The sequence below is a fragment of the Scardinius erythrophthalmus genome, assembly GCF_964197995.2.
Source record: "Scardinius erythrophthalmus genome assembly, chromosome: 18".
NCBI classification, from domain to species: domain Eukaryota; kingdom Metazoa; phylum Chordata; class Actinopteri; order Cypriniformes; family Leuciscidae; genus Scardinius; species Scardinius erythrophthalmus.
In genome coordinates this window covers 3324327-3396415 of record NC_138238.1, presented here as the reverse complement: position 1 = coordinate 3396415, position 72089 = coordinate 3324327, and the positions used below count along the sequence as shown (strand labels likewise).

General features: G+C 37.4%; 1 protein-coding gene across 3 annotated transcripts; it reads right to left on the bottom strand.

The window, feature by feature from the left end:
- Positions 1 to 23794: 23794 nt before the first annotated feature.
- pax2b (paired box 2b) lies at positions 23795 to 53682 on the bottom strand (the record flags this gene model as incomplete). Of its 3 annotated transcripts, none has more annotated exons than XM_081392408.1 (10): positions 23795 to 23913; positions 24413 to 24499; positions 25920 to 26031; positions 30606 to 30716; positions 34269 to 34481; positions 46351 to 46505; positions 47810 to 47889; positions 51028 to 51225; positions 52165 to 52330; positions 53640 to 53682. In XM_081392408.1, the coding sequence occupies 10 exons, from the start codon at positions 53680 to 53682 to the stop codon at positions 23795 to 23797; spliced, it is 1284 nt and encodes a 427-aa protein (XP_081248534.1). The 3 variants fall into 3 exon arrangements, with proteins under 3 accessions (XP_081248534.1, XP_081248535.1, XP_081248536.1); XM_081392409.1 differs by having other exon boundaries at positions 23859 to 23932; XM_081392410.1 differs by having other exon boundaries at positions 23859 to 23932; positions 34269 to 34444; positions 46386 to 46505.
- Between the last annotated feature and the right edge of the window lie 18407 nt (positions 53683 to 72089).

Below are 72089 nucleotides of genomic sequence, written 5' to 3'. Positions count from 1 at the left end.
CGTCTTTTACTGCTAACAGGTCTGCTTTTCACTGCTGGTCTAGAGTGTTTCATAAGGGTTTTACTGCTAAAAGGAGAGTGTTTGGACTCGTCAGCGCTGCTATGCCAGTCTAGATTAAGAGAAGAGTCTTTCTCCACCTGACCTCTTATCATAATCAACTAAAAGAATAATAAAAAAAAATTGTGCTGGTCACATTTCACCTTATTAGTCAGTTAATTAGTTAGTTAGTTAATGTATGTATGCATACTGTATGCATTTATTTATTTATACAGTTATTTTATTTCTTTATTTATTTATGCAGTTATTTGTTTATGCATTTTATTATTTATGAATCAATGCATGCATGATGCCTATTTTCATGACACCTTTTAGATTTTGGATTTTGCATTTATTTTCATAACATTTAAACATCCCTGCATGCATGTATTTATGTATGCAGTCATTTATTTATGATCAGTGCATGCATGATGCCTATTTTCAGGATCATGGCGCATTTTAGATTTTGGCATTTATTTTAATAACATTTAAACACCCCTGTCATCATCAGTATTATTTTTTTTAATTAATGCATTTTATTTGCATTAGTTCAACAGATGCAACCATGATGTATAAATACTTTACAATTAACATTTTTCCCATATTTTAGTAACAAAAATTAAGATTTTTTTAAACGGTTAACGGACATAAAAAGGTTATGTCGATCTGTGAGATGTTCTTTCTTCTGCCTACACGTTCTTTCTTTTAACATTCACTCTATATCATGTAAACACTAGATGGATGAGTTTTAACTAATGCAGTGAGTCTTGCTATATTTGTTTTGGCATCAGGTCAAGACAATGTAATGTTTAAAGCATTGGAACTTTTAAAAACATGTTTCAAGACCCCTGTGTTATATTACAATAGTGCATAAGTAGTATGAACTTTTATTTATATATGAAACTTTTTGTCCGCAGCCTATTAGTCCACATTTACTTTTCTGGTAAGGAAAAGAAGAGCATGCTAGCATCTCCTTTTGAGTGAAGACAGAAAAGTCATGCAGGTTTGGAACGTCATGAGGGTGAGCAAATCAAATTTTTGGGTTAACTGTTCCTTGAATCCCTGAAGCTGAATTCAACACAAATATATGAATAGGCCATTAGCATTTATGTGTTGGCACACGTGTGCTAGTGTTCTCAAACCTCAAGGGCAAAGTAAAGCACAAAACAAGGGCAGCAGGACACTTCTCTTGGCCAGGCGCGTCAGACGTGCTGCACACACAGCAGGGGTTTGACCGGCGCATCAGGTAGTGCTGTGATTGGTCAGAAACTCCTCCAAAAACAACACACCATCACACAGTCAGAGATACAAGCAGCGAGCGGGATCTGAAGATGAATGTGTGTGTGAGTGTGTGTATGTAGAGTAGCAGTGACACAGAAGAGTCCACCTTCCTCCCTTGAGTCCCACCAGCAGGTTCACATTAGGGGAAATTTGTTCCACAATATTGCCGCCTCCTGTTTCTCTCCGAGGCTGGCGGCCCGCACAGAAGGTGGAGGCAGAGATTTGGGTGATGGCCAAACGTTCACGGCCGTTTCTTGTTTTTCGCAGCGTGTGTCGGTGACGGGTTCCCCGCTGCTCCTCCTCTCTCCATGCAGACTCCCCGCGTATCGAAACAAATGCCGGACGGAAGAAAATAAACCTATCTCATTCAGATGACAACACATTCCCCCAGGTTCTGATAGCGCGCCAGTTTGAGAGTAGCAGCCGGGGTCAATTGCTCATTTCTCGCACAGGGAGGGTGTCTATCGCTGGAAACGATGCTTCCCTGCGTGTGGCGGAACGGACTGGATCAAATCTCTGCTTTTTGCAACTGTGGGAACCACGAGCGTCTATTCTGACGTGAGAGAGCAAAACAAACTATTACAAAGCGGCTGTATTCCATTCCATTTCCTCACAAATGGTCGTTTACTGACCATATAGGCTACGGAAAAAAATATCTTCCCATTTCACACATAGAACTTTACCTCGGTTCAGTGGTAAAACTCACACTCTTGTTAGTGCACTGTTTTTATATATATATATACATGTAATGTATTCCTGTGATCAAAGCTGAATGTTCAGCATCATTACTCCAGTCTTCAGGGTCACATGATCCTTCAGAAATCTTTATAATATGAAGATTTGCTGCTCAAGAAACATTTCAATGTTGAAAACAGGTGTGCTGCTTCATATATTTGTGTAACTGTGAACTGAGAAAGTTTAGATTTTGTACAATTATTCTTTACCACAGAATCAAGGCTGCTAAAAATGTGCATGTGCCTTATATTGTATTTCTAAATGTTAGCATGTCATTAACAGATCCTTGTGAAGCATTACTCTCGTCTTTCTTCGCATAAAATTCGTGGTTTTGCACATATATGTAATCAGAAATCTGATTATCAAGGTAAAGACCTGAAGTGGCCATTACGTGAAGCTCAAATTTGACCTTAAATAGCCCGTAGACCGACTCCAGTGTCTCGTTCTCTCTCAAATTATTCCCCTAATAGACCAATCTGATCACACAGGCCCTGTTAACTAAAGATCTGCTTTCATCTCAGAGCAAAAGTGGGAGGAAACACAAGTGCAAGTCCACTAAAAAGCAAAAGGAATCTGCAGGGAAACAAACAGGACTTCATTAAATCTTAGTTAATTGTCCCATGGGCCTTGGCTGCCTCTATCTAGGAGAAACTAGTCTCATATCCTCTCATTTAAAGAGATTCACCCGAAAATGAAACTTCTGTCATTAATTACGCGCCCTCATGTTGTTCCAATCCTGTTTGACTTTCTGTCTCCACTGGAACACAATGGGAAAACATAGGAAAAATCTCTAACTTCAACCCATCTCTATTCTCTTCCTCCAGCCCAGAGCGGAGGAAACTCAAATATGTAAATGAACGAGTCAAGAGTGTTTTAATTGTGATCTGGAAATCATTGTGCCCGAGGTGTGTTTGGATGTAATAGACAGAACATCATCCGCCTCCTGTGACCCACAACATGGCATTCATCATCTGAGTTTATTTCTGATCAATTAGCAGTTTCTGGACTTAAGAACCCCTTACAACCTAATCAAGATCATCAGAGGTTTGTTAATTAAAGGCGTGTTCCTTCATTAAGGCATTAGATGCGGCCGCTCGTGATTGTAGATTTGTTTCGCACTTTGAAATCCGTTGGGAAATTCTGAGATGAATCCGCCCAGTCTGAGAGGATTAGTGTTTAGATGCGTGATGATGTGGTTTTGAATAGGACTCTTATGAGGTAATTTAATGAACAAGACATATTTAGCTGAATCTCCATTGCTATTGCAACAACTTTATAGTTGTTGGATATTTGTAGAAATCCCTAAACTTAAGCATTGAACTTATTGTAACTTGTGCACTTTTTGTGGTACAGAAATGAATTATATTTTAATTCGTGTGGCTATTTTCTGACTGATCAGACTTGACTAATGAAGGTATAAGTCCAATACATTTACTTTGAATCCATATCTGCACTGTAGTGTTATTTTAGGGGCCGTTTACACATCACCGTTTTCGTAGGCCCCTAAAACACCGTCGTCATGTAAATGGACGGTTTTTAGTTGAAAAAATGTTTACACAACACCGTTTTCAACTAAAAAAACGTCCATTTACATGTCAATGGTGTTTTAGGGGCCTATGAAAACGGTGACGTGATTCGCATGCTTATCCTGGCAGCAGAATACAGTGTTTTTAGTCATTTTCGCGGATCTGTGTGAACGGGGGTCGCTTTCACAGCGTTATCATTGGACTTAAAAAACACAAAGGAAAAACGTTTCCGTTTTTAGTACACCATTGTCATGCAAGTCCCATTAATATACTATTATAGTTATTATAGTAATTATAGTAATGTTCTGATTTTAGTTTTAGTTAGCGATAATAACACTCCTAAACTGAACAAAATAAGTTTTCTCTTTGAAATAAGTTTATTTTCTAACCCCAGATATTGACATTTTCTTGTTTTTGGCAAAAACTCACTTAATTTGAAATGTAATATTATGTCATTTTGCTCCTCCAGTATAATGAACAGAATTTTGACTTGAGAATGTTTAATTATACCAGAAAACAAGACAAGTTTTTTTTTTTGTTTTTTTTGCAGATCAGAATATCATTGAGATTTAAGTTAGTATGCAACCACATAGCAACCCACTAATCATTTCGATTCAGAAAATGTAAAAATCAAGTTCTTAATTGTTTCAAGTTCATAGTTCACAATTCACATTCTGTCATCATTTTCTCGTGTCGTGTTGCCGGTGACCTGTATAACGTTCTTCTGTGGAGCACAAACATGCATCTCAAGATTTGTTTGAGATCAGTGATGTTAAAAGCCCCACATATGAGCCCTTCACGGAAGAAACCGTGATGTATTTGAAACCGCACGAGGGAACGGCATGACAGGATTCACATTCTTTGTGTAAACGGTTGCTTTGCAGGCCTAAAGCTAAAGAGCTGGTAGTTTATGCATTCCTAATATGACTCATTGCTGAGGTGTTGAACTTCTGTAGTTAAGAATTCTCTACCTGAAACGCAGGATTGATCCAGCTGTCAGCAAGCACTTATTTCTTTCTGCTGCGCACACAAATTGTTAATGGTCGTCCACTCGGAATGTCAGAGAAAATGGCACATCCCTGACTCGTGCTCTCCGTCTTCCTTCTCCTTCCTCTCTGGGTTAACAGGGTTTAATTTAAATCCAAAAGGCCTGACAGCACAGTTTCTGACGGTTTGGCCGGAATGTTCTGCATGGCTGTTCGGATCAAAGCTGGAGCATCTCTGGTATTGAGCTGTTGTAACCTCTGTCCAGGCTGATTAACAGCGAGAGTCCTGTATAATCACGAGCAGCATCAGGCAGACTCACACACACACGGATCATCAATATGGAGAAAACGCAGAGCTTGGCAGAAAACGCCTGACAATGAGCGTAAATCATCGTTGCAGCGCATTCTGAGGCATGCAAATGATTGGGGAAATGAGCGATTATATTTGACACGATATGCTCTCTGGCTGTATATAGCACACTACTCTGAATGCATGCTTACATGTTTGACGAAACGTGCAGTCTGCAGCAGAGCTCACATATCCCACAATGCACTTGACTTCACTGAGGTCATGTGACAACAATCTTGCATTGCATTTGTTTTATATATTTTAGTGTACTTTTTATTGTTTGTGTGAGAAACAGACTGAAATGTAAGAATGATTCTTGAGTATTAACAGCTTAAAATCCTTTAAGGAAAGCAACGCAGCATTAGTGTTATTTTAGTATTTTTTGGACACTGTTGTAGTAGCTAATATTTTGAATGACCTTTTATATTTTTTGTTTTAATTTTAGTTTAGTTTTGTCATTTTATTAGTTTTATTAGTATTATTTTTTATCTTTCATTTTTAGTTTTAAGCTTTATTTCGTTTAATTTAGTTTTTTCAAGTTTTAAGTTTAAGTTTCTTTTTTATATTATATTTGTCTTTTCATCATATTTCAATTAATGAAAAAGATTTGGTAACACTTTAAGGTGACTTAGTTACACGTTACTGCATACTATAGTAATAACAGTAAATTATGCATAATTACAGGTCACTAACCCTAAACCAAACCCTAACTGTAACACTTTTTTTTACAGTGTCTTTGTTACATATATTACATGTACTTACCATAGTAATAACAGTAAATTATGCATAATTACATGATGCAACTAACCCTCAACCAAATCCTAATCCTACCCTAACCCTATAGTAATGTAGTTGCTTAATATTACATCTTAAAATAAAGTGTAACCCTGTACTCTATAAGAACGTTACATTACTCATTACTCAGTACATATTTGAGTAAGTACAACGAAACTACGTCACATTTAATTATTGCACAAAAGTGAATGTGCTAAATCTCTTTCTGTTCTTCACAGTGCTGTCGAATGGCTGCGGTTGAAGCTACGTCCATGTTTTGTATATTTATAATTAAATTCCATGTATAATTCAAACACGTGATAATACCTAAAGATAGACAAGACTTGACATAATCCTCCAAACTCTGAGCAACGTTTTGACCAAGTTCACTGCAGTAATGTTTCTCCTGAGTGTCAGTTTCAGCTCTTATGCTCCTGTAATGCAGCATGTAAATGTTCTCTGTATTGTATATTGTAATTCTTTGGCTTAATACGGCCTGTTCAAGATTAACAAGAGCAGAAAATGGACCTATAACAATAACTGGCATTTTAATTGGGTAGTGGATCAGGTCTGAGTTGTAAAGCATTAGAGCACATTGATAATGAAGGTCTGGCTGTGTGTTGGAGGTTCAGGGGTTGCATTGCACGGTTCAGGAGGTTAGAAAGGCTGTGTGAGGACTGGCTCAGTTTAAAGACTGAATCACACCAGCTGTGTTTATGACTCTGCTGCACCTGTGGACGTCAAACACACACAAATCATTCAGAATAACACAGGCTTAAGCAGAAAGAAGGCTTTGGTTTGCTGTTTGCTTCTATTCACAGGACGTTAAATTTCATCACCCTGCACTATGTTTGCGTTTGCATTTGCTGTGAGATTGCTGCATCTGTCTACAACATGCAAGAGATTAGGGCTGCACAATTAATCGTATTTGTAATCGCGATTACAATTACGGATGCCACAATTATGTAATCCTTTAAAGCCGCAATTACAAAAAAAAAGGTCACTTACATTATTCTGTGTGCTTAAGATGTGTTGTTTTTCTTTCTACAGCTTATCTTAAGGTTTTTTTTTTCCCCATTGTTTTAATTTTAGTTTTAATATAACATTATAATACCATGCATATATTTACTTTGGTTTGGTTTCTTGAATTACTGTATATACCAAATATACTGTATATAAAGGAGACTTTAATTGAAAGCTTGTTGTCAAGATAATAATTTTATGTTTAATTATATGCTAATTTTATGCTTATGATAGTTAAAATTGATTTTGCTTGATTGCCAAATAACTTGATACATTTGTGTTTCAGAATAAATTTATTGTTTACATTTTGCTTAACCTATAGAAGGATATTTTAATGGCTAATTACTGATATTTGATGTGTTAAATTAAATGGCCAAAAATGGATGGATGGATGGATGGATGGAGTATAAAGCTGACAGCTAGTCCTAGTTTCCCCCATTTTTGTTTAGAATATTCCATCTTATATATTTGAATTTCATCTTATATATTTGAATTTGATATTAGTCATTGGTTTTGTTCATAAATGTTTTCTTCTTTTCTTTCTTTTTTCTTTCTTTTCTTTCTTTCTTTTAGTTTTATTGTTATTATGATTATTGCTGCTGATATGGCGTTAAATAAACAAGTGAATAAATCTTTAGCTATGTAGTTATGCTCCTCTTCAATGAGGAAAACTCTTGTTCGGGGGAAAAGCCCTGCCGTCACCTGGAGCCAGCTGTTTTCACCAGAGTTTGCTAATTCATGATTAGAACATTGACTCTTTACTCAGGATTAACCTGATGAACGTAATTGAATGTTAAAGTCTCTAGTTCAGCATTTCACATGATCAAAAGAGATGGATCAAGACAGATGGATGTCAAATTGAGTTCTCCTCTGTTCCCCGTACTGCTAATTGTGCCGTTTACCTCAGTGAAAGCCTCTGACTGTGAGCGTTCACACAGGCTAATGATGATTCACCGTGTCAAACATCCCTTGATAATTGAAAGGAAAGAAAAAAAAAAACATCAATGTGAGTACTAGCCACAACTGACTCACACACTCAAAAAATATCGAGCAGTTTTTCAGTGTGTCTAGTCTAATTGCTTGTGCTTGTGCTTGACTTTGTACTTTAGTTTAAGATCTATTTTCTGTTGCTTGCCTGTGCAAAAGTCATTATCACAACGCTGTTGTTGTGGGTAGCTGGTTGCTAAGTGGTTGCTAGGCCGTTCTGGGTGGTTGTCAGGGTGTTGCTATGTAGTTGCTAGGCGGCTGATTTCATGACATTCTGCTCTTAGCAGATTTATTTAGCAGATTTTTTATCGTTCCACATACAAAAAAATCACGTCATTGCGTCACGGCACACCTTGTCTCAAAAAGCTGTAGAATTTCATTCACACCCATATTGTTTATGTCTGTATAATCAACAAAGTGAAATGATCAGGGTTAGGCATTCAAATCGCTAACCCAATTTAAATTATGAGCAATAGTAATAATGATGCTTAACTTAGTAAACACAATTAATTCAATGGCCAATTATACCGCTTTTGTAACAGCCAATTAAAGACTGCCTTGTTTATTCATTAAACCACATGATATTCATCAGAAAATACTGATAAATTAACTTGTGAATGTTTTAATATTTACTATTTACCAAATGTTTTTGTTTACCAAATGATGATACTGTGTGTGTGTGTGTGTGTGTATATATATACAGTATATATATATATATATATAGGCATTTCTTCTTCCATGAAGAACCTTTAAAGAGATAGTCACTTTGAAATTAAATTTTGGTATGTTTTAATGTTTTAGCTTACCTCAAGGGCATCCAAGATGTAGGTGTCATTGTTTCCGCAGTAGTTTCAATTTTGATATTTTTAGGTCAAACCGTTCTTGTCTGTCAGTCATATAATGCCGGTCTGTGGTCACTGTCTCAAAGAGCATGCACAGAGTCCAAATTAAAACAATTCCCCATCGTCCAAATTAAACAATTCCCCATCGTAAGTACACATTTATGGCCTAAGACACGAAACGAAGACTAGATGTCGCCTTAAAGACATTCGTTCCAATGAACTGCCGTAGACAAGGCGACATCTAGTGTATATATCTATGCACCAGTCTGCGTACACGTCACACAGCAGGAAGCGCACGCGCCCTCAGATCATTTGGACGTGGCTGTGTATAAGAGGTATATAAACGATATAAATACTGTTCGTTTTCTCACACAAACCGCTCGTTTCGTGTCTTAGGCCATCAATGTGTACTTACGATGGGGAATTGTTTCATTTGGACGATGGGGAATTGTTTTAATTTGGAATCTGTTCATGCTCTTTGAGACAGTGACCATAGACCTGCATTATACGACTGACAGACAAGAACGGTTTGACCTAAAAATATAAAAATTGAAACTACTGCGGAAACAAAGACACCTACATCTTGGATGCACTTGAGGTAAGCTAAAACATACCAAAATTTAATTTCAAAGTGAACTATTCCTTTAACATACATGGTGGAACCTTCCATTCCATAAAAGGTTCTTTATAGTGAAAAAAATATCCTTTATTTTATTTTATTTTATTATGTTCTTCAAACAAAGAAAAAATGGTTCACTTAAAGGTTCTTTGTGGAACCAAAAAATGCTGTGAAATAAAACACTTTTGGAACCTTTATTTTTAAGAGTGTAAAGAAAGTCTATTGCCTCCTCAAAACACACACACACACACACACACACACACACACACACACACACACACACACACACACACACACACATACATACACACACACACACTCTCTCTCTCTCTCTCTCTCTCTCTCTCTCTCTCTCTTTCTCTCTCTCTCTCTCTCTCTCTCTCTCTCTCTCTCTCTCTCTCTCTCTCTCTCTCTCTCTCTCTCTGCTTAGCTATTCTGCTCAAACCACACTCATTCTGAGATATCAGGCCTCATTATTGTCATCACATGCCACATTTGTACTCTGTTAGGGAGCAAATTGTGATAAAATGGAGCGTGGCCTCTCTCTTAGGTGCACTTTAACAAACTGGACTGTCTCTTAACACACACAAAATACTCTCCGTCGCCAGCCTTCCTTATTACCACTCTCCCTTTCAGCAGAAAGACTGTTAGGGAACCAAATTTTCACAGTCAACATGAAACAGGAACTTATGTATATTTGGTAATATTACACATTATGTTTCTCTGGAATAAGGTGCACTGATGAATCAAGCACAATAATATCAGAAATATTAATTGAGAAATATATTAGGGTCAATATTTACACTGTATTTTCAGTAACAGGGTCATTTACAATGAGAGTTGGTGATTTGACTTTGGTTATTGATGTGAACATGCAGTAAGGCTTTTTGTTGCCATTTGTTGACAAGAAATCCATAAAACCGAACATGTGTTCAGAGAGAAGACTGTAGACCCTCATGACTGTCAATAATAGCAGAATAAATGACGTTTTATGACATGACAAGGTTAATTCACGTTCTCCACTGTCAAAACCCCTAAAAAACATGATATTATTTCCATGATCCTTTGTTTTGTCAGTGATATACAAAAGCAGGTATGTAATTTTTTGTAAAACATTTTGCCAACATTTTATAATAGGATTCCATTAGTTAACATAAACTAACAATGAAAAATATTTGGTATTTACTGATCTTGGTTAATGTCAATTTTGCAAATTTACTAATACAATATTAAAATCAAAAGTTGTATCTATTAATATTACATAATGGAATAAAATGCATTTTTATTAACCAATGTTAACAAAGATTAATAAATACTGTAACAAATGCATTGCTCATTGTTAATGTTAGTTAATGCATTTCATTTAACTAGTAATGGAACCTTATTGTAAAGTGTTACCAACCATTTTTAAGTGTTGCATTGAACTGAATGTGAATGGATTTATTAAAAATTTGACCAAAATATATGACTTTACAAACAATTTAGACACATTTTTCATTAGGCTTCATCTGCACAAGAAACCGCTCATTTAAACAAAGAATCTCAATCACAGTGAATGATGGAGCGCAAACCTCTCAAGAAAGTGTTGCATCATGTTATTATCAGTGGAGATCTAGCAGCCTTCATGATGTTGAGCATATGTGTGTGTAATGATTTGAGGAGCACCTCACGAGCACAGATGTGTGTTTAACGTGCTCAGAAACGTCGACGGCTGACCCGCGTGTTGCCGAGGTCTTTTCTCTCTGTCATGCTGTATTCCTCTGAGGTTTCACATGACAAACTGCAGAAAGTTGTTTGGTCACGCTGTACCTTTATACGCTGAGGTTTTTTCCATCGCCAGTCGCTGTCTGTGCTGTCAACACACAGTCTGCACCTGCTCTCACATTCCTAATTAGACTTGTTTAATTAATTATATTCCGCAGCGCAGCAACCGACGGGCGCTCTTTCATTGGCTTCTTTTGTTCAGAGGCTCTACAAGTTGTAGGCTGTTTCTGCTTTTTAGTGTAACAGTTAAAGTACTGAAGGGAATATTAGCATTCAGCAACATTAAAATGAGTCTTCAAGAGCTGTTTCTGTTGCTCAACTGGTATAGAGAATGACTTTAGCAACATTAAGGTTGTGGGTTTGATTTCAAGGAAATGCAGATCACAAAACAGTCGCTTTGGATAAAAGTGTCTGCCTAATGCATACATGCATTCAATCAGTAATCATACTTCCTTTCATGGTTTCCTCTTGATTGGATATAACTTTGTAAAAGGAGGTTAGTAAGCAATTCTATCACACCAGACTAACTAACATGTGAACTTTCACAGCCCTATTTTAACGATCTGAAATGCAAGTATCAAGCGCGAAACACAAGTAACTTTGTGGGCGGGTCTTGGGCGCTGTTGCTATTATACCGGCGGGATAAATGACTCTTGTGCCCGACGCAAATCTAAAATGGGTTGGTCTGAAGTAGCTTCATTACTCATAGGTGTGGTTTGGGCGTTACGTGAAATAAACCAATCAGAGCGACATCTCACTTTCCCTTTAAGAGCAGGCGCGCTTGTTCCATGGAGGATTGTTATTATAACGGCGGATTTGCCAGGCGCACGCCAGGAGCGGTTCACAGCCGAGGAGACCGACGTTCTCGTCAGGGCCGTAATACACAGAGAAGTGACATTGGGGATGGAGAAACCCACCCAAATTAGCTTCGGTTAAACAGGTGTATAATAATTTGGGTAAATGTGTAAGCTAGATTCATGCCTATTTTTTCACATCTTCATGGACACCACAATGATTTCCCTCATGTGGTAATATTTTCCCTTGTAATTATGTATGGTTTGCAAAAATGGGAACTGCTGTGTTTAATCCCTAATTTACCGACGTGTGTCTGTGGAGGGAAAAGTCCTCTGTGCGTCGGGTGCAAAATAGGAAAAAGTCAATTGCGCTGGGTGCAAGATAGGGCCCTGAATGAAATTCACACCACATTGCAACACATTACTTGTGATTTACTGTACGCTACCATTTAAACGTTTGGGGTCAGTGAGATTTTTAAGGTATTCTTCTGCTCACCAAGGCTGCATTTTTTGATCTAATTTAAAAACAGTAATTTTCTGAAATAAACTGCCTGGCCAAAAAAACAGTCACACACTCTAATATTTAGTTGGATCGCCTTCAGCTCTGATTACAGAGCGCATTAGTTGAGGCATGTTTCAACAACCTTATGCAACATCACCACATTTATTTCCGTCAAGAATTGCATTCATTTTTGAGATCTTGTATCGACAATGGGAAAGTAGAACCACTCTGTAAAGCCTACTCCAGCACATCCCATAGACTTTCAATGGGGTTAATGTCAGGATTTTGTGATGGCCATTCATGTGTGAAAATGATTCCTCGTGCTCCCTGAACCATTCTTTCTCTATTTGAGCCCGATTATTCTTGGCATTGTCATCCTGGAATATAGCCATGGGATAACGTCTTCTGACGTGAAATAAATTTAAGAAATAAAAAGCTACTCATTGCATCATTTAGGGTTAAAAGAATTGTTGTCAAACATATAACATGCCAGAAAAATGAATCACTGCAATAAATATCTGATCATAGATTATTAGGTGTTTGCTTATTTAAATCCAAAAGGTGACTTTTTATTTTGGCAGGGGTTTTATTGTAATATATTTTAAAATGTAATTTAGGTAACTCTTTAGTTTAGGCAACTCCTAATGTATAAATTTTAGTCAAAAGTGTTGTCAAAAATATAGATTTTTCAACACATATTGATACTGAAATATCTGAAACGCTTCCAATACTCATTTTCCGCAGAATAGACACGATCTCTCCGACAGCTGGTGACACACAAACGCACCTCCACTCACTCACTCATTTCTTTTGCTCCGGATGAATATTGTTGGTGTTACAGGGCCTGAATTTCACGGATTTGAGCTCAAACTCAAGGTGCGCGCACATAAAGCCTCCTCTCAGTACTAAACTGAGTTCTTATTTTGCTGCTTATTGTGCTTAAACTGTCAAACACACACAAAATGTCATAATGCCGGTCTTGGTGAGTATTCACGTAAACGCAGTCAGTTATGTTTTAAGTGAACGTAAACAGTTGAGAAAGAAAACGCATGTGTAACAGTATAATGGATCAGTGCGTCAGCTCTTAAAGTGACAGCAGCCTAATATTCCTGCTGCCAAATTATGAGGTAATATTAAAAATATCTATATGGCAGTTTTTCCCCAAATTTTGGCCAGTGAAAATGCTGATTGGCTTGTAACTTTGGAAAACCAATAGCCACAGTGGCCAGTGAGCAAAAAAAGTTAATATCAAGCCCTGATTATAAAGTTGGTTTAGGGTTATAAAATGGTGTGATAGATGCATATTCAACATTTTCTGTTTCATTTCTCTGACAAACGTTTGCTAAACCTAACTTTGGTGCATTTACTATAAATGCATTTCACATGCATATTTTTATGGCAGACATTAAACATTAAGTTAGAATATTCCTAGGCTCTCAGCTGACATAGTTCACTGTAAAATGAACCGGTGAAATGTTCTTCAGTGATAGCAGCCATAAAGAGGTGTAATCAGGTGCAGCGTCTCCATCCACCTGCTCCAGGTAAAGGACACCTGTCACACTCAGCTGCCTTCCAGCTGTCCGATCCCCCCTTCATCTGCAGGACCAGAAAAAGAGCCATGAAATATTCACTCCCTGATCAGCCTCAACACAATAGAGGGGAACTTACTTCATGACAACAGGCCTATAGAGTTCCCTGCTCACTGGCGTCAGCCATATGGAGGACGGAAGCTCACGCAACACGCTCCTGGTTATCACACCCTGATCGTGACCCTATTTGAGGAACATTTCTCCAAAACACATGAGGAAATTTCCCTCTGTAAAGCGCGTAGAAGGAAATGTTTATGGGGATGGAAGTGACGGAGTCTGAGTCTGGCTGCGGGACGCCCCTGCTCTGTTCACTATAATTAATAAAGGCAGTGGCAGGGGAGTCCCGCGATACTGTCCGCTATGACAGGGCCTGTCTCCGGTGCACTAAAGCATTAAATGACCAACTCCTGTCAGGCTAACTCCCATTGCCATCCCTGGAGACCACCGGCTTTTGTGCAATTTCCTTCAGTTTCTCTTCTGAAAGAGCAACACTTGCTAGTTTTGTGCTCTGTTCCTTCTCTCCTCTTTAGCTCCTGGTTTTTTCTCTCTCTCTCTCTCTCTCTCTCTCTCTCTCTCTCTCTCTCTCTCTCTCTCTCTCTCTCTCTCTCTCTCTCTCTCTCTCTCTCTCTCCCTCTCTCTCTCTCTCTATCTCTCTCTCTCCCTCTCTCTCTCTCTGCTCTGGGTTTTTCTGTGTCTGATGGCTCTAGTTTATTTCTGCTGGATTAATTGGTCCCTGAATGAATTCAGTTGACAGGGTAATTCATCATGAGTTTACTCTGACAGAGAGAGGGGGAGGAGAGGAGAGATATACAGGAGGAAAGAGTGGGAAGTGGGAGGATGGAGGTTGATAATTCGGCTCTTTCTCTCCCTGTTAAACGGATAATTCAGCAAAATTAAAATCATTTACTCACCTTCATGTTGTTCCAAACCTGTATTACATTTACTTCCATGGGAAACAAAAGTAGGATATTCTCACTGCTGGTTTTCATTTAATCAAAATGAATGAGGATGGACACTGTTGAGCTTCAGAAAAGGGTAAAGAGTACTAATAAAGGATCTTATTTTCCCCTTCCCCTCTGAAAATCTCAGCTCTGAAATCTCATTTGGGATCTCATACAATCGAATGATGCCTTGATGGTTTGTGGCAGGTTGAACATTGACACCAAACACAATGAGCCAACATGAATATGCCGGATGGAGATTGAGAGTTGAGAGTTGCAGTGGAGGGCAAGATTAGTCCATAATGACTTTTCTGTCTTATTGTCACTCTTTGCTATCATAAAACTTTAGAAGGCTTGTAATATAGTCATGTGGATACACTTTATACTTTTGTTTAAGTTAAATGTTTCTGTTTCACTGAAAAGAACAACATGAGGTTGAGTAAATGATGACAGGATTTTGATTTCTGGGTGAACTTTCAGTGTTTCTTGCTTTTACAGCTTTTTTAGACACTTCGAAGTTTTTAACACTTCTAAATCTGTTTTTTTCTTCATTAAATTGTGTAATATATCCAAAATGACAACACTCTTTTGCACTTTTAAGACTTATTTGTATTATAGCAGTGTTTGATCATATAGGTAATTTAATGTTTTTACACAATTCTAAAAAGCTATAAAAACCCTATGTAAAATTAAAGTTACAAACTGTATTTTAATTATGGAAAAATATCGTATTTTTACAATATTTTCCATTATTTAACAGATTTTTTTCTGACACCCTAAGAAATTAAATATATTTTTTTAATTAATTATTATTATTTTTTAATACAATGTACTTAAAATGTTTGTAATTCATAGAAGAGATGGATATGGAACAATGTAAGAGTGAGTAAATTATGTTCTGGGTGAACTATTTCTTTAATTTCAGTAATAAGACTTCACATAGAAGTTTTTCCCGTGACCGAAGTGATAGCTGTGAGTTCTCTGGAGAGATCTGCACGTGATTGGACGATTAATGCGGTGCGCGTGTTGACATTCAGGACCCCTGACTGCCTGTCATTCTGCCTGTGGTAATCACATACGTGCATAACATTAGCTTTTAATTGCATCATGTATCACACAATAGCCATTAGGGCTAATTATTGAGTGGTGAGGGAGAAACGCTTGGCACTGGATGGACTGGGCAACATGTCGGCAGTGCTGGAGTCGTTTAATTCTCTCTCTGTCGCTCTCTCCTTTTCCTTTGCTGTATTAACTGTGGACAACTTTCACCTGTGATGATAACTGCTCATTTGCTCCATTTTTAAATACTTTTATACGTTTAGCATGAGCTGCTTAAATAGGCACCACATGCAAAACACATTTTAAGGCATCTCAAAGTTCTGCTTTTTAAAGAGGCCACGATATGCCTTGTTACAAAGTCTTGATTTTGGGCTCTAGAACAGGTTTTCATGTTGATTATTTTCCTCATATTCTCCATTGTTGCGGCTCCTCTCTTCCCAGTCTGTCAGTAACGCTCTGTTTACTTCCTGTCTCTATGAAGCCCCTCCTTCTGAAAAGCACACTGTGCTCTGATTGGTCGGCTGGAGCAGTGTGTTGTGATTGGTCAATGTTTGGGAAATGTTCCGCCCCTTAACATAACCGCCAGTTTCAACACACTATACTAACTAACTCAACATATGAATTATTTAAATGTTTAATATTGTGACGTGTTCGTTCCCAGAAGAAACTCAAGAGTACAATGGAGGCGAATCAGGGAGTTCAGAAACAGTGACACTGATATAGAGAAGAACTCCCGCTGGAGGAGCTTTTTCATGCTAATACAGCAACATTACACACTAAAGAATATTGAATATGTAAAAAAGCATATAGGTTCTCTTTAAGATATCTTTTGGTCAAAATGTAAGGTATAGCATCACTTTTCAGTACTGATTGAAATATATGTTTGTTTATTATTAACATTTTGGCCATGTGGCATTTTTGATGTCACTATGCATTTCGGGATTGCCTGGATATGCAATGCTGCCTTAGAATTTGGCTTAAAATTAAGTTTCCTACTGTTTGGAACAACCTTAGCAAGCAATTCAATTTACTGTATGTAAAAATGTATGGTTTTTATGCATATGAGATCATCAGTTTAGCAGCTTATTAGAATTGTAAGTGGAGCTTCTCATGCACTTTGCATTTTGAGCCCTATCTGTACAACACACGGTTGCTGCGTGTTTCAAGTCAAGTCACTTGAGGGTTTATTTAGACAGCAAGGCAGCTCAGAGCTCTTTTCTGCTTATGCAATGGTCTGATCATTAAATGTTTGCTCATTAGCTCCATCCTCCTGGAAGAACTCGCATCTCCTCAGTCTAAGATCATGCATAACTGTTGTTCATCCATCAGGCCTGGGACGCCCTGCTAACGCCCTTCACCATGCGGGGCCACGACTGGGCATGATGGTTCCCTAAGAGGCCCATTATTTATCGCCAAATCCAATTAAATTCTCAGTATTAAAGTGACAGCTTTGCTGTTGGGTTAGTCCTGATAGGAGGACATGAAACATGATTTTCTTTGTTTCCAATTCACAATGAAAATGAGCTTATGAGATTCACTGAGAGGACGAAATGATAACGAAATCTGTAATTATGCCGTAACGGTGGTTTATTTTAAACAAGCTGTGGATAGACGCGGTTAACTGGCGGTCGGTGTGCACTGGGTTGTGAAACTGAGACACGTTTATGACCTGATGGGAAACTAATGCTGCTAAAATGACATTGTGTGAATCATGCATGGCTTGTTAATTCATCAAAATGACACCTTTGTTTAGACTGTCAGTTTTGTTTTTTAAAAAAAATAGGAAGAAATGTTCAAACATTTGTTATAATTTACATATTAACTTTTTTTTACCTTTGTAAAATACAAATAAATACAAGTAATACAAGTGAAAGTAATCAATAGTGGTGTGGCCATTTTTAACTGTGTGGCTTCCAGTGTCATTCACTTCCAGTTATTTTACCTGTGCAAAAACGGTCCGTTATGCTGCTTTTGTCATTTATTATAATATGGCAAACTGGTATTTGTTATCATATTATTTTATTATTGTTATCATAAACAGACTGGTTTGTAGTGCAAATCGTTTTTCTGTTTACTACGTTGAGTTACTCTTCCAGTTATTCACCTGTAGCGGCTAATGAATCGGAAGTTCACATCACACACATTCACAGAAAATAGCTTATACTTCTGCATTGCAAAATAAGGCAGAGAGAGCGGAAAATGAATTGGAAGCCTCACACATTCAAAGAAAATATCTTACTACCACGTTGCAAAACAGAATGGATAGACTATAGATAATCAGCAGCTGTCAAACAGTCTATATATGTGTGTGTGTGTGTGTGTGTGTGTGTGTGTTGCGATATTTGAAAAGCTCTGACAGTGGCAGGTGCTTTTTTTGCCGTTCTGAGGAGAGCCAATCAGCTCGCAGCTCTCTCTGTATCGCGTCATCTGGCACGCTGAAGAAACGCTCTGTTTGATTGACAGCTGCATCCAGGTTCACAGTTTACTGGTTTCACTGAAAGAGCCAGAAATGCCAATTTAGACAGGAGTGACAAAAAGTTTCCATCTAAATGGAATAATTTTACCACAGGGAATTCTCCGCTCAGAGAAGGGAGGGAAGGAGTCAACAGTGGGGTTTTTCTTCTCCTAACAAGGCCTGAATGACAAACATACAGCATTTAAAGAGGCTGACAGAACAGCCGAGAGAGAGAGAGAGAGAGAGAGAGAGAGAGAGAGAGAGAGAGAGAGAGAGAGAGAGAGAGAGAGAGAGAGAGAGACACACACCAGCTGAAGAGATGAGACTCTCTTGTCAGCTAAATCCTTACACAGATTTACCATGGTAATATGGGCGCTTCTTACACTGTTTGAGGGAGATATGTAATATATATTTTTTTTTTGATAAAAAAAACATTTGAAAACATAACTGATAATGGTTAACTCTAAGATAGAGTTATTTGTCTTCTGTTTCCAAGTATATAGTTTATTAATAATTAAATGGTATGAGAGTTGAAATCAACAACAGTTTCCATATTGTTAAAAGCCAACAAAAGGCCTCATCTTATAAAGAGCTTCACAAAAGATAAAGTAGTTTAACAGTCATATTTTGTTGACAAATAAAAAAATCTCTCCTAGGGCTAGTGATTCTGTTCAAGTAGAATGAACTTTCCTCAGTCAATCTCTTTTCTCCTTTATTCACAATCAATAATGAAACACAAAACCATTCTCTATAAGCCTGCAGGATTAAGAAATGGAGGAATCTCATTTCCAAAAAAAAAAAATAAATGTCATTGCATCCTGCGTGAGAATTCCAGCAGAACTGACTCCATCTTTTTTGTGAGGTCTCCACTAATTGAATTCATCCCTATTTCTCGAAATAATACTTCTGCTTTTCAGGGCCTGGAGAAGGTTATACATTTTATATGCTCAGTGATCCAAATCATAAAGAAAACATTCTCTGGCGCTCTTCCCAGCCACATTGTGATCTCTCGCGCCCTTAAAGAAGTTCATCTCGAAATTCCCTAATGACTTTTTTTGTGAATGAACTAAATAGATTTCAGTCCATTAAGCAGTAGGTGCTTAAAAATCCTCAGGGGATCGTTCTCAGGAAAGCCTCGCAAATGCTTCTGAAAGAGATTTGAAAGTGAATTAATGGTAAGTTTTATTTACAGACTAACACATGGCCTGTTCTGTATTTGCACATTCTCATAGTTGTCAACAATATACAGTATTGCATTTCTCCCTAAAAAGTAACTAATTGTGTTTACTTTTTTATGGAAAGTCGAGTCGTAACTTGCTGCGTTACCTTTGTGTTATTTGCTCTCATCTGGGCTGGGCTGGGCTTGTTTGTTTGTTTTTAATAACAAATAATCATAAGTTCTATTTTTAGTAAATGTAAAGGCCCTTTCCTTTCCCTTTCACTAAAGTTTAAATGAATAAGCCTCAGGCTGAAGGAAATGTAAATCCACACCTGTACAGTAGAGGGCGCTGCTCAAACCTGTCGCAGAAGAACAGGACTTCAATAAAACTACAAATAAAAGTGAAAAGAATAAGAAAACACAAATAAGATGTTTATCTAAAGTCATTTTTACTTATAAGTATGGTTTTGCTTATTAATTGGATCATCGAAGGTCAGCAGCAAATACATTGGCTAATAGAGTAAGATTAAATTATAAGTAAATTTGCGTAATTTAACATTTTTAATTGAGTTTTCGTAATATTTATTTTGTTGTAAAATTAAAAGTAATGTATTACTTTACTAGTTACTTAGAAGTAATCTGTTTACATAACTTGTGTTGCTTGGCATGCTTTACCCCAACACTGTCAACATCAAGCTGTGATATTCATAATGTCAGATCCATGCTACACTATTAGAAGAACAGGTTATATTTAGAGCTTAAAGGGTTCTGTCAGGCGCCTCATGTATAGAACTTTTAGGGGTTCCCTTCATGGGATAAATTTAGGGATTTAGTTTAGATTTAGTTTTGATTACATTTTTTGAATTAAACAGATTGTAAATGTACTTTATCAGTAGAAAAAAATGAAATCACTGCTTAAACTTTAAAGCATTATGCAATCATTTAAGACATTTCTCCTTATATAGAACCTTTTTGGCCTTAAATGGTTCTTTAAAGTTGAGTCTAGAACACTAGAGTTCCATATAGAACACAACTGAACATTTGTTTCTAAGTACTGTACACTAAGAAATAAGATGGATGGATGGATGGATGGATGGATGGATAGATAGATAGATGAACTATTATATATTATATAATGCTGAACTATTTTGCATAACATGTCACTGATTTAGAGATTAACTATGATCATTTTAAACCAGTAACAGATGAATGACACTACATGACTTCTTTAAAATTCACATTTTTATTGTTCCAATTTGAGTTTTGCTTTTAATATTAATTTAGCGAGAAATTTATTTAATAAATAAACATTACATGAAGAGTCAAATCAGCGAGATGGCATTTGTTTCTTTGTGAAGTCTGGGAGATTTGTAAAGTAGTCTCTGGTTGGCAGTAATTGCAGTCGGTGTGTGTGTGTGTGTGTGTGTGTGTGTGTGTGTGTGTGTGTGTGTGTGTACGGTATGGCAGAAATGTTTGAGGCCATAAAGTAAATAGTGTTGCTTTGATTTAGAAGTTCATAGATATCAGATTATTCCTGTTTGTATTCGACCCATGTGTGTCTCACACTGTTAAAGTTATTTCACTTCTCTACAGACGATGAAACCAGAGAGACGGACCAGATTCGATCAGAATGTATTTACAGTACAGAAATGACATTTCACACAAAATGATTTTAAAAATTATTATTTCACAAAATAACATAAATAATGAACAAAACCAACATGTCAGTAGTTTTATAGTTATGCATACAACAGTTTTTTTCTTTGCTCTGCATAGGATTTGTACATATATTGAAAATGTTTTTACTATAATACTGTTTGTACAATGCGACAGCAGACTGTAAATTAAAAAAAATACACATCAACAAAAAGTCTTTGGCAAATGTGATACAAGTACATTCTCTCAACTGTAACGTATATGATGAAAACTAAAGTTTATCACAACATGAACTAAAACTGGAGTGTACAGTACATAATTATGATCAATGTTTTGCTGAATTGCACTTGTTGTAAAGCATTAAACAAATGGTTTTTTTTTTTTTTTTGCGTTACTGAAACAGCTTGACAATCCCAAAATGTTTTTGAGTTCTGAAAAGTAAACCATAAAGCCGATAACCAGTGAGCAACCCATCTGTTGATTAATTGAACAGTTGCTAACTCTTCTGTAAACACATTTAGAGGTTTAAGTGCTTCGTCTGATCAGTAGTACATGTTTGTATTTCTCAAAATCTTAGCGAGCGTCCAATCCGACTGAAGACTGAGTAAGTTCACTGTTTATTCAGTCAAGACTGACGATATTCATCTTATAAAGAGCACAACCCATAGTGCAAAAAATAACACGGAGGGGTGAATTCACTAAACCACTTCTGCATTTCAAACCAGTTTGCAGTGAATCCGGTGTAAAACGATCATATCAGTGGTTCAATTCAACTCCCTCCTGAGAGTCTGATCTATGATAAACACATAAAAATGCATAATGAATGAAAATAATCCATGCATACTGTAGTGTCCTTGTCATTATAAAAACGACATACAAAAATGCATCTTTGAATATTTCCACTTATAATGATATCTGGTGTCAGTAGGACCAGGATTGACAGCAGGTCAGTTTTCTCTGATGAAATCTTTGTCTCCTCGTCTCTTCTTTGAGGTTGGTCTCTGATTGTTTCTCACAGAAGTTTGCTAGCGTCTGCTGGCGCTGACAGGAGGAGTACGCCTGCTTTGATTTCCATGCTGAGTTTGAGTACGTACTGTATTGAGTAATAGTTTTGTGTGTGTTGAGTGGAGCGTCACGTTTTGAATCCGTTTGAGTTTTACTGTTCGTTTTTGCGCTGTCCACACACACACACACACACACACACACACACACAGATAGAGAAACGTGTTTGGAGAATCTGCTACCATGCGTTGGAAAGGTTTTCCCTGCCAGAGACTCTCCAGATGTGATCGTCCAGGTGATCTTGCTCGTATCGTAGGTATTCATAAATAAAATGTACACAGACATTTAGATACGTTTGGATAAACACTGAAAAGTACATTATTTGCACACTGAAATGTAAATGCTTTTACATATGAACACGACTTTATGTTTGTAATAAGTCATATTGTTCATTTCAGTGTTTTTTGTTGTTATTTTGTTATGTTATTTGTTGTTGTGTTGTGTTATATTATTTGTAATGTTATGTTGTTATGTTATGTGTAATGTTGTGTTGTTGTGTTATGTTGTTATATTATGTTAAGTTATGTTGATATGTTATGTGTTATGTTGTGTTATGTCATGTTGTTATGTTATGTTGTGTTATGCTATGTGTTGTCATGTTATGTTGATACAGTATGTTATGTGTTATATTGTTGTCATGTTAAGTTATGTTGATATGTGATGTGTTATGTTTTGTTATGTTGTTGTTATGTTAAGTTATGTTGATATGTTATGTGTTATGTTGTGTTATGTCATGTTGTTATGTTATGTTGTGTTATGCTATGTGTTGTTATGTGTTATGTTGTGTGTTATGTTAAGTTATGTTGATATGTAATGTGTTATGTTGTGTTATGTTGTTGTTATATTATGTTGATATGTTATGTGTTATGTTGTTGTTATGTTATGTTGATATGTTATGTGTTATGTTGTTGTCATGTTAAGTTATGTTGATATGTGATGTGTTATGTTGTGTTATGTTGTTGTTATAAGTTATGTTGATATGTTATGTGTTATGTTGTGTTATGTTGTTGTTATGTTAAGTTATGTTGATATGTTATGTGTTATGTTGTGTTATGTCATGTTGTTATGTTATGTTGTGTTATGCTATGTTGTTATGTGTTATGTTGTGTGTTATGTTAAGTTATGTTGATATGTAATGTGTTATGTTGTGTTATGTTGTTGTTATGTTATGTTGATATGTTATGTGTTATGTTGTTATGTTAAGTTATGTTGATATGTAATGTGTTATGTTGTGTTATGTCATGTTATGCTGTGTTATGTTATGTGTTGTGTTATGTTGTGTGTTATGTTTTGTTATATTGTAATATGTCATGTTATATTGTAACACGTCATATTGTTAATTTCAGTGTCTAACCAAATGAATGAAAAGAACCACTTTATGTATGAATACCTATGAATATAAATGAGGACAAAAATATAAAAAGTATTATAAAAGCAGATGTTAATTCCGTTGTACGTTTTAAAAATCCTATTTACCCTCACTCCATGAGATATACATTTATTGTTCATTTTTATGAGTTTTCCCTCGTCACGTGTGGAAGCCCATAGAGGCCTGTGTGAATGGCTGAACTGGCGTTGAGATGTTTTTGTTCCTGATTGGTCTGTTCTTCATCATGTGACCGCACGAAACCACTCTGTCCAATCAGCTGCACTGCTCACACTGGCAGAATATGAAGTCCGAGTCCATGGGTGTGCCGCCTAAACTGGTTTCCGTGGTAACTAGTGGCGGTCATAGGCAGTGGCAGCAGTTGGGGGGGCGGAGCCTCTGGATGCACTATAATAATAGGGGGAACCTGAAAGTTAATAAGAAAGGAATGTACCATTTCAATACACCATGAAAATGTCTGCATTTTTTTGCATCATATAGTATTGATTTAATGTATGCCAGTCCTTCTATGATTTTGCTATCACAAAAATTAATGCAAATTCCACCATTTCCTTCATTGCAAATTTTGTCTTATTTTTGCATATAACATAAACTTTAGCATGCACAATGAATTACAACCCAATCAAATTGAACTGATTACGTAAATGACTCAATGAAGTGCTGTTTTTATTTACAGTATACTTTACACACCATTTTTTTTATGTTTTTGTGTTATGTTATGTCATGTTTTGTTGTGTTGTGCAGTTTCAATTTCATTTGATTTGTATATTTATTTATTTTTGATAACAGTGCTGTCTAATACAAAATCAGAGGATTGTACTGTAGCACTGATGATATTTTGACAGTAGCGATGTTGACCATGGCACATTATTGTAATGGCACTCACTCAGTATTGCTGGGTTGCTGAATCTCCAGGCTTCATTGTAGGTCGTGTACTGTGGATGGCTGTAGGGATTCCCGGAAAATTCACTCCCTGAAATGGAAACATGCAGGAATTTTAAAATAATGCACCAGCAATTTTACATCACATTTGCTGTAACTTTGGCAGCTTATGATAAAACCTCAAACTTGTTCAGAAAATGTCACAATATATTCTCAGTCTGATTTCTAAAACCCATTGTGTCCTGTTGAATGAGTGCACTACTCTGTCCCTTTTTTCCTTCTCCAAAGTTCTCTATTGTGGAATTTGAGCCTTTGTGTTGGTCCAGCACAGTTTGTCCTTTATGGGATAATAAAGAGGTGTTTTTATCTGCGGTCTGTCAGTAAATCTCTGTGAAGCAGCAGGTATAATGGACACGTCTGCCGAGACCTGCTGCTGCTCTTGTTACACGGAGCTGCTAAAAATAATGCAAGATCGAACCACATTTTACAAACTGGTTTGAGCTCAGTGATCTCAGAATGCCTTTCGTTAGGAGGTCTGCTGGACCAGTTAATTCTTTAGTCAATTGAGGTTTGATGGTCAATAGTTAAAGGTTTCCTGCATTCACACACCAGTGAAATGCTGCTTCTATGTGTGTCTGCAGGCCGTTGTAAACACTATTTATTAGTAATGGTGTCTGGTCAGTTCGTAAATGAAAGCCACTCTAATATTTTACTATTTGAGCTTTCATCAGTGTATAGATGTTAAAAGTGAAGTGTGGCTTTTTAAAAGTTAAAATACTGTTTTAATGCGCATAGACAACTATGCTAACATTCAAAAGTTTGGGGTCGGTATGATTTTATGAATGTTTTTACTGTATAGAAGTGTCTTTTGCTCACCATGGCGGCATTAATTTTGTCAAAAATACAGTAAAAAAATAAAAAAAACTTAAAATAACTTTTCTATTACAATATGTTGTAATTTAATCCTTAAATCTGAATTTTCAGCATCATTATTCCAGTCTTCAGTGTCACATGATCCTTCAGAAATCATTTTAATATGCTAATTTGCTGCTTAAGAAACATTTCTGATTATTATCAGTGTGCTGGTTAATATATTTGATAAACAGAAATTTATTTGAAATACTAAATCTTTTTTAACATTATAAATGTCTTTACTGTCACTTTTGATCAATTTAATGGCGAATAAAAGTATTAATCACTTTAAAATACAATAAAATCGTATTAATCCAAACTTTTGAATGGTAGTGTATTTGTTTGAGAATCTCATCATGGACTCAGTGAGTTTGGGGTGGGACTATCTGTTCGTTTGACCAACGGCAGATGGAAAAATTGGCACATGGCACAAAGACAGCTTTCATAAAGGTAAATCATAATAAATACACTTATGTTTTTAATGCATTTCAAGGCAAATATAAACTCAACTGCATTGATTTTTGTTTGTGGCACATCACAAAGTTCTCATTTTCAATTTTGTCAATTGCAACACTTCTTTATTATCTCGAGATGCTCACCAGGAACCATTCCAGCCAGTGTGGACGTTGGGTAGCTGCCCTGTCCGGTGGGCGGGACGTGAGGGGGATATCCAGGTAAGGTTGTGTTGGCCATATCCCGACCTGCACACACAAAACACAACTACACTCACTGGCTGTTCCATGCATGAACAAGCTGACACGCAATTGATTGCAAATGCATTTTGAACTGTAGAAATAATGATTTTAAATGGAATCCGTTTTTGGTCAAGAAAAGAAAAGGAAAAACATTGCGTATCAAAGGATTTATTCTTGTCCTTTCGAGGTCAGAACAGAGAACAGATGTAAGCCTGGGTCATACCGACCGGCCCATACCGGCCTCCACTGAACAGTCGATGTCTCTTCTTAGCACCAAGAAGCTCCACATTCAGAGCAGTAATTGGGTCTGACGCTTGGCTGTCCTACCCAACAACGCAAAGCCCGGACCCAGCCGAGCGCTGGAGCCTGACACCCCTCACAGACTAATGTTTTTGTTCAAGTAAGGGGGGCTGTGGAGGGTTTACTGGGGACGCTGGGGGAAACTTGGCCATCGGTTCAATTCTAATGAGTAGGACAGTGTCCATCAAAGCTCAGCGAGTGTAATCCTGTGTGGACCAGGACACTTGCCAATGACCAGAGAAAACATGCAGGCTAAAAATGAACTTAAGATTGAACAAAAGCGTCATTAAAAAAAAAAAAAATTAACGTACAATTATAAAATGGATATTGTTACTCTAAAATCTGAAATTTATGCTTCTTAAGCAACAAACCATTAAATCAACATAAATAGCCTTTAATTAGGCTGACTAACTATGTTGGCTGGATCATTATTATTATTATTAATCAATTATTTCTTGGATGTTGGTGTCTTGGCGAAATGAAGGATAACATGATGTGTGTTTGTTTCAGTTCCAGGGACTTATGATGGACAACTTGTGAAAAGTGTCAATAATGCAGCGCGAGTATGTATTGCATTTTCAGTAATTGCCACAAGGGGACCATTAGCATCTTTTTATAACGTCTTATTATACTGTAGGTTTTCTCTTTTATGGCAGAGAAGCAGTTTGAGGAAAAACTTGCTGAGCAAATTTGCTAAAGTTAGTTAAACTGTTGACTAGTATTTATTTATTGTTACGGCCAAAAGAATGCACGTGTTTTGGGGGATTCGATCTCTCTAAACCTCTCGTTTCCGTGAGCTTGATCTGCTCTGATTGGTCAGATGGCCCGGTCTGTTGTGATTGGTCGACTGCTTGCAGGGTGCATCAGAAACCAAACAGCCATTAGCGTATCTGAAATTCAGTTTTTTTCTCAGCACTTGATACACAGTGATATAAACATGAACGATGGTGTGGGTTTTACCTTATCAATCTTATCAAAGTAGATTTACTTTAGCAGCAGACAACAGTGTCTTCTCGACATGATCAACACAAACCAAACTCTTCCAGTCTCAGATAAACTACAGTGTTTGAGGGCGGGACAAAGCAGACGCTGTTCGCTGACAGCCAATCAAGACCGGAGACTGGTATTATGCAAATGTGTTACAAACCTACGCAGGTTCAGCAGGAAGTGAGACTGGAATTACTGACGACTCGTTTCAGGGCCGTTCAGAATCACTTCTTTCTTTCGGGAGACTAAAACTCCATTTATCTGCACTTTGATTCTGAAACTTTGCGACCTTTTACATTCACAAACAGCTATATTATACATTACATGAAAGATAATATCTGAAAAAAGCAGAATAGCGGCACTATTAGTGTGTAAAAGTGTGTACACAAGTGTAAAAGAGAGCCATGCTTCAATGCATTGAGCAAGCATTCACATGTTAGTTTGCATATTGAGAATGTTTCAGGTTTAAGAATTGCTGTAAAATTGCACAGCTGGACTTCAGCTTTTTACCATCCTCAATAATCTGTCAACATACAAGAAACACTCAACACCTGATGCTGAAAATCAGGGTGACCTTAGTATCATCTGAAGAAGTCGAAAGGGTTGAGTGCAAACACTTGCTTCACAGCTGTATTAAATCTGCCACGACAGGGACACCTTAATGTTCCAACAACGAGGCTACGGGAAACGTTTGACCTCTATTTTCTACATTCAGGATGCAGCAATTTATCACCAGCCAAAAAACACGGCACCCTAATTAATTACAACTAAGCAAAGGATGTTTGGAGAGCCAAATTGCCCTAATTCCCTGGATGCTCGGTGAAAGTCGTTTGTTATCAAATGTGTGCTCAAAGGTTAGTTTGCTTTTTGTGAAGATGGAATAAGCATTAATTTGTGTGACTAGGAGCGTGGTGCCCTCAGGTGCGGACACGGGTAGCCAGTGTGTCGGGAGAGAGAGAGAGAGAGAGAGAGAGAGAGAGAGAGAGAGAGAGAGAAACTATTGCTTCTTTTAAGGTGACAAATTCATTGCATTTCCCAACAGCTTTTTCCATATAACTGGACCAAGTTTAGCAGAAGCAATGAACCAGAGCTTTCCAACATCTAGCGTTGAAGCTATTTAAAGGGACAATATCTTTAGTATGTACTGTATGTATGTATATTAGTTGGTTGATTGATTAGTTTTTAATAGAAAAAGCCAAGGACATAAAAGATGTCTATCTGTGAGGTATTCACAGTTCACCAAGAACTCGCATCTCCTCTGGCACAGACTGCTTCATGAATCATTCATTTTTAATAGATTATGCAAATTTCCATGCATAAAATCAACAAGATCAATAACTGTGGGCATTTTAATTGGGGTTGGAAAACATTTTAAGGATGAGTGTAATCTGTGTTTCTTTTCCATTAAAGGAACTATTCATCTGAACATTGGATCTCAGCCTACCCAGTGGAAATCATTTCAATATTTTTGTTTTGCTTCCGAATATTCGGTACGCTTATCGTGAATGTTTAAACAGGAATACATTCAGTGCTAGTTCAACCAAAAATGTTGTGCTCATCCTCAGTTTGTTTCAAACTTGTGCGTTATAGTCGTGTGGACTACTTTTCAGGTGCTTTTGTCTTATTTTTTAAGCTTGAAAGCATTCATCCCCATTCGCTTTCATTGTGTAGAAAAGACTATGAATATTCTTCCTAACATCTCCTTTTGTGTTCCACGGAAGAAAGGAAGTCTTATAGCTTTGGTTTGAGGGTCATGAAGGTCAGCAAACGCTGAAAGATTAGCATGCTTATCATATTCATACCTGATTAATACAAACAACGCACAAATCTGTGGTGATGTGAAACTGCCATGAAACAGATAATCAGTCTCTCTCTCTCTCTCTCTCTCTCTCTCTCTCTCTCTCTCTCTCTCTCTCTCTCTCTCTCTCTCTCTTGCTTTCTGTCACCAGCCAAACACACACAAACACAATAATGGCCATAATGGCTTCCACATAATTATGTGCATTTTAATAAAAGCGGTGTATATTTATCTTTGACCTGAAGACGATCGTAAAACTGTCAGTAAACTTCACACATTTCATATTAATAACTGGCACAACAAGCACACTACGTTTTAATTAACCGTCCCATCATTTATTATTAACAAGAGCACATGAGTGAGAGAGAGAGAGAGAGACAGAGAAACAAATACCCCACGTTCCCTGTCTGCCATGAGCAAATGATGAATTTGTTTATGTAAATGTTAATATTTGATATCATTTTAAAGCTCAGCGCTGTGATAGAGCAGTTAAGGAACAAACGTCCTCTGTGCAACAGCTCGTTAGTCTGAAGTTGGTTTAATTATGCCCGTTGTAAGACCAATATCACTACACATCTAATCTTTAATAAAACATGACTGACACATTTATTAGCAGCATTTGAGTTCGAATTTACTTCCTAGGATATTCAATGCATTATTAAATATACTTGCGTTATATAAACAATGGCATTAAGTTAACTGTAGGCAAGATTTTTTGAAAGGGTTCATAAACAGACATCAGTGGCCTAAATAAAGGACTAAAATAGCTATCTGACTATTGGTGAACATTAACCAGTAGGTCTATGGTGACACTGGCCAAAAAGCAAACTAATCTCAGAAGTGGCGCAAGTTATTATTGCATTTTGAATATTACAAAGACCAGCATAGTCAAATCTGAGCGCAAAGATTACCCAGTTTATCTCAGTTTAGTTCTTTTAAATGCATTTACTTATGAAAAGTCTGGATTTTGTTTTTGGGCTTTACAAGAACATGTCTTCCAGCTTGAATGTTGATTATTCTCCTCATATTCTCCATTGTTGCGGCTCCTCTCTTCCCAGTCTGTCAGTAATGCTCTGTTTACTTCCTGTCTCTATGAAGCCCCTCCTTCTGAAAAGCACACTGTGCTCTGATTGGTCGGCTGGATCAGTGTGTTGTGATTGGCAAAGCTCTTCGAGTGTGTTTGGGAAATATCCCCCCCCCCCCCCCTTACCATAACCGCCAGTTTAACACACTACTAACTAACTCAACCAGGCCCCGCCCCTTTATTCTGCGATCTAATTATTTAAATTAGGAATATTGTGACGTGTTCCCGGAAGAAACTCAAGACTACAATGGAGGCGTTTCAGGGAGTTCAGAAACACTGAGCTTTTTCATGCTCAAACAGCAACATTACACTAAAGAAAGCTGAATGTAAAGAAGGACCCCTTAAATTATCCATTTGAGCTGACTTTGAGGGCGTAAACGGTCATTAAGGTTGGTGACATGGATCAGGTGATCTTACCTACAGAGTAGCTCTGTGACACGCTGGCGCCCAGGTCAGAGGTCGTGCCGGAGGATAAACTGGGCTTGACTTCATCCAGGCCTGTGTTTAATGCAGGGAGACTGTACTCACTCGCCTGCAGATCAAGAAGATCAAGATCAGGTCAACATCGCTCAGCCTACCAGCCTTGATGATGTTACTGACAGACATTCAGATCAAACTAACAACTCACTCAACTGTATGCGCTTTTTCTTTTAATATTACTATGCCTTGAATTTGTATTTGTTTGTTTATACAATATATTTATTATTACTATTACTATTTCTCATATTTTGAGTTAATTGGTCATTACGTAAGCCCTAATCATAAATATTGGTATGAAATATGGGTATGAAACCATATCTACAGACCAGAATATCAGTGACTTAAGGTTGGTCTCCTTTCACTTGGGCCAGTAATTAACAACAATTATAATAAACGTATAAAAAAAAAAAAAAAAAAAAAAAAACTGCATAGCAATGACGAGTGTTAATACAATTTATATATATATATATATATATATATATATATATATATATATATATATATATATATATATATATATATATATATATATTTAAAAATATATATATATATATTTTTAAAATTATCAGCAATATATTTAATATATATAATTTTTTTTTTCCAGTTTTAAATATTACTATTTAGGTAAAAAAAAAAAAAAAAAAAAATTTATATATATATATATATATATATATATATATATATATATATATATATATATATATATATATATATATATATATATATATATATATATATATATATATTTCCAGTTAGTAATTTTAGTGCTCCAACTAAAACTTATTTCAGTCATTTGACAAGACAGCATTTCTAATTTTTCATTTAATATTTATATTTTAATTTATTTCAGCTTTATTTCAATTAACATAAATGTTTTTAATAGTTTTATTTAATGATAATAACCTGCTAATAACTCACAACATCCTAGAATATTTCTTAGCGTCTAATAAAATACGGGATGAAAATTTTTGGCTACAACAAGCCATCCGACTAAAAATAATAAAAATAATGATGTTGTTATAAATTTTAAATAAGGCCTTACTGATTAGTTCACCTCATATAAATAAGATAATTTCTGAAGTGATGCTTTCGCATTTGCTAAATCACTTATAGTTGCAAAGCCTTCAGAAATGACATTGATAAGATTTATGATTTCCACAACCCCCTTCCATCACAGACATGCTCCTCAGACCGTGTCAGCAGATGGGGGGGATTTTTTTCTTAAACTCTTTTGTTATTTAATGAGATGAGACTTCCGGCGTCTGCATGTTGAGAATGTCTGTCCAAAGTAAATGTGTGTGTGTGTGTGTGTGTGTGTGTGTCACAGGGGAGGCCCCTGACCCCAGCCATGTCTGTCTCTATCACAGATAAACTCTAATTGTGGGCTACAACTGTTCGCGGCTGATGTTGGACTCTTTTCGGTGGAGGTCGTGGAGCAGAACAGGGCTTTTCTAATGCAGATGGAGGCGAGAGTGAAAAGGACGAGCACATGGCTGGCAGAAGTGTGGGAGGAGAGCCTGTCACATTTAGCATCTCCAGAATGGCTTTTTAATGCCTCTAAACACATCCAAAACACTGGCTCTGTTCCAGAGCCTATGAGCTGCCTATGTAGACGGTGTTTTAGACATCATAGGCAAGCTCTGGAAAGCGGAGGCTGCTTCAAAAAGACATTCTTTGAATTCGAAGGCAATACCACACCATAATGCTTTGCAATGAGCTCAGTGAAATATAGTACATTATATTTTGCAACACAAAAGTAAGCTATTTTCTGTGAATGTGAGAGAATTTCGATCATTGGTCACTCTGTAAATAACTAAAGCATTACAAAGTGCAGTAAATGGTTAAAAAAGACAAGCCAAAACAAGCCTATACATACCAGTGTATTTATGAATATAATTAGTTTAAATAATATGATAAGAAATACCAATTTGCAATATCAAGCAGCATAACAGGCAGTTTATAATAGGTGCACCGTTAAAAATTATATGATCAATAAGTTCCAACAATGTTTTTACATTGTTTTAAGTAACAACATATGTTTTTACATCGCTTTAACTCATTTGCAAAACAAGTTAAACAATTACGTATTAATAAGTGAAGCAAAACTTTTCTAAGTTATACAAGATTCAGTGTAATGTAATTTAATCTGAAATGACTTAAAAATCCAAGTTGATTGTACGTATGGCAGTAACTATTTATTTTATTTTTTTTTACAGTGTGTGTGTGTGTAGGGGGGGGGGGGTGCAAAAAATATGCTTTCAAATAAATATACATTTCGCTTTGGTAATGAAAAAACAGTGTATTCAACAACAACAACAACAAAAAAACCTGCAATATCCAAGGAGAACACTGAGTCGAGTTATGTGCACTTCACATGAAGTGTGCGTTTTGTTTGATACTTTGAATTAGTCGATTGTAGAGTGTTCCATCGCAGTGAGTGTGCATCCTTAGTAGACAGCAAACTGAGTAGACAGCAAGGCTTAGTTTTGGAACAAAGCCACTAATACTAATAGCCCGACACAGAGAGAAAGAGAATAGACCGGTTGTCTGGTTTAGGGATTGCGAAGGAGAAAAAAAAAAGGTCTATGAAGGGAGAAAATAGTCTGATTAATATTGCTTTAAATTAAAACTGATTTTTCTAGAGCGTTCCGTTCGTCCATTTTTCCTTCAAAGGCTTTCTGTGTTTCCTACGTCTTTTTTTCCTCCTTTTTTAATACCCTCTTTGACGGCCTTTGTGATTGCGAGTCATTTCCAATTCATTTCGGTATTGATCTTGCAGTGAAAATCAGTTTTGTAATTAGCTGCAAATTAGGCCTTCTTCTGGAGGTGAGTGCTGTCGGCCTGATTAATCGCTGGAGTAATGTCTCCCGATCGCACCCAAATTAAAATCAACTCAATTAGGCCGTTCCCTTTGCTTTATGGCTCCGACTCGCTCTTTCGGGGAGAGAAATTAATCGTCACTTGTTGTTTAGTAGTGAAAGTAAATAAAGGTTATCCATTATAATAAATCCAAGACTTTTAATACGAAATTGTACGTAAAGGGTTTCATATGGTGCTGTTTGGATGTGTGTGTGTGTGTGTTAATTGCTAACATTGTTCTTTAATAGGGGTTTATCCTGAAGAATAAATGTGTGGTTTCATATGGTGCTGTTTATATGTGTGTGTTAATTGCTAACATTGTTCTTTTGTGAGTGTTTTGCCACATTTAGCTTTTGTAAACAGAAACCTTACAGGAAATGACATCATTGCTCATGTTGTCTATGGCCAGTGAGGGGGTGGTTGCTCATCTCATGTTGTTTTTCCTAAGAATGTATTTTTATTTTCATCAGAAAATCAATAAACCGAGGGAGTTCTGCTATTTGATCCTCACTGCAACGCTAACACACACACCACCAGACATATAAGTAAAACCAACATAGAATTGTTTTTTTTTTAATAGGGGTTTATCCCGAAGAATAAATGTGAGCATCCCTAAAATACTGTAGTATGGTATTAGTATCTGATACCACAATTGTACTGTATTTTTGGTAAGTATACACAGGCCTAAATGCCGATATGTTTCGTTGCAGGCGCGCACAGAGAGGCAGAAGGGAACGTCACTCACCTGCTCCGGTTTGACGTGTTCAGAAGTGGGAAAGACGTCTGGGAACGCCGGCCTCTCGAACACTCGGTCCAGAGCTTCTAACTGCTGCTGTGTGAAGGCATCGGCTCGCAGATGTTTCCTCAGGCTCTCCACACTGCCCTGAGAATCACTGCTCTGCGCTGAACCCTCAGAGCCATCTACAGACACCCAAAAAGAGCTTTCTACTCGTCTGTGCTGAGAGAGCAACATTCCACAACAACAGAATATTCCACAATCCAAGAGCCAAGTGAGAGATCATTTCAGGTTGTTTGAGTTTTCCTCATACGAAAGCAAACTACACTGTATTTCATTGTTTTGCTCAGTTAAACACAAGATAATGTGCAACTTATATTTTTGTTGAAGGACTTATGTTCTTCCACACAAATCTTATGTTATTTGACTGTAGGTATATACTGCGGAAGTGAGGCTGGAATTGCTGACAACTCGTTTCCGACATTTACATTTATGCAAATGACACTTTTATCCAAAGCGAACTACATTGCATTTCTAGATACAAATTTCTTGCTTTCCCTGGGAATCGAACCCATGACCTTGGCGTTGCAAGCGCCGACGCTCTACTGTTTGAGCTACAGGAAGCTACTTTCTTTTAGGAGACAATGACTTATCATACACTTTTATTTACACACTGCCTGAAGGTATTCGAAAAGCATAATGGGGAATTTTAAATGGTCTTTTTAGCTCTGAAATCTGCTCTTGGGAAAAAACAACACATCTTTGCATGTATCATGCAGAAGTTTCCCAGGTTTAGATGGTCATGACTGGAGTTGGATATAATTTTACACAGCCTCAGAAAGACTAGTCTAACAATGAGGCTATGCTTTCAAAATTGGCCTACTAAATGCAATTTTTAGGGACAGGTCAAAATCAGCATGTCTTAAATGATTAAATTAATTTAAATCTGCATTTAACCAGGAATATTTCTAAAATATATATATAAAGTTAAAATAGGACAATATTTCTAAATCATAATCTGTAAAAAGGGAAATAGATAAATGTTAAAACTCAAGCATCGCATAATATGAAGATGTTTGTGCATTTATGACAGAGTTATTAAGGATAATCTGATTTTATGGTTTGTGTCCATCAAGTATATCAACTGGGATTAAGTACCTTTCATTTCTAAAATATTTAGTTCATTTATTATATTAATAGGCATTACTACATGGTTATTTAATATATAAATCATTTATTTGATTTTCCAGGCAAAAAAACAAACAAACCTATATCAGGACTTTTCATGATAGAAATCTTATAATCCAGTAAATGAAATACTTTAACTCAATTCCAGTTGATTTATTTTGCATGAGGAAATCTTTGGTCATTTCACACATCCTATATTATCTGTATTGCACTGCATCGGATGCTCATGTTTTCTCCAGGCCTGTGTAAGGCTGATTTGATTTCCCCAAAACCTCTGCACACTGAACCCGACAAACACACACCTGAAGAAAACCTCTGCCATTATTGTTCAATCTCTTTACCGGTTAAACAACGCTCCACAAACACAGCACTTTCTCTTGGTTTTCGTCTGACCTGATTACCCTTGTGCTGAGTAAAAGACTCTCTCACACCTTCCTCTCTTTCTCTTCTCTCTTTCACCCTGCCAACCCCCTTTAGAGCTCCTTTAAATATCTTCACATCTCGCCTTCTCTGGAAAGTCGTGTCTCCCTTACAAATCTGTCACTCTGCATTCGCAGCATATTATGTTCTCAGTGCGGCCCACAGGCACCGTGATGTATGACACACTCTGCCTGTATTGATTGACCCGACTTAGAGAGAGAGTGGATGAAGAGTTAGAGAGATGACCTGAGAAAAAAGTATTATTTAATAATATAGTTGTTCCACCGCATCCCAAAAGTGCTCTATTGAACTGAAATCTGGTGACTGTGGAGGCCGTTTGAGTTTACTGAACTCACTAGGCGCGTTTCCATTACAGATTTGTGCAAAACTTTTGCGATTTTTTTCTAAATGGCGACGAAAAACGATTGCGAAATGACGGCGTTTGCATTAACCGATGTTATGCGACTAAATTTAAATTTTTCCTCTCGCAATTCGTGAAATCATTACAAAAACCATGGCAATAGATGTTGGTAGGTTTAAGTACTATATCCCAGCCACTGCACTGGCCATTATTATTAATGGAAGGAGACGCATGTGTGTTTTCCAAGCATTAATGGTGAGGAACGACCCTTATTATACTCGTGAGCGGCACATGTGAGGAGTTTCTGGGTGTTTCTCCCTCAGATCTGCTGTGAGGTCTTGATTGTGGCATTTATTTTAGGTTTAGAATCCAGTATTCCTGTAATTCTTTTGTCTTATATGAATTTAATAAAGAGCTTTGTCTCGTATTCTTTCCAAACACACAGCGTCATCTACGTCAGGTGACTGGAAATGCGCAAACACTGTTTCCATTGCAGTTTTGCAAAATATTTCTTTTTCGAATTGCCTGAAAAACCCCCTCATGCGAGCATAAAAACTTTTTTGCGATATATGTGAGTTTTCGCGAAATTGACGTGTTTCCATTGGGCGTATTTTCAATTCGCAATTTCATTTTGCGCAATTTGAAGGGTAATGGAAACGCGGCTACTGTCATGTTCAAGAAACCAGTTTGAGATGATCTGAGCTTTGTGACATGATGTGCGTTATCCTGCTGGAAGTAGCCAATGCTCAGGTCCGCTGTGGTGTTTAAACGATGCTCAGTTGGTACTAAGAGACCCAAAGTGCGCCAAGAAAATATCCCTCACATCATTACACCAGCACCTGACCGTTCATACAAGGCAGCAGGACGGATCTGTGCTTTCATATTGAGACTCATCAGACCAACGGTTTTGCGATATTCTATTGTCCAGTTTTGGTGAGCGTGTGTGAGTTGTAGTCAAGTTTTTTGTTCTCAGCTGACAGGAGCATCATCGGTGTGTTTTCTGCTGCTGGAGCCCGTTTGCTTCAAAGCTATACGTGTTGTGTGTTCAGAGATGCTCTTCTGCAGACCTCGCTTGTAACGTGTGGTTATTTGAGTTACTGCTGCCTTTCTATCAGCTGAACCAGTCTGGTCATTCTCCTCTGGCATCAACAAGGCATTTTCGCTCACAGACCTTCCGCTCACTGGATATTTTCTCTTTTTTCGGACCCTAGAGATGATTGTGCGTGAAAATCCCAGTAGATCAGTAGTTTCTGAAATACTCAGACCAGCCCATCTGACACCAACAACCATGCCACGTTCAAAGTCTCTTAAATCACATTTCTTCTCCATTCTGATGCTCAGTTTGAACTTCAGCCAATCATCTTGACCATGTCTACATGCTGCCATGTGACTGGCTGATTAATGAACAGTTAACAGGTGTACCTAATAAAGTGGCCGGTGTATTTATTTTTAATATTATCTGTCACAACTATTGCCTATTTTTCTTTATAAAGACAGTTTACAAAGAAGTTGTTTGGTATTTTTTTTTTTTTTACAATTTCTCTCATTTTAATGCAGTCCTGTGAGCCATAGGCAAAGAAAAACAGAAGGTTGCACCCAAATGGGTGAATATCATTGAACATGTTTTTATATAAAAATCCTTTTTTTCTGTTTTATAGCCTGGTTTCCTCAAGAATCAGTGAGAAGAGAGATGAGGGGATAAATGCAGAGGGGATGAAGGCGAAAGAGAGAGGGATAGATGGATGGATGGATGGATGGAGTGATAGAGGCTCAGGCTGGAATGAAGTCTTGATGAGTATCCTGTCCCAGCTCATCGTGTCTGTAATACTCTTCTTGATCGCACATTTTTCACTGCCGCTGAATTCAATTGATCAATCATGTCTGTCTGATGGCACCATTTCAGCTGGTTATTACCACTGCGCTTGTCACGGTGACCTTTTCTTTCTGCACAGCACAGTTTTACACTCGCACACACACACACACACACACACACACACACACACACACACACACACACACACACACACTGGACACTTGCTCTGTGTGTGTGTGTGTGTGTGTGTGTGTGTGTGTGTGTGTGTGTGTGTGTGTGTGTATCCCAGTAGATTTTTTCTGAAGCTTGCAAAACTACAATGCTACAATTTTATGAATGGTTGCTGAATGGTATTAAGGTTATGTTATTAAAGGGTTCTGAGTAGTTTTTAGTGCGTTGCTATGTTGTTGCTAGGGTGTTTTTAATAGTTGCTGGGGTATAATTATGCTATTTCTAGGGTGTTATGGGTGGTTGTTAACTTATTGCTATGTGATTGCTAGGGTATTTAGTTACATTGCATTGCTATACGAGTTCTAGGTGGTTGTTAGGGCATTTCTGTGCTGTTGCTAGGGTGTTTTGAATAATTGCTAGGGCATTGCTATGCGGTTTGTAGGGTGTTCAGGTTAGTTTTTACCTGATGCTATGTTGTTGCTAGGGTATTTTGTAGGAAATGCATTGCTGTGTGATTGATTGGGTGGTCTAGGTGATTGTTAGGCATTGCTATGCTGTTGCTAGGATGTTATGAATAGTTACTAGGATGTTATGAATAGTTACTAGGGTGTTATGTTGTTTATAGGGTGTTCTGGTGGTTGTTTACCTGTTGCTATGTGATTGCTAGGGTATTTAGTGGGCAATGCATTGCTATACAATTGATAAGGTGATCTAGGTGATTGTTAGGCTGTTGCTATGCCGTTTGTAGGGTGTTCTGGGTGGTTGTTAACTTGTTACAATTTGCATTGCTATGATTGACTGGGTGATCTAGGTGGTTGTTATGGCATTGCTATACTGTTGCTATGGTGTTCTTCGTGGTTGCTATAATATTTAATTTTGTTTATAGAGGGTTCCAGGTGTTTGCAAAGACAGTTGATAAGGCGCTCAGGATTTTTTTTTATAGTATCTCACTAACGAAAAACACAAGAGTCACAACTTCAGTTCTATGAGCAATAGCAATAGTGATGACTTTGCCATGTGTTTTTCCCACTTCAGCCTGTTAAAGCTGCATGTTTCTGAGCAGGCGCTCTGTTTGGACGGCTCCCATGGGGGTCCTTGAGGTGGAGTGGGTATTTGCTGTATCGGGCGCAGGGGCAAATGAAGTCATTAATTAGGTGCCATTAGGGAGCCTGGGCCACAAACCTGATCAATACAACTGCATTTGTCATTTACTCCTGTGACAACAGCTTCCCACTCACTGGATGAGCAACACACACATGTGCGCCCATTACTGCTCTGCATTTCTGTGGCGTTTGGCAGGAGCAATGAACGTAACGCTTCAACTGCTTAGAGAAAATCAACTACTCAATCCACACGTGACTCTTACTGTGACCAGGAAACCAACATCGTTATATTACAGCTGAATCTGAAGAACTGAATCAATATATGGGGGCAAGATGAGACGTTTTAGGTCTGTAAAAATATTCCAAATCTAGTTTGTCCACATATGCAGAAGTGCAAATGAGTTTTCATGTGACTTTAGAATCATTTTAATATATCATATTGACTACTTTTAAAGGGGTGGTATAATGGCCTTTTCACAAGATGTAAAATAAGTATTAGATGTCCCCAGAGTATGTGTGTGAAGTTTTAGCTCAAAATACCCCACAGATATTTTTATATAGCATGTTAAAGTTGTCACTTTTTGAGGGTGAGCAAAAACGCACCGTTTTTATGTGTCCCTTTAAACGCAAATGAGCTGCTGCTCCCGGCACAGGGGGCGGAGCTTCAACAGCTTGTGTCCTTTTACCTCACACACACATGCACTGAAAATTTCAAAAACTTTTAGTCTTTTATGTTCAAACCAGAGTCAGACAAAGATGGAGAGACTCAAGAAGAAGTGACAACATGTAGAAGCAACAGGACATTTCTGAACGGTTAGTTGATGAATTTATGTAGCTTATGTGCAGTTATCTTCTAGTCATTGATAGGCATATTCTGTCATGATAATCTATAAATCGTGTTCTGAGGGTGGAGTTTATGTAAATTCTAGGGTTGGTGATGTCACTAACCCGGGAGGAAGCTCGTGTAGTCTCTACCAGCCGTTTGTTGTAGTCCTTAAAAAGCAATTTCTTTAAAAGCAAATATCTCCCTTTGCTTTGAACTTTGAGCATTGTAACTTTGCAGATGTTATTTATGATCAAACAGCAACATTACACACTAACTAAAGTTAGAAAAGTGAAATCATAATCAACCACCCCTTTATGATACTTGAGCTCAGTCTCAATTATGGCGATATATTGCCATAAAACATGCAATGGGGGAGTTTTTTACTAAGCAATTTACTATTGCTTTACTCTCTCCACTTTCTTCTGTCTATTAGGTTACCAAAGTTAAGTGTGCATTTGAGTTTCTTGCTTCTGTCACAAACTGAGACTGTTTTCTCCCGTTGGTGCTTATGTAATGCGTTCACCTGGAGGCTTTGAGGCGCTGCTGCACAGTTGCGATGTGTGCTGTCCTGCTGCTGTGGTATTGATCTGAAACTGAGTGGAGCGGATTCCTTCTGACGTGAGTCAGTATTAAGACTGAGGTAACGAGGGAGCCGCTCTATCAGAGCAGATAAGAACTCCATAACACCGCAGGATTCACACCCACAGGGCCTGACCCCATGGGAAAGAGAGAGAAATACTGGGTCTGCACTAGAGATTTTCATTCGTCTCGCTTTAGGACACAAATTTGACATGACTTTTCAAGCGCAGAACCAACACAGTACCAAAACTGTTTATTATTAAAATGATGTGATCAAAAGGTTATTGCAACAAATGTTTTTACACTGCTTTAAAGGAACACTCCGACTTTTTGGGACTTTAGCTTATTCACAGTATCCCCCAGAGTTAGATAAGTCCATACATACCTTTTTCATTTCTGTGCGTTCTGTAAGTGTTATTTGACGCACCCACCGCTAGCCTAGCTTAGCACAAAGACTGGATGTAAATGGATAAGGTAGCATACTAATCCCAATAAGTGACAAAATAATGCAAACATTTTCCTATTTACATGTTGTGATCTGTATAGTCACAGCGTGTACAAATAACAAGGCTATATGAGACAGAGACCATTTTTAATCGTATAAATACTGGGAACTATATTCTCACTAGGCGTAGGAGCACAACTACTTGGGCGGAGTGATTAGCGCAGCACACGAGACGCCCTGTGGTGAGGAGCAGAGAGTTCGCTCAGAGTTGGAGTAATAGAGTCAGCAATTACTAGATAGTAAATTTATAGTTTACAATCATGGGTGTTCGCTGTATCTTGTCTTACAGCTTCCAAAGTTTGTAACTCCTCGTCTGTGTATTCTGGCTCAAAACTATATGGTTCTGGATCTTGGTTTGATACCCAGTAAAATTCCTCTGACAATTCCTCAAAGTCAGCCATGATCACGAGTCACGTTCGCTAATAGCTAGTTAGTCACGTTTGTTTTGTTTACGGAACCATCAACAGGGCGTCTCGTGTGCTGCGCTAATCACTCCACCCAAGTAGCCACTCCGCCAAAGTAGCTGTGCTCCTACGCCTAGTGAGAATATAGATCCCAGTATTTATACAATTAAAAATGTTCTCTGTCTCATATAGCCTTGTTATTTGTACACGCTGTGACTATACAGATCACAGCATGTAAATAGGAAAATGTTTGCATTATTTTGTCACTTATTGGGATTAGTATGCTACCTTATCCATTTACATCCAGTCTTTGTGCTAAGCTAGGCTAGCGGTGGGTGCATAAAGGTAACACTTACAGAAAGCACAGAAATGAAAAAGGTATGTATGGACTTATCTAACTCTGGGGGATACTGTGAATAAGCTAAAGTCCCAAAAAGTCGGAGTGTTCCTTTAACTCATCAAAATACGTTAAGCAAGATTCAACTCATTTTTTTAAGTCGGGTTAATGTAATTTGAATTTGAGATGACTAAAAAATTTAAGGCAGCAACTTACAATGTATTAAAGCAAACTAGGGCTGGTACCAATTTGCATACTTATAGACTTGAAGTATGTATTTCCCATATTATGGCTGTGTAAAATTATGTATGCAGGGATAAAGACACTTTCATGTACCGTTTGCATTCGCATGTAAGCATCTTGTATTACATGCCCTCTAAGTTTCAGCCTCAAGTTTATCCCTGAAAAAGAAAGTTTTCCTCTTCTTAACTGCTGGCAAAACTTGCCTAAAATGAATGTAACTGTGCACTCTTTGAAAAGGTTATATGATCCAGATCCTTCAGCATGCTATTTTCAATGTACTATAATTGGGGCTTTTCATCTTGCATACTATTTAGGTAATAGATAGATAGTATGTGAATTGTACTGTACCTCCCCTGTTATAATGCACATAGAGAGATTTTTTGGTAATAACAGGAATGTTCTGGTTTTGTCACGTTGCATCAAATACATTTAGTGTAGTATGTATAAAAATAAAATATGTATTATTGTACATATTATAGTATGTCAAAAAAATAAAACTAATATACACTTTATATTAGATTAAAAAGCTAATTTTGGAAATAACATTAATAATAATATTGCGGAAAATTGTAGTGCATGTGTCTATAACCAAGTTTACCATGGTAACCATAGTTTACATTAAAATATCAGTGTTTTCACAGTTATTGTTACAACAATAAAAGTGTGGCGATGTGGTATTATAAGCTTCTATTTGAAGGACGTGATTTTAATGCATTACGTTTTATAGTTCTTATGTTTATTTGTTAATATCTCATTTGTAGGATTCTCCAGCCTCAAGATTACAGTATATGAAATCCATGCCATCATGCTCATGACAATAATCATTGTGAAGTGGAATTTTACAGCTAAAAATTAAACATGCATTTCCCAGCATAAACACAAGACAATCAGGTTAATGTTAAAACGCGAGCCCAATTTAAGCATCAGTGGTGTCTTGGGTTGGCCGGCGTGAAACTGCTCTCATCTTTTTAATGGTGTGCTCTTATGAGACAGCTGTGGAGGGGGGGTTCTGGGATGTGTGGATGTTAGATGTTAATTTGTGCCGTAATAGCTTTTCTCGGCGGAATTGCAAATTCTCTTAAATGTCACTTGCAGCTTCGTAGCTCAGACAGCCAGGGTCCGTGCGGATACTAGCTCTCTCTCTCTCTGTATCGTGCTACTTTTAATTTGCAGTAATACAGTAGCGCTGTCAGATTAATGGCTGGTGTGACACCTGTGCTCTCTCAGCTCCGCCGTGTACATAACCGGTGTCACAGCACATTATCTCTCTGCTGGGCTCGTAATGGGCTCGTCTGAGGCCGCTGTGGACCCGAGCGCACTGGAGGAACTGCATACACTGCTGGCCTCTCTTGGCATGCGTACCACCACAACCAGGGCACAAAAAACACACTCCTTTTACCACTATAGATCTGTTATGTTGCATCTGACAGCGCGCCGTTTAAAATCTCACTGCGGTTTTCTGAGAAAATAGTTGTTTGTGTTTGTGTGGTGTTTTAAGAAACTGTTCAAAGCACCCAGTGAAATCAAAATCGACTTTACTTTCTTAATGCACATTCATGCATGCTATCACATTATTGAAGTAAAATGCACTGTAAAAAAAAAATATTTTTTTCAAAGTTGTAAATAAAGAAAGATTATTGTTTTGCAAGTAAATACTATTTCAGTTTTTCTACTCCATAGTTCCAAGCTCAATTCAATGTTACTTGGCGTTTCTATAATTATTTACTGATTTTACTTCCATAATGTGATGTATTTTGCCTTCAACAAATTTGTTTCAGTGTATTTGGAAACAGCAATGCATGTGCAATGCAGCATTATCTTTCTAAGTAAACTGAAAACAAAATGGTGTAGAAACAATTTGGAAACCATTTTTACACTAAAAAATTTGATGTAGAAAAAAATTGCTAGTAAATGTCACAAGTAATTACAAAGAAACAGCAAGTAACACATTAAATTAAACATGAAATTGTGAAGTAGAAATACTGATATATATATATATTATTTTTTTTTATTTATTTTTTTTTGTTTGTACACCAATAATGTTTGGTTTGTTTACAACTTTGAAAAAATATTTTTCCACAGTGTATTATGGGATTTTAGATTCTATATTTACTAGATTTTGCTACAGGGAAGGCATTGTTTTAAAAGCATAGTTAGCAGGCAACTGGTTGTGCGTGTGTGTGTGTGTGTGTGTGTGTGTGTGTGTGTGTGTGTGTGTGTGTGTGTGTGTGTGTGTGTGTGTGTGTGTGTGTGTGTGTGTGTGTGGCTGCAGGTTCATCTGGCAAAGATAAAATACACCTATTCTGGATTCCAGGTGTCTACAGTCCATGAACTATGTGTGCTTGTGTGCTTGTGTGCGTGTGTGTGTGTGTGTGTGTGTGTGTGTGTGTGTGTGCACATCACATGACCATTTGTGAAGTTATACATAACATACACTGCCCTCCTCCTCTCTTTCTCTCTCCTCCACCTCTTCATCCCCAGCGCTTAAATCAAGAAAATGGCCACACATCAAGAGGATCATTTGGGCCTGAGAACAACCCCCAAAACAGTCAATCATTTTAAAGACACACACACACACAGATCTGAAGTCTCCCATCATTCCTGCCGCCGCTGATGTCAACCGTGCGCCCTTGCAGCGTCTGACAGCAAGAAAACCAATGAACCCCAATGCAACACAATGACTGTGTGTAACGCGCTCTAATCACAAGAACGACTCTTTCTATGAGCGGATCACGTGGACTCTGGATGCCAAACACACCGCATCGGTTACGTGTCGAGTTGCACGGCTGGCACACACACACACCTGCATGCTGCTATCTTTGCTTTGCTTTTTAGGTAATCACATATTGCCATCGTAATGTATGCCATAAATAATCTCTTTAGCCACAGGAAAATGACGTCATCACAACCGCAAGAATGAACACAGCGCACGAACCCTCGCTAGTGGAGACCGTGAGCTGTGACGTCAACAGAGAAACACGCAAGTGCATTATCTCGAGGAGAGGTGATGATCTGAGTCTCACACACCACTCCGTACGCTTGCACACAAAACTGATAATCTGTAAACTGTACACTACTTCTGTATGTAAGGGCACAAAGATTTTTAGAAGTTCATCTGTGTATTTGGAGAAAACAATATATATTCAAAAATATTATAGAAAACATTTTATATATACACTACTGTTCAAAACTTTGGGATTGGTAGGTTTTTTTAAATAAGTCTCTTCTGCTCACCAAGGCTGCATTTCTTTGATCAAAAATACAGTAGTGATATTGTGAAATATTATTACAATTCAATAATAATTTCTATGTGAATATGTTTAAAACTGTAATTTATATCCTGTGATGAAAGCTGAATGTTCAGTATCATTACTCCAGTCTTCAGTGTCACATGATCCTTCAGAAACGCTCAAAAACATTTCTGATTATTGTTATCGATGTTGAAAACAGTTGTGATACATTTTGTTTTCAGGATTTTTCAGTGAATAGAAAGTTTGCTGAATGTTTGAACAGTAGTATATTAGAAAGTGTATTTTATATAATAGCATTTATACTTTTGGATAAATTCTTCACCATAAAACGAAACAAACTGTTGGTTGCCTTGCTTGTGAGGCTGACTGTAGATCAGTGATTGTTGGTCAGAATAAACTGCAGACACGGCGATAGTTGAAGTAAGTGTCGTAGAGAAAGAGGTCGTTGAGCTAAACGTCCTCTGAAGAGTTTGTTAGTTGGCTACATCATCTTGACATGCAATTACTGAAGCTCTCTTAATAACTGCAGTGCAGATTAATAACGGGAGGGGTGTCACATGACCTGTGAGGGTCACATGACCACATCAAAACCCTCTCTGCACCCAATCATTACACATCCGAGAGAAGTCTGCTCAGAATATTGTATGCCAAATATGAACCCAAAACTGACTGTGAATGCATAATTCAAAAGCACATGGACAGTGCGAGTCAGCAGGTACAGGTACTTCTCTTCTCAATAATAATAAATGTAGTAATAATTAAACAAGAAAATATATACAGTATGAATAATTATGAATGTATACATTTAACAATTAATATTATTATTGTTGTTAATTAAAGTTGGAATTATGCTGTTTGCAGCCCTGCATGGCTTCAGAAATATTGAGCACATCCTCCCCCCAAAAAAGAGAAACCGCAGACTCACCAGCATCTCTTTTCCTCTTTTCTCCATTGGAGCGAGGGATTCCCAGAATGCCGTTGATGGAGTAGGAGCCCACGGGGTCAATGGAAGAACTGGAGACAGGAGGAGACGCTGTACTGGAGACTATAGAGAGAGAGAGAGATGTGTAGAACATCACATCAGAGTCTGATTACAGGAAAACAGGTTTATAGCATCTCACTCTTTCCAAGACACACCGTTTCAGTTCAAAAGTTTGAGACCACTAGAGAAAATGTTTTCTAAATTATTGCACTATTTTTTCATTACAAATGACACTAAAAACATGACAATTTATGTTGTACAAGCTCATGTTTTGCATTAATAGCCGCAGCAACTAAACCTGATGATCATGTTCTCCAAGATTTTAGAGCATCTGAAGATCTGGAATGGGAGCAAGGAAGTTTGACCGTCTGTCACATGATCAAATTACGTGCATTTGATTTGACGCCTAAAATAGTGCAGAATCTTTCATATTTATTTATATAATTGTAATTTAGTCTAAAGTCAAATCTGGATATGTGTTTAGGAGGTATTGGTTTGCAACCATAAGCATTTTTAGGTAAAACTAACTTTTAGGCATTAAATCTACAAGATATGTAAAGAAAATAGCTTAGCAAAACAATATATATTTCAGTTTGTTTTAAACAAAGACTATTAGAAATCAATATTGAAAATGTATATATGTATACTGTTCAAAGGTTTGTGGTCAATAAGATTTTAACGTTTTTAAAAGAAGTCTCTTTTTGATAAAAAAAATACAGAATAATATTGTGCAATAATATTACAATTTAAAATAGCTGTTTTCTATTTTAATATATATTAGTATGTAATTTATTCCTGTGATGAAAGCTGAATGTTCAGCATCATTACTCCAGTCTTCAGTGTCACATGATCCTTCAGAAATCATTCTGATATGATGATTTGATGCTCAAGAAATATTTCTGATTATTATCAATGTTGAAAACAGTTGTGTTGCTTCATATTTGTATTTTTTATTATATATAATAAAATATATATTATTTTTATTAATATTATTAATATTTTATTTGATGAATAGAAAGTTCAAAAGAACAGCATTTATTGTGAGAAAGTCTTAAAAACGTCCTTTTCATTCGCAGGATTAAAGTAGTATTTGGATTTTGCTTCTTGTTAGTCTCAGACTTTGATTCAGATAGGATTTATAATGAATAAAAGATTATGTGTGTCAGTCTTTTCAAACTCAGTAGTAAGTATAGGAAAAAATAGTATAGGAAAAAAATGGGAGGGCATCAGACTTTTTTCATTTTTTCTCCAGTTGCAGGTAATATCCATCTCTGATCAGAAAGGTTTGGCTCTTGATTTGATTTGGAGGGATGACCTTGTCCAGAAAGGTCCAGAAATGGCCCCTGGAGTTAATAATGTGATCTTACCTATAGTGTGCCCTGGGGTGGAAAGAGACGTCCCATCTGGCGAGGGGTGAAACGGTTGCTGAACCTTCGTCCGAATGATCCTGCACAGTAAATACAGTACATTTACTCACATGGATCTCCAGTGCCAATGAAGTGAGTGTCTCTCTCTCTCTGTCTCTCTGTCTCTCTCTCTCTCTCTCTCTCTCTCTCTCTCTCTCTCTCTCTCTCTCTCTCTCTCAGTCTGTCTGTCTCTCTCTGATAATCTCAGATTTACTTTATATATCTCAGAGCAGGGGTGATCTGACAGAACGGATAACCGCAGTCGTTCAGATCCTGTTTACCCGAGCGAGAAGAAGCAGACTCGCTGTAGCTTTAAGGTGAGATATAGCCGAAAGCTCTCTGAGCTCTTTTGCCTTGAGTGATCTCGCAAACAAAGCATGAAATCACAACAATTCACCTCGATAATCGTCCTTACGGCGCTCTCTCGGTGTGCGTTTGGGTCCCGAGGAAAGCCTCAGGCTTGGTTCTAGTGTGGATGAGGTTCTATTGATCTAGACTCTGGGATAAAAAGTTGGGAATTAGCCACATGGGTGCCGGGATGCAAATGGAAAGCTATAAATTACATGTGACAGGAAAGCAATAGTTGCTCAGTGCGGTGTACAAGCTTACGCCAGCATTTGATTCTGTTAATCTGAACGGCACTTTGGGGAAAGGACCCGCTGTCATGCTCATTTGTAAACTTTAGATCTATTCATCACCGTTGGCACTGCTTCTGTTTCAGCGGACATACTGTACATGCAAACACATGCACCGTGTGCATGCAAAAAACGTGCTTTTCCTGAGCCATAGCTTTCATTTCATGCCCCATGAAGATTATTGATTGTAAAAATATTTAGAATATACATTGTGACCGCGGATACCATTCAAAGATCATATATATATTTCCATTAAAATGAGTGTGCTGCTAATATTGATATCTGCAGACATAAACACCAGCTTTAGGACGTGTCCTCGGGGCTTTGAAATAGAGAGCGAGAGAGAAAGGAAAGAACACGCAGTGACAACATATCGATATTATATTTCATTTCTCTCTTTAAACCCATTGTTTGACCCCCTTGCATGGCCTGGGGAGAATAAATCTGCAGACTTTATCCAGAATCTGTGTTTCTGTTATTGAATAAGTCATTTGGAAGAGTGAATTAATGTCTGGGTCGTGTCTGAAAATCCTCTTAAGAAATATTAAAAATGCTTTACACGCGAATCAATAGTATCGAGTGCCGTCGAGGAGGTTTTTATAAGTCCGGCTGTCACTTGTTGGCTGTCGAGACACTTTAGTACAGCAGGAACTCTGTAACACTTAATAATGTATGTTAAAGAAAAGTGTTTGCAGTCTGAACATCTTCTCGCTGTCAACAGGCTCAGTTTGCACACACTGCTTTTTACTTTCATGCAACGTTTTGCTTTAATGAATAAAGCAATAAATAAAAAAGCACAAAAGGTTATTCTCTTCTTGCACGCCGACAAACTCTTTCTTTGCAAGTTGCAAGCTTTTGAAGAACTGACTTGAATCCAAATTCCCAAATGATCTATCAACGGACTGAGTTTCAGCCTTATTCAGTGATCCAGACAGGGCTTCACGCATGAGTATATCAACATATATACTGTTAAATAAAAACAGACATAAAGATGGAATAAATTGTGTTTCATCAAAGGAGTCGCATTTGCTCGCATTCTTATTTTAATTTTCCTCATAAACAAAGAACTGTTTCCTGTTTCAAAATATCCAGACTGAATTCAATTAGATTTTAGAGACGTTTAAGGGCTTCAGTAATTACATTAACGTACATTTTGCATTTATCTCACAAGTTCATGTCAAAAGACATTCAAATGGCCCTTTTTAGGTGACCATGAGGCATGAAATGAATTTTTTTTCCAGCCTTCTCTTCTGTTGTGTGAGGCGCTCTATTCTTTGCCATCGACTCATTAAAATGTAATGCAGAGTCTGGTTTTATGGAAGAGTGAATCTTAACCAAAGTTCAGCGCCTCACTGCTTCTTTTTACCCTTTTGATTTTCCACACAGGTCTAACATACCACCCTAAAACACCAATTTAAGGATGTAAATAGAATCATATTGGATTATTCAAACTGCAGATTTCCCATATTGTAGCCTTGGTGGACGTTATCGATCGTCATTCCAGTTGGACAAAATAACTGTTAAAGTTATTTTGAACATTTTCACTCATAGCAGTATTAAAAATGTATTCATTAAGAATTTATTTTCTAGACTTTTAATTATGTAAGCATGAGCACACACCCTTTAGCCCATATATTTAGTCTCTTAACTGGGTTTTGTGAATGAAAACTGATGAAAAGTTACTTCTCTTCTTCTTTGGAAAATAGAAAGGACCGATAAATGACGGCATGAACTCTAATCGAGCAGCTCTGTGTCTCTTTTTCCAGGTCTGATCACCGTTCATTGATCGGTTTTCACTCGGTCAGATGAGATTTGAGAGCTTCAGTCTGTCATTGTTGAGGTAGTTTGGAGCAAAGGGTTGAATTACATCCACGAGACCACCGGCAAAGACACATAACAAAGCCCTTTACTGCCAACAAACAGCCTAATATTAACCAAAACTACTATAATGAAATACAAAACTGTTTATTTCAAAATTACTTAAAAAAAAATGCAGGGTTGTTTCAACCCCTGTTTGGGTAAAATATGGACAAACCCAACCATTGGTTTAAATATTTTACCATTATTTTAAATGATTGACCCAAACATGAGTTGAAACATCCAGGAATTTTGCATAATGCCAATTTAGATAAATGTTGTGGAAATATAATTTATATTAAAATAACACTTTTCCCCCCTCAATGAAGTTTTTTTTTTTTTTTACATCAATACGTTGAGGGGTGTTAAATGTTAAATTCGTTTTTCATTTCAATATAGGTGCGTTTCAAATGTTTGCGGTTTTTATTTTTATTTTATTTAAAGGAGTTCGTCAAGGTGCGCCAAACAAGCGCTCGCGATGTCGCGTTCACCTGGTAACCATAGCAACCGCTCGTGCGCTTTCGTTAGGATCAGCATCGGGACAGAACACAAGCCTATTGTCAAATAATTTTACTTCAGATTCACACAACAAAAGAATATCGCATAAATCTTTTGTTTTTGTCAAAGACGCCAAATGACCGTCCCTCTGAAGTCATTGAGCCAGTGGTTATCGTCGGTTCCTCTGACCTGTTTATGGAGGAGACGCTGGGAACGGTGTCGTTATCACAGATCCCGTCCGCCAACAGCCTGTCCCGGATCTCCCAGGCGAACATGGTGGGATTCTGTCTTTTATAGTCCGCTATTTTATCCACCACCTTCGGCGTGGCGACTTTGGGTTTGGATCCTCCGATGACTCCGGGCTTTATGCTGCCAGTCTCGTAATATCTGCAGGAACAACTGGAAATCTGACTTTCATAACCTGACCAAACCTAATGACAACAAACAACAGATGCGTGCTAACAAAGCCATGAAAATGTTTTATCTAAGCTACTTAACACGGCACTAGTAGGAAATTATCATATGATTAGAATACTAATTTAAAAATTTGCGCAGCAGGACATTAAGCAGCCCATCTGTTTTAGTTACTCACTTATTAATCTCAGATAATAAATGTTTGAAACCTATTTTTGCCTGACTTTTCAATTTATTATTAAATCCATTATTTAATCAAATGGACAAGCGATGTCTGAACAAACTCATTAGCATTTGACCTGGTTGAAATAGCCTGAACTAACACATTTTAAAAATTAATTTGACAATTTTATAAAGCATTCAAATCAATGGTCAAATTACTTTTTCAGCAGGTGCACATATAGGCCCAGTTCTGAAATATTAAAGCAAATCAACTGGTATTTTTTCTATATGAGAACTTTTTTTTTTTTTTTTTTTTTTTTTGGACAAAATAATAATCACAGCTCTCATAATGATGAGTTTCCAAAGCTCACGAGGTGATGCTTTAGTTTTTGTTTAATATGTCAAATTGGGGTATAATAATTAGGGGACTATGCACACGTTCATGGTTCTCAATTCTGTGCTGTTAAAAAAAATGCACATTTCCTTACTTTGAGGACAATGATGCGCTTCATGTTCTCAATGTAAAACTATTGCAGCATTTTTGCTAATTCTATTACTATGCATCCAGTGTTTTATGAGCTCGTTTCAATTGAGAGACAATATGAATCGGTTTAATTGTAAATTAGTGCCGGTTTAAAAACTAACTTGCGTCACAAAAAACACACGACCTCAACTGATGCGTTGTTGTGAAATGGCTGATTTTCACTGAGTAAATGTCTCGTGGTCCTGATGTTGTGTACAGGGTCTCACCTGCCCAGGATCTTGCTGACGCAGCCGTGACTGACCCTCAGCTGTCTCGAGATGTCACAGGGTCTGACCCCTTGATGCGCGAGCTCCACGATTCTCTGGCGCACGACGTCAGGTAAAGGCCTTCCGTTGACGAACACCCCGCCCAGCTGGTTCACTCCCCCGTGCCCTATACCGGAGACAACAGCAACAAGCACCCGGAACATAACATTACATACAGGCCGTCGGTGACGCGCGTCACAAGTCCGTCACATTCATCCAATTAACACGCGACGCGTTCTGTATGGACACGCGCGAGCTGTAAAGCAGCGTAAAGGTTAACTGCAACCAAACGCGTTTGTGAGAGTGAATCCCCGTCTACTCACATTAAGTTACAGAAGCAAACGAATAGCCTATATGCTCTGATTACAAAAAACAATCTGCATTATTTTCACAGCGAAAACATGCACAGAAGTAATCCTATTATTTCGATACAATTCAAACATGTTTATATATATATAAACATACACAAATAATACTAAACTGTAATTTTACTGTCCCTAAATTCACTATATCTGTAACACAATTGCGTGAATATAATGACTATCAGAAACGTTTTTAGCGTTTCTCAAATAGATTATTTTCTGGTGATGTAGCCTACATTAATCTGCTATTCTGGTTGCATGTTCTTGTTGAAACAATACTAGTGTTTGTTACTCGTAGGTGAGCGATTAAATTACACGAGCATTTATTGTTTTCATTCCCTAGATGTAAATTATTAAACAGTTTTGTTTGATCAAATTACAGATTGTTAATCTCGATTAGTTTTTTTTTTTAAACTTTACATTTTAATGAAATTAGAAGTGCATATAGCTTTAAGCATATACATTTTATAATACAGCTTTTTTTAAATAATCAATAATATTTTCTACTGTACAGCGAAATGGAATTATCCGAATATGCTCGCAATATTTTTGCTTTTTTATTTCTTGCATTCATTTTTTTAATATAATAACCAGTGATATTTAAATGTTCTCATCACACACAGGCACACATATTTTGATTATTAACCGAGTTCTTTGATTCTGTTTTATAGTATTATATTTATTATATTATTTTTCCTGAAATGCAATATAAGAAGAGTGCAATTTTGTATCTTTCTTTAACCCAGGAGCATAATAATATCTTATATATTTGGGCCTTTTTTTTTTTTTTTTAAATAATAATCATATACATAATGATACGCACATCGCATATTTTAATTTTCTCATTATATTTATTTGGATTAGTAACCGAGTCCTTTATTGTTTCTGTTTTATACTGTTTTTTTTTTTTTTTTTTTTTTGCTATATTATTGCTCCTGAAATGCAATATAAGAAGAGTGCAATTTTGATCCTTTTTAAAAATCCAGTAGTCTAATAATTGCTTGTTCCAGTGACGATGTTAATTGTCTGAAATGTGAGAAGCATGTTCTCCAGATAAACTCCAGTGTAACTCACGGTGCATGGCGGAGAACGGGTCTGCCTTACAGTGAATATCCATCGGATAACCGAGAAAAGAGCGATAATCAACTGAAGTCGCCGTCTCGTCTTTCTTACACAGAGAACAACTGAAAGAAACGAGGATGTAACGTGAATCCAGCCGAGGAGAGGGGAACTTCGGAAAGTTGCAAATGGACGCAGGATTTGTCAGGTGTCAGACATGACCGTGTGTTCTAGCTCAGAACAGAAGTGCTGTCAAAGCAGGAACTGTTTAAATGTTTTCAGCGTGCGTGCTTTCCCCAGAACTCATTTCCCAGCGTTCGTCCCATCCATCCGCGTGTCAGTGTGTCTTATATCCCGGTGGTCTCGGAGAGCAGGTGCCGTTCTGCGCATGGATGACAGACAGCAGAACCATCGGAGACTGCGGGTTTGCTGTGCCCACCTTTCCCTATTCCCTTTCCCTCAGTAACAACACGACGCGTTTGCATGCGCACACGGCCCGGGACTGAAGGACTTGGGTCGCTTGTGTTGGTTTGTAAAAGCTCCAGCCCCCTCCTTCACGCGGACCCCCTTTCGCCACTGTGGGTGAGTGTATCAGACAAAGGCAGTAGATTCCAGCACTTTGTGATTCGCTCAGATGAAGCTCCATCCGCCTGTCACTCCGAAAGGGGAGGGAGGAACTCGGCGCCTCCGAGTGAAGGAGAGTTTAGTGGAAATTAAGCGAGGATGAGAGCAAATCATTTTTTTTTTTCTTTTTCTTTTTCTTTTTTTTTGCGATAATAGTTTGAGACGAGAATTCGGAATTGCGAATGTTATCAATGAATTATAGCAATTCTAATAACGAGGTTGGTATAGTGACAACACACAGGTAACTGCATGCGTAAAATGAGCATTTGTATTAACATGGTCCCCATCAGCCCCTAAACGCCTCATAATAACACTCTCGCGGCTGTGGCCTGCGGGATGTAATGCCTATAGGCCCGAACTCCTGGCTGGAAAAGCCCAGCTCTAATGTCATTATGGAGAGGTCGATGGTGTGATTATGGTTTGATTTAAACACCATCTTGTTTTGGTTTGCTGTGTTCGTCTCTGCGGTGAGCGGCTCTGGTTCGGGTCAGAGTGACTGAGACTGACTCTAGGTGGCGCTATATCGTCTCTCCTGAGACAGCAAAACTATATTATATTATTAATCGCGATTAATCGCATCTAACATAAAAGTTTGTCTTTACATAATATGTGTGTGTGTGTGTGTGTTATATCAAAACTGTACTTTGCATCATATATACAGTACACACACACACATATATATGTGATGCAAACAATTTTGAAATGATTCTCTTCTATTGTAGCTGTTATTTTCTTGATTGCAAGACTGCTCTGTATTGATGTTCATCTGTCTAATTTAAGAGTTTATTCTAAATCTAAGCATTTAGTTCATTCAGACTTTGGTTTTTCAGTTTTAGGTGCAATAATATTTTCATGTAAATATTATTATAATTATTTTGCTGCAATTACATGTCCTTTAAGAAATGCAAATCTATGCAGATTTGATCAGATTAATATAATATCTTTTTGGCCTCAGAAAAAAAAAAAAGACCTCTTCCAGATGGACAGAAAGAGAAGTAAAGTGCAGCGGGTGCGACGCGTGATCTCGTTTCTTGGTTAAGTCAGTGAATACAAACTTCCTCACTTTTACATCGCGGTTAAAACTAAAAGTAGCATTTTTAGGTAGCCTGTATTTTACGTTTAGTGTTGTTCCGATGTTTCCCCTGTAATTCACAGGAGAGAATCGCTTTATTTGTGATCGGCAATAAAACCATTTTTTTTTATTTTTTTTTTATTTTTATTTTTTTATGAGTGCTAATATAATTAAAGGACTAAATTGCAGATGTTTTTTTTTTTTTTTTTTTTTTTTTGGATGGGTGTCATTCTTAAATAATAAATAAATAAATAAATAATTAATTAAATAAAATATATATGTGTGTGTGTGTGTGTGTGTGTGTGTGTGTGTGATACATTATTTAAATAAAAATGTAATTTCAAGATTAGGAAGGGTTAAAAGATGCAAATATAATTTTATTTGAAATATTAATACACACAAAATGACCTCATACAATATTTAACAATATGACAGTTTTTAAAAACTATATATTGTATGTTTACTTATTGATAGCCTATATAGAGTTTTATAAACAAAGACTGAAACGCTAGCATGCCATGTGCAGACTGGCGCGAGCGTCGGTAAAGTGTGGGTGTTTTGGACGGGTCTCTGAGGGACTCAGCTCGGCTATCTGCCTCTAGTTAGGTTAGAGGATGATTTTTCTTTCTCCTGGTGTTTTTGGAGGAGCTTCTGGTACAATATGTAGCACTGCGGGCTCTAATTTCACCCTCCGCTGCACAGCTTCCCCAAAGCTAGGGTTTTTCTGCGAGACCCCTCCGCCTTCCCCTGCCCTTCTGCTCTCTGCGCTCTTGCTTTTTTGTAGACTTCTAAAATTAAGTGTTAGTGTTTTTGTCACCCTTGGAGAAATTTCACACTGAATTTGAGTAGACATTGTAAATCATAGCAGGCGTTATGTATTTGAGTCCGTCAGGGTTTTAGAGACACGATGAAGCCAAACAAATGTTCTTGTTAAAAGCATTCAAACAGACTAATAGATCTATTACACATAAACACATATTCAAAATAAATATATAAAGCAACTTAGCCTATATATTTAGCAGTTTAAAATTACTCTTTAAATACAACTTTGTGTAGCCCATATCCGAAAGCTCTTATAATCCCACCTTGGAAGTTTACGCGCGATGCGAAGTAAAATGTTTTTAAAAAAATCAAACATATTGAGTCTTGATTTCATTAGGGCCTTGCGAGCTGACAGTGAGTAATCCATCTTCTCTCATGAGCTCCTCCAAACACAGACAGAACCGAACCGCGCGCGCGCACGCACGCACGCACGCACGCATCCAGAAGATGAATCTCTGTGTTCCGGATCTCCTCTGTTCTCCCGGGTCGTTCTGTGAGTGTGAGCATTGATGAAGCTCATTTCTTCAGAGGTGAAGATGTTTCCTCCTTCTCTCAGCCTCCCGTTCTCATGGTAACGTCACTGATCGATCAGAGCGCGAGCACTTCATTACGGAGCATCAGAAGAGCTCCAAAACACACACACAGCCTATATCTCCATCTGAAACTCGGTCAGCTCTGTCATTAATAGTCTTATGTTCTGAGTTACTATTCGTCCGTTCTGTTTTGTCCTTTTAACTTTACAACGTTAGCTTAATATCATATGACTCGTCATACGCACATCTGTTTATATAAACGCTATGCCAAAAGTCATATATGCAATATAACTGTAGCCTATATCAATAAATAAATAAAAATAATAAAATATACAATCTGAGATATAAATAGATTTCAGATCTTTTCCAGATTTATTCCCTTTGTAATTTATGATAATAATTCGTTAAATGATTTATAAATTGTATTAATGTGTTTATTTTATTAAATATCTTAGTAAGAGTTATTCCACAATAAATGAACAACATTGCTGGGTTTTTGGCTAAACAAAGACCTTTTTAAACTTTGAAGTGATATTACAATCTTTTAACAAATTAATTTTTGCTACACATTAAAAAGCTTGGCACAAAAATATAGCCCATAATAAAACCCACAAGCTCAAAGAGGAAAGTGTGGAATAAAGGGATTTGGCCCTTGAGCTTGTGTTGTGAGGGGACAGATGGAGGCTTCACGCGAGAGATTGATTCTGCGCGCGCTTTTAATTTCGACATAATTAATTAGATCATTACAACAGTTTTCCATTGATCTTGCCATTTAGGCCCAAAATTAAAAGGTGAATCAGTTAGCTGTTAGATATATGTTGTCTATTAAAAAAGGCATATTAGTAAGTAAATGGAAGCACGCGTGCACACACACACGCGCGCGCGCGCATGCGTATGCAATGCGTTTGTAGACCTGCATGCTATGCCATATATATATATATATATATATATATATATATATATATATATATATATATATATATATATACACACACACACACACACACTAAAAAATATTAATGTGACGAATTATGTGATTTATGGCACACTTCATTCATTCATTCCCTATATTATGAAAAAATATTTATTCTAATATTCAGCGGAATTTACAATCTTGTAAAGGAATAAGGAAATGTATGAAATGTAGGCTATGTTAAATTGTAAATAATAATGATTATTATTATTATTATTATTAAGCCTAGCCTACTCCTGATCAATTAAAAGTTGAACTCGTTACAACGCTTTATAATGAACGCATTTTATTTCTCCATATATTTAATACGCAGTGGTGTGTGTTTTTGTCGTGAGGAGTGTGTGTGGTCCGCGTGCGTCGACTAACATTCACAGTTTATTGAAAGTTACTGCCGCCCATGAAAAGCATACAAAATTCCGCTGCGAAATGAAGGTTCAATATTTAACTTTACTACTGTTCAGCCCACGTTTTAGATCATAAACCTGATTTTGCAGAAATATGCCTTTTAGAGCCCAGTCGTAAAACGCAACACGCTGAAAATATAAATTAGAAAACGAAATGAGAAATTCTTCACAGATGAAACAACAGCAGGATGACGATTCTGTCCCTCCTTCTCGCTCTCTTTTATGTCTTTAATTCTCCAAATCATAGTAGCCTACATAAAACCTGGTAAAATCATTATATTATATTATATTATATTATATTATATTATATTATATTATATTATATTATATTATATTATATTATATTATATTATATTATATTATATTATATTATTATATGCATGTGCTTATTTTCTCTTTTTGTGACATGTTGGGCATAGGTCGAAAAACTTAAAACAACTTTTAAATAATAATAATAAATAATAATAATCATATTAATAACTATATAGTGTAACTTACAGCTCAGTTTTTTTTTTTTTTTTATCTCATCCTGAAATGTCCCACAGGCTAATAATCAGGTTAATCTGTCCGATATTAAACACACGAGAGGTAAAATCCAGCACACGAGAGTCAGTGGTTCATACAATATGCAGATTTAGAAAGAATTCCTAAATGTGCCCTTAAGTGTTTAAATATAAATAGTGTTGGGGTTATGCCTGGGTTTTTCATTGCTGCTGTCAAGGGAAAATGGAAAATTATAAGTCCTTAAACCGTTCACGCTTTACTGGTCAAATTTGTCTCTCATCAGGACTAAAAAAAGTGTTCTTGTAAAATGAGCAGATCTATTCTTTGCATATCTCAAATCAGACATTAGATTAAACGGCTCTGCGTTTTACATTGACTGTAGTCACTAGCTAATGATCTCAAGTTTGAAGATGGTGACAGACCAGTTTTCCCAGTGCATGCCCTAAAGCAGGTCCACAGTGAGTGTGTGTGTGTGTGTTTCACACAGCTGCGCTGCTCTGAAGCGACAAAAAACAGCTTTTTTGCACACCGGTGCAATATGGGAACCAGCCCGTCTGTCCAAGTCGGCCCTTGGGCACAATCTCTCATCCCTGCGGCCCCGTGGCCCCGTGGATCACACACACTCTCTTCTACAGCCTGTAGTTATGCTAATACGCTCATCATTTATCCGGACACACACATTCCACTGTTGTGTGAATCCTCTGAAAGAGAGAGTAGAAGAGTGTCCTCCACCCCTAACTGAGAGACCAGGCTTTCACAGGTTCAGAAATGCATGTGTTTTTCAGTGCAAATGAATATTTGGACTCTTTCCCCGTTTCTCATGTAGTTCTCATATTTGCACACAACAAATGCTCATCAGACAAACTATATTTATTATGAGATATAATAAGAAATAAAAATCTCATAAATATTTAAAATTGTTGACTTTCTAAGATTTTTTTCCTGAGAAAAAGAGCCTCTTCTACAGGATGCGATCTTAATAATATGCTCAGATTTGAAATTCATCGTTTTATAGCATTTTATACACTTGTCTCATTTGTTTCTATTTTTATTTTGCCTTAGCTGCTCAACAAGGCTGCATTTGTTTGATCAAAAATACAGTAATATAGTGAAATATTATTGCAATTTAAAATAACTGTCTTCTATTTAAATATATTTTAAAGTGTAATTTATTCCTGTGATCAAAGCTGAATGTTCAGCATCATTACTCCAGTCTTCAGTGTCACATGATCCTTCAGAAATCATTCTAATATGATGATTTGACTATTTTATGTATTTTTTCAAATATTTTATTCATTTTAAGTTAATATTTTCACTTGAAAGATTAACTTAAAATTGCTTATCATGTATTACAACATAAGAATTTGTCTGCCTACCTTTTGAAATAGAGAGTTATCAGAAGTGTGCGTGACATGTGGTGCCTACATAGACACTCACTAGGTTTTGGAACAGAGCCACACTGACTCCACTGCACTGACTTCACTGTTTAGAATCTGCATTAAGTTCATTTTACAATACTTACATACTTAAAGTCATCATGAAATGGAAGTTGCAATAGTCTTTTATTCTCTATTGTGAAGTAAATCCGAGAACAAATGTGGGCGGGGCTTGATTTTGTCCGTGGGGATTTGATTGGATGGTTGTGGTTTGCTATTGGTGGATCTCATGTGAGTGACAGGTTGCTCCGCCCCCATCATCAGAGAAAAGAAGAGATGCTGCAAGAGGAAGGGGAAGTTATTCTGATTCAAGATTATGAGGCCACATTAATTAAAAAAAAAGTAAAAAAAAAAAAAAGATGTGCACGGATTATTCATTTATAATAAACACTGCAACATCCCATAAACTGTGAATGTAACCTGTGAACCCCAGAGCGGGCAGCTCTCTGTGGCGCGATCAGTCCATCACGAGTAATTAAACGCATCGGCCTCTTCGCTCTCATCCATCCTGTGACACGCAGGCCGTCGGAGGAAAGCAGATCTCGTTTATCATTCCTCCCTCACTCCCAACTCACACAAACAAACAAATAAACACATAAACAGCCCATTACGGCGAGTCTCAGGCCTCAGCGGGCTCACGTACACCACTCTTTCTCACACAAACGTGTCTCTTTTCTGAGCTATTGTGTATTTGTGGTGAATCTGTTCAGCGCTGGAAACGGCTCAGTGCGCAGTCTGACAGCCATCTCAGCACAGCTGTATTCTGTGTGTGTGTGTGTGTGTGTGTACACGTGCTTTAACACTTGTTTGCTGTTCTCGTCTCATCTCAGGGTCTCACCTGTGCCAGGTAAACATCTGCCAGGCTCCCAGCAGGCATTGCTCTGGGTGAGGGTGTGGTGTGCTCGGCACCGGCGGGCATGAGGGACTGAGAGAGTTATTAACAGGTAAACAGGGCAGGACTGGCACACTGGTGGCATCAACCCTGCCAGCCTGAAGAAAGAGAATAATTGATGTCATCAAGCTCCACCCACCGATATTATCATCCAATAGAAAAACTGCAGTTGAAGCCAAACTGGCATATAGACTACTGTTCAAAAGTTTAAAGAATTAACTATTTTAAGCAAGGATGCGTTAAATTAATCAAACGTGATGGGAAAGGCACTTTTCTTCTAGGCATTTTCTGTTTAAAATAAAAGCTGTGAAAGAATCCTGGGTGAAAAAGTATCACGGTTTCCACAAAAATATGAAGCAGCAAAACTGTTTTCAGCATTGATAATAATCATAAATGTTTCTTGAGCATGAAATCATCATATTAGAATGATTTCTGAAGGATCATGTGACACTGAAGACTGGAGTAATGATGCTGAACATTCAGCTTTCATCACAGGAATACATTACATTTTTAAACATATTCAAAACAAAAAGGTTATTTTAAACTCTAATAATATTTCACAATTTTACAGTTTTTACTGTATTTTAATCAAATAAATGCAGCACTGGTAAGCAGAAGAAATTGCATTAATTAAGAAAATATCAAAGCAAGTGCAAGTTATTAGACAAAAAGGATGCCAACAGAAAGAAGCCAACAGTTTAAAATAATAAATTAACCAAAATACCAAAATATTGTGTGAAGCTTTAGTAGAATTGTCTACATTATGGGGACAACATGTCCCCACAAAGATGGCATAATCCAAAATCCTTGTGGGGACATTTCTGGTCTCCGTGAGGAAAACAGCTTATAAATCATACTAAGTGATGTTTTTTCAAAATGTCAAAATGCAGAAAGTTTTGTGTGATGGGTAGGGTTAGGGTTAGGGTTAGGGTTAGTGTAAGGGGACAGAATATACAGTTTAGAAATCATTATGTCGATCCATGTCCCCATTAAACATGGAAACCCAATGTGTGTGTGTGTGTGTGTGTCAGGCTGAGCTGTTTTAGTAACACTATTGATTGCAGGTGATGTGCTGGACATAGTCCATCTGACCCCACAGAGCCTTAAATACATCACTGTCCAACAGGGACCTCCAGAGATGATGCCTCGCTTTGTGTGTGTGTGTGTGTGTGTGTGTGTGTGTGTGTGTGTGTGTGTGTGTGTGTGTGTGTGTGTGTGTGTGTGTGTGTGTGTGTGTGTGTGTGTGTGTGTGTGTGTGTGTGTGTGTGTGTGTGTGTGTGTGTATGTGTGTGCATGTGCGTGTGTGTGTGTGAGAGAGAGAGAGTGAGTTTATTCATGTTTGCCTACATTAATATGTTTTGCTTGGGTAACACTTTATTTTGATGGTCTACTTTAGACATTCTACTAACCATAAGTAACTCTGCACCGACATGTCAACTAACGCTCATTACTGTCTGCTTAATGTCTGCAAACACTTTATTTTGATTTTGCCAAGTAAGACATGTTCATGGATTAACATTTTTTGCAAACCTAACCCTACCCATAACTTAACCCTAAACATGATAGATGAATAACAATGGTGTAGAAGCCCATAACTTGACATTAACTGTAAACCTATCCCTCAAATCTGATTGGTTGATTGGAATGTTGTTCCAGGAGGATCAACAAGGAAATCACGTTCACCCCATTTTATTTATCATGACAGACACTTTCCATTTACTTCTATTGTTTTTACACTCTCTGCCCCTGTTACTACAGATACAATTGTAGCTTCCCAGTTCAACAATATTTATTTTATTTCTGCATTACTCACTCATTTGACATGTTTTATATAAAGTTGAAAGAAAACTTTACATGAGTAATTAGGGTTTTTAACCTAAACGTGTTTACTTTGTGGCTCTGTGTCGGTTTACTCATGTCAGGGCTGAAGGGGAAATTAATTATGGAGCTGTTGACTAAAAGAGCATTTACTTGAAATTACATAAAAATGCTAATTAGCCCAGGGTTATGAACTCCTATTTAACCTTGTGAATGTGTGTGTGTGTGTGTGTGTTTACAGCCGAGAGCTCTGGGCCGCCTCAAACCGTCACCTAATGGCTTTTACGGGACACACACTCTCTGCGTCTGTGCTTCTTTTGTCTTCATTCAGATTGAAATGGACCGCTTGCAGCTCACGTGTATCTATCTCCCAGAACCCCCAGCTGTTCTGGTGTCTGCGGCCCAGCTTCCACAGAGCGCCAAACAAATCGTCTGTGAATAGTGTGAATAAGCCCCCCCACACCACCCCATTATCACCGTGTCCTGACAAATGCTCCATGTTCCTCTGAGCGTGCACGTGTGTTTGCTGATTTCATCGGCTAATATCAGCACTAGAATATCAAAATATCACAGCCTGACTCAAGTTTCAATGTATACTGAGAGGAAGGACTCTTTGCAATATTCTTTTTCATACTCGACCATAAAAAGGCATAAAAGCACTATCCAAACTAAGACATCGTGGGAACAGTGATTTCAATGTTTCTAAAAAGTCCAGTTTTCTTGTCGTGATTAGAACGTTATTCAGAAGGCTAGTAAAACATTTACATAACCTTATTTTTACTCACAATATAACATTCTTTAAAAAATAATAATAATAATAATAATTTTCCAAGACCTTTGACATTCAGCATACATCAATAACATCATAAGGAAGTTCTGAAAATGTTGTTCGGAAGACATTTTCTGTCAACATTACTAGAACATTCCTCAAATAACATTAGGATGTTGTTCTCAGAATGTTCTCTCAACATTATAAGAACGTTCATGTAAAAACATAAAGACGTTCAAAGAATGTTTTCTCTCAGCATCCTGAGAATGCATATTAAATATTAACAATGTTATAAGAATGTTCCAGAGATGTTATTTAAAGAACGTTTTATCTGCATAACCTTTCCCAAACGTTAGTGAAGTTGTGGGAGCGTTCCCTGGTGACTCCTACTCTACAAATCTGAAATTTAAATCATTCTGCATTCCACATATTCAAATGAGTGCATCCATATTTGGTTACACAAGAACCAATGACAATTTACGTCAGTGACATCACACCTGGAATTCCCAAGTATTTTTCCTGTTCTTTTGAATGTTCTCGGATGATTATATCAGACTGAGCTCAGGTCAGTGAGTCTGTATTGGGTGTTATACTTCACATTAGTTCGTGTGTCATCAGTCCTCCTGGTTTGTAACTGCGTCTTTAAAAAAAGAAAAGAAAAAAAAAGATAGAGTTTGATGGAATGGAAAGGAAACAGATTATAGAAAAACTGCAACTGCGAGGCAAACAAATTGTCCTGCTTCCCTTTGTGAGAGTTTCTGAGGAAATAATTCAGACGGATGGGAAGATGAACGACCCGTCAGCTGAGGTCACATGCTGATTAGCCTTTTCTCTGCTATTTCACTCTTCGCAAACCATTATCCCTGACACACACTCCTGTTCTATCCATCCATAAAAATGAGGGAGGGCAGAAAGAGAGAGAGAGAGAGAGATGGATGCATCTGGTGACTTGCAGTAACATCACTTGGTGTGCAGGTCCACAATTTAAAAAAATACTAATGGTCCAATTCAAATTTTACTATCAATTCTGAATGATATTGTCATTCCTAGATAATCTCATGGAAATGGAAAGCCTGATCCCTCAGTAAAGTCACAGCACACATGATTTAATGCTGCTTTCACGCCTGCAGTGCAGACGATGCCACAGAAATGCCATGCCAGGGTTGAGTACATTTTACCAACTGTAAGTGTAGGGATAGTAATGGTGCTGTCGTCCTCACATCTCATGCTAAATTCCCTGTGTTTAGTGAGTTAAGGAATGGCAGGAAAAGAGCAGAGTAAAGCACGACACATGTTGTTTTCTGACTCGGAGGAAATAATATCTGAATGCAGTTCAGTAATGGGAGCTGTGGAAAATGACTCAGGCTCATTATGATCTCCATTTCTCTCCACATTTGCTCTGATGAATGATTCGGGACACTGTTTTCTGCTTTTGTGTTTTAAGTGGATGTTCTCTCACAAGTTTTTGGTATATACAATACAATAAAAATAATACAGAATATGTAATAAAGAATACTTTATTAAATGTATGTGTATTAGAAAAAGCACACATTATCATTGCAGTCACTAACTTAACACAAACTGCAACATTAGGAAGGAGATTCAGTTTTTGTTGATTGAGTTGAGTGAAGTGCAAATGTGTGATTTCTAAAGATACATTTATGGCAAACATTTTCAGACTGCTTTTTCATCGGCTCATATGAATCTTTGATGATTTTGATTGTTCCAGAGCTGAGCTTAATATTGCTATTGAGATGATTTTCCATAGATATATGAGCGACGTGGGCAGTTTTGAAATGTTAGACTTACAGGAAATCAATTTTCCCCTAAATCATCCAGAAGAAATGTTATTGTTCACCAAATGTTGTTTGTTTTCCTCGTGTTACTTCTTATATTTTTCATGAATGCATATCAGGCATATTCATGTACATTATAAGACATTGTAGTTAGTTTGTTCACCGAAAGCTTTACCAACATCCAGACTGTGGCTTGTCAGATCAACTGTATATAAAGATAAATTACATTATGTTGAACGGCACTTAATTACAAATTAAACATTTTCTGAACATGGTCATTTTCTAGCTAGCGAATCAAATGTAAGGAGCTAATTAGGAGCATTTCATTTGGAAAAATAGCTCCTCGTTTTCAAGGATAATGAAAGTGAAACACTCTGGATTAATGGCACTATTTATCTTTTTTAAATTTCTATCTTTCTCTGCTGATGCCTGCCACCCCTAAGGAAAATATTCATAAAACGAAATTGAAGTTGCAGCTTGATAGCATATTAAAATATTCTGAGCGCACATCACTTCTGGTTTGCGCCGGCTGTAAACTCAAACTTTCTTGATGAAGGTTTGAATGGGTTTGCATACAGATCATGCAGAATCTTTAGTATGTAGTGCAAATGTTGTCCTTTTTGGAGCTTGACAGATGTGGTCACTTTAAAAATTTATATATGATCATTATACAAAAAAAGAAAAAAAAAAGAGAGTTGTTTCTTCAAAAATTGTTCCTCAGGCAAAACAATAGCAAACAGGTTCTTACAAAAGGGTGAGTTAATGATGCCAGTATTTTCATGAACTTTTGTGTTTTGCATAAGTCTGACATCTAGAGGTTCTGCCTGATATTATTCTGCTTATGTGAGTCTGAACTCGTCTGGTGCTCCTGAGAGAGAGAGAGAGAGAGAGAACCTGTTTCAAGGTCACAGAGGTAAATCTGTTCCTCTGAAACTCATGGCGAGGTGTTTTTACGAAGCGTCCTGTGCTTACGACGAGCTCCGGAAGCCTGCTGTAAATTTGCAACCGTTATTTAGCACCAACGATGAAACAATGTTTTATTTGGCCTGCAAGGACAAACTGGCACATATCAGTTTACAAGCAGAGTCATATTAAATATGACATGATTATCTCACTGCATTTGAGAAACAACAGGGAGATAAAAGCATTTATTGTCCTAAAAAATGACACAACTGTCTTCTGCAGTGTATTTGGGTGTGTGTGCAATTACTTTGTGGGGATAAACTTTTTAGAGTTTATTTTTGATTCTGTTAAGGGTAAAGGGCTGTCAACTTACAAAAGTTACATACAAATGATTACAAATTATATAAATATATATATAGGCCTACTGATTCAGATAAATTATAATGTCTATGATAGTCCATGCAACTTCCACATTGACAATTCAAAATGTTCATAAAGAGATTGTAAAACTAATCCAAATGAATTGTGCGGTTTAGTCCAAATTTTCTGAAGAAACACAAACACTTCATATGATGAACAGATTGAATTTAGGCTTTTATTCACATATAAACATTCATCATCTTGTGAAAACCAATGAGGTCCATTCTCGTGTTACGCATCACGTTTGAGCTTCAGCAAGAGCCAATGAGGTTCATTCTCGTGTTACGCATCACGTTTGAGCTTCTGCAAGAACCAATGAGGTTCATTCTCGTGTTACGCATCACGTTTGAGCTTCAGCAAGAACCAATGAGGTTCATTATCGTGTTACGCATCACGTTTGAGCTTCTCAAGAACCAATGAGGTTCATTCTCGTGTTACGCATCACGTTTGAGCTTCAGCAAGAACCAATGAGGTTCATTATCGTGTTACGCATCACGTTTGAGCTTCTCAAGAAACAATGAGGTTCATTATCGTGTTACGCATCACGTTTGAGCTTCAGCAAGAACCAATAAGGTTCATTATCGTGTTACGCATCACGTTTGAGCTTCAGCAAGAGCCAATGAGGTTCATTCTCATGTTACGCATCACGTTTGAGCTTCAGCAAGAACCAATAAGGTTCATTATCGTGTTGCGCATCACGTTTGAGCTTCAGCAAGAGCCAATGAGGTTCATTCTCATGTTACGCATCACGTTTGAGCTTCAGCAAGAACCAATGAGGTTCATTATCGTGTTACGCATCACGTTTGAGCTTCTCAAGAACCAATGAGGTTCATTCTCGTGTTACGCATCACGTTTGAGCTTCAGCAAGAACCAATGAGGTTCATTATCGTGTTACGCATCACGTTTGAGCTTCTCAAGAAACAATGAGGTTCATTATCGTGTTACGCATCACGTTTGAGCTTCAGCAAGAACCAATAAGGTTCATTATCGTGTTACGCATCACGTTTGAGCTTCAGCAAGAGCCAATGAGGTTCATTCTCATGTTACGCATCACGTTTGAGCTTCAGCAAGAACCAATAAGGTTCATTATCGTGTTGCGCATCACGTTTGAGCTTCAGCAAGAGCCAATGAGGTTCATTCTCATGTTACGCATCACGTTTGAGCTTCAGCAAGAACCAATAAGGTTCATTATCGTGTTGCGCAACACGTTTGAGCTTCAGCAAGAGCCAATGAGGTTCATTCTCATGTTACTCATCACGTTTGAGCTTCAGCAAGAACCAATAAGGTTCATTATCGTGTTGCGCATCACGTTTGAGCTTCAGCAAGAGCCAATGAGGTTCATTCTCATGTTACTCATCACGTTTGAGCTTCAGCAAGAACCAATAAGGTTCATTCTCGTGTTACGCATCAAGTTTGAGCTTCAGCAAGAACCAAGGAGGTTTGTTCTCACTTGTCAAGCAAGTACGGTTGAGCTTCGGTTTATGTTCGCTGATCAATGTTAACAGGATATGTGAATAAAAGCCTAAATTCAATCTGTTCATCACATAAAACGATCGAGTCTCTTCAGAAAATTTGGACTAAACCGCTCAATTCATATGGATTCGTTTTACGATCTCTATATAAACTTTTTGAAGCGTCAAGTGGTAGTTGTGTAGACTTTCAATGGAGGGACAGAAATCTTTCAGATTTCATTATTTAAATTTTAAAATGTATAGAGTTTGGAACGACATGAGGATGAGTAAATGATGGCAGAATTTTTTGGGTGAACTCTCTCTCTCTCTCTCTCTCTCTCTCTCTCTCTCTCTCTCTCTCTCTATATATATATATATATATATATAACAATTATTATTTTCAGTTAGAGATAAATATATGAATTTATGAATTGATTGTGATCCGTGCATGTGAGCGAGGGATGACTATAATCTTTATATCTGTGGTTAGTTAGTACACAGGGTTAAATTACTCTTGCAAATGTGTCTTCATACTGAACAGAAGATGCCACACAAGAGCTGACACATACTTGAGAGAAATAGCCACTGTCACTCACCTTCTCCTGACAGGAGTATTACTTACAGTCTGGGATAGTGTTATACGCTGCCCTGCCATCAGTTTGTAAATTAATAACATTTTGTTCGCCCATTTCAAGAACGGATGGCGTGCAAATTTATCATTTCAGAGCCCCACCACCTTATTCCCCCAAGGTTTGTCCGCTCGGTCTCTACTTAGAAATTCTGCATGCTGAAAACCTTCAAGTAGAACATATTGAAGTGCTCAGACAAACCGGGCCTGTTTATGCGGGAGGAAGCAGATAGGCTGTCGGACCCCCAGCGGGCAGGTCCTGAATGGAGAGGAACGATCCTTTAAACTGCCGAGGTGATACCGCTGGATAATGTAGCAAATAAATCAGACAATAGGGTTGAATATTTCATTTCACATCCATATTCCTCATGGGCAGAAATGATGGTGAAATGTAAAAACAGCGATTGCGGCCCCTCTGGAGAGGGAGCGTGTGAGATGCTGTTCTGCTGTTTGAGGATAGAGGAGGTTTGATGGCCCTGCCTGAATCACATCCATCTCTCAGGCAGCTGGAATCGCATCTTTTAATGCAATTGCATGTGATCCCTGTGTCTCCGCAGCCCTGAGAGATCTGCTATGCGTTCAATTTTACAGGTTAAACCTTTTTGTTTTAAAGGAAGGAAAAGCATTACTACCATATAGTGGCCCCTAAAACGCATCTGAACACTGAAACCAGTCTTTAAAATAGTTGAATTTCACTGCATCAGACAACAAAATATCAAACCATTTATTTAAAATAGTTGAATTTCACTGCATCAGACAACAAAATATCAAACCATTTATTTAAAATAGTTGAATTTCACTGCATCAGACAACAAAATATCAAACCATTTTTTTTTAAGAAAAACTAAGTTTAAAAGTATAATAAAATATAGTTTTATATTAGATCTAAATGTTTTAAAGAAAGATATAAAAATATATAATTCAAAAAATGACATAGGATAAAGTTTAAACGAGTAGTGAATAATAGTGACGTTAGTTATGAGAAAATGTTGCATGGTTTGATTTTTGTTTTGTATCTAATACAATTATCTTTTTAAGTTTTACTAAGCATCCTAATATTGTTGGGGCCACTTTCTGGACACTACCTGCATTATATTTTATGTTTAGATCTTTCCTCTCTAATCAACTAGCTCATCTCAATAGTCCTGCATAGTATTTCTTGCATTAATTATAATCTGTATTTCACAGTTTATTAGAGGTTTGCAATATTGCAGTAATTGGCACATTTTATTTATAACTACCCAAATATTAATAATTCGAATGAAACATTTTATTATTTTAGTTTTCCAGCCAGATGATGACAATATAAGATATGAATATGATAGGATGCAGAATGATTGGCCTTTTTTATTGTCAGCTGCCCATTTAAACACCGGTTTTGTTCAGAAATGGCTTAAAGTGAGCAGTTCTGCAGATGATGACATCATTTCCTCTGAAAAAGCCCTGATTCTTTGGCTTTTCTCTGATTCACCTTCCCAGCTGCCCTCCTGCAATCTCTCACCTCCTCCTCATAAACTTTCAGCTCATTTTCCGCCATCTGCTTCAGCATCTGCTTAGGGGGCAGATAGAGGAATGAAAAAATGATCATGAAACAGACCGTCTTCTTTCTTTCTTCTGGATCCTTCTATTATTTCCTCCTCTCAGCTCTCGTTCTTTCTCTATGGCCTGTCTCAGGGGGCTCGATGTGCCCTCTTAAGCCTTCTTTTAAGTTTAATTCAACATTTAAACCTGACCCCCCCACTTACAAACAAGAAGAAAGAGATTTTTACTTTTTCATTTGCTTGGGAGGGTCACTTCCTTTCCGTGTCCAGTCCGTTTGGTCAGTAGGCACAGTCAACAGAAGGCACAATAGATCAAAAAAGTGTTATTGTAATATTTGGACAAAAGGTTGGGGTGTTTTCAGAGAGAGGGCCAGTAACAGACCGTGTGGGATTCCCAATCCAAAGCTTCCTCCCACTTTTCCCTTTGAGGGCGGCAGACAATGGGACGGAGCGTTTCAATGGTGAGGGGGGAACAGGCCCGTGAGGATTACACATTCTTGCGGAGGCCCTGGGTATCACTAATACCTCAGCTGTTTTTGGTAAATACACACTGAAAAGTTTTGGAAGTTGCACACTTGGTTCGAATTACTTACAGAGTTTGAGTCCACCAGCCTTCTCAGGTTTGTCTTCATGCTGTATTTTTTGAGTCAGAACCCAAAATACTGTATACATGTTGGCTTGTATATAGCCTAGCTGATACACCATTCAAAAGATAGGAATTTAGGAATTAGTAAACTTTAAAAAAAAAGAAAAGATAGAAATGGATAATTTTATTCTGCAAGAACAAATTTTTTAATTTGATAAAATAAATGCTGTTCTATTTAACTTTCTACTCATCAAAGAATACTGAAAAAATAATGTATCACGGTTTCCACAAAAATATGAAGCAGCACAACCAAAAATGTTTCTTGAGCAGCAAATCATCATATTAGAATGATTTCTGAAGGATCATGTGACACTGAAGACTGGCGTAATGATGCTGAAAATGCAGCTTTGATCACTGGAATAAATTACATTTTTACAATATATTCAGATAGATAACAGTTATTTTAAATTATAATAATATTTCACAATATTACTGTTTTTATTGCATTTTTGACCAAATAAATGCACCCTTGGTGAGCAGAAGAGACTTCAAAAACGAATAACTTTGGACATGTGGTTTTCAGGGAGTGATTAGAAGATTAAATGAAATGGTACATTTGTGTCAAGCTGAAATATTAAAAAACTGATGGCATTTATGCATTTACTATGAGTGTTAGCGTTTAGTGCAAAAGTTTAGCGTTGAGTTTAACGGAATCCTATGGAAATGATTTGAATATGGCGCCAGAGTTACGTTTTGGTGATGCAGGATATAATTCGCATTGAGCCGATGTATTTACATGGCCATTTGTTTAGCAAGCCCTGGTAAGTTTCAGTTCTTTCTTCGCAGTCTCTCTCTCTCAGGACCAGCTTCATAATTGTGATGAGGAGAGGAGATGCCTCTGGCGATTCCTGTGCAAATAAATAAAAGCTGACATAGTCCTTCGCGCAGATCCTCTCTCTGCCTCTGTGAACTCTCGTGAGATTAGCCCAAAACAACAGTTATTATAAATGTCAGTGATTCGTGCCCAGAGGCCTCAGGCAAATGAGGATTAAATCTTTAACACTGTGAGGAATTAAAATATGCTGCCCAAGAAGAGGTGACACGAGGTGCTTTTGGCTGAGTGGTGTTTTCCTTCCCTTAATCGGACATTATGTGCAGTGTGTTACTCCTGATGGCTGTGAACCTCGCTGTGTGTGAGAGACAGTCATGCAGTCCGAGGAGAGAAGAAAGATCGATCACACGACCAAGTTAACAGGTTATTTCGAACCAGTACTGAACTGAATTGTAATTCAA